The sequence below is a fragment of the Globicephala melas genome, chromosome 14 (assembly GCF_963455315.2).
Source record: "Globicephala melas chromosome 14, mGloMel1.2, whole genome shotgun sequence".
NCBI classification, from domain to species: Eukaryota; Metazoa; Chordata; class Mammalia; order Artiodactyla; family Delphinidae; genus Globicephala; species Globicephala melas.
The window spans coordinates 81,055,319-81,106,695 of record NC_083327.1 but is presented as its reverse complement, the minus strand read 5'-3'; the positions used below and the strand labels follow the sequence as shown (position 1 = coordinate 81,106,695).

The 51,377-nt window shown below is 47.6% G+C and overlaps 2 protein-coding genes across 2 annotated transcripts; one reads left to right on the top strand and one right to left on the bottom strand.

Annotated features, from left to right (window-relative positions):
* Positions 1 to 16,138: 16,138 nt before the first annotated feature.
* Positions 16,139 to 49,000, bottom strand: LOC115851268 (solute carrier family 22 member 1). The gene is made up of 11 exons (XM_030853003.2): positions 48,590 to 49,000; positions 43,667 to 43,770; positions 37,999 to 38,153; positions 35,490 to 35,658; positions 34,199 to 34,313; positions 33,855 to 33,961; positions 30,088 to 30,302; positions 26,642 to 26,750; positions 20,053 to 20,165; positions 18,769 to 18,868; positions 16,139 to 16,247 (listed from the first exon to the last, which is right to left on the bottom strand). The coding sequence occupies exons 1-11, from the start codon at positions 48,998 to 49,000 to the stop codon at positions 16,139 to 16,141; spliced, it is 1,707 nt and encodes a 568-aa protein (XP_030708863.1).
* On the top strand, positions 24,231 to 24,576 carry LOC115851270 (large ribosomal subunit protein eL42-like). The gene has a single exon (XM_030853007.2). The coding sequence runs from the start codon at positions 24,256 to 24,258 to the stop codon at positions 24,574 to 24,576; it is 321 nt and encodes a 106-aa protein (XP_030708867.1). The 5' UTR covers positions 24,231 to 24,255.
* Positions 49,001 to 51,377: the final 2,377 nt, after the last annotated feature.

Genomic DNA, 51,377 nt, shown 5'->3' with positions numbered 1-51,377 from the left:
TTCCATACACAATTGCTCATTGCAGTTTTTATCTATAATAGACAAAATATGCAAATGACCAAAATGCCCCTCATACCAAGGAATACTCCTCAACAAGAAAAGCAACAAAGCAACAGTGCACGGACAACTTGAATGGATATCAAGGGCATTATGCTGAGTGATAAAAGCCAATCTCAAAGCAAAACTATTGAGATGGAGAACAGATTAGTGGTTAATTACGGTAGTGGTTCCCTAAACCTACATGAGTGATAAAATGACATAGATCCATATTCACATACTGCATCAATGTCAGTTTCCTGGTTTTGATATTATACTTTAATTATGTAAGATGTAACCATTGGGGCAAATTAGGTGAAGGGGACCCAGGACCTCTCTGTACTATCTTTGCAACTTCCTGTAAATCTATAGTTATTTCAAAATAAAATTTTTGAAAATAAATGATTAAAAGTACAATATTTTTAAAAATTAAATCCTATGGGGACCCAGAAGAGGCCATTTCTCTATAGCAATGTTTCTTAACGTTAGTGATCAAAATGCCTTTGAAATACAAAGAAAACTACAGTTCCTCTGTCCAGAAAAATACATACCCCAAATCTGCATACACTTTCACAGGTTTTACCAATCCCTCACTCAGTTAAGAACTCTTACTGTAGACACAGGGTTCAGTCCATAAGCCAAATCCAGACCACTGCCTGTTTTTTAAATAAAGTTTTATTGGCACACAGCCACACCCATTCACTTCTATACCCTCTATGGCGGCTTTGCAGTGACAGCAGCAGAGTGAGTTGTTGCTACAAAGATTCTCTGACCCACAAACCTTAAAAGATTTACTATCTGGCCCTTTATGGAGAAAGTCTGCTGACCCCTAGGTAGAATTCCACCTCTTGTAAACTGAAAGAAACATTGAAATAAAAACATAATAAGAGCACAGAGAGGACAATACAATTAACGTTCTAAAATCCGCATTCCCTTTTCTGTGTGCCTGGAATGCAACAGCATGTTTTTGTAGGCAGGCAAACAGGCAAGAAGTCAGATGAAAAGTGGCAGTTTGGAAAGAAGAAGAGCTGACATTATGGCAGTGTGCTCGTGGACATGGCCCCCTGTGGATCCCTCCCTATGCCCTGAGGTGGGCTGGGCTGCAACCTCCAGGCTGGACCCAGCAGCCGCGGGGTGTGTTCTGGGGGTGGTGATCCCAAAAAGCCCCAACACCCTTGAGGAAAAGAAATGGGTTGGCTGTGTAAACTGGGAGAGGCAGCTTGTGAATGGAAGGGCAGGGGGCCACTCTATCTGTGTTGTAAGATGTGCTCAGCAGAATCCCCATTACCTAACATCCCAGTCATCAAACACTATTATTTTAATTTAACCTAAAACAAAAAGAACATATTTCTATTTCTTCAACGACAGATGAAGATCTTTTCTTTAAGTGTAGGCCTGCTGATAGGAGTTCTACGTGCTCTTTCTTGCATAAGCCTAATGCATTGTTTATGATTTGCAATTTGGGTCTCTTTAAACTAGAGCCAGAACTCAAAACACTTTGAAACAACCTGAATCCAAAATCCCAGATTCTTACTACACTTTTTCTAACATTTGACTTGCCCACATTTAGATGACATTTTTAGGCACTCATTTCACTGAATATCAAGAAGACATTTAATTTACTTTAATCAAATTATAATAAAAATGCATTTTCACCTTCCTATTTCATCAGGTTACATGATGTTATCAAATTAGGTAATTACAATACCAAGTTCAATGAGAAAAAACAGATTTAGGAACAAATCTAACTGATCCTTCATCAGCCTGTAACTCAACTAGGAGATGCAGCTGGGTGGGCACATTAGAATGTGGCCACCTAGCCGAGCTGAGGAGTCATCGGCTGGTTTTGCTACCCAACACAAGTCGGTGTGCCCAACGCACAGTGAGGCCAAACAAACTGGAACGTCAGAGTTTGGAGCAGAGAAAGGTTTTATTGCAGGGCCAAGTAAGGAGAATGGGTGGCCCATGCCCCCCAACCCCCCCACCCAGCTCCCTGAAGGATTTCAGCAAAGCATTTTTAAAGACAAGATTGTGTGTGGGGGCAGTGGCAGGTTTGGTGATCAGCTCTTGCACAGTTCTCTGACTGGTTGATGTTGAGGTAACAGGGCAGTGTCACAGGGGTTAGCATTGACAGTCCTTAGGCGCCAGTAGGTCTGGGGGCTACGTGATCATCAAGTAGTTAATTTCTTCCATTTGGTGGTGGTTTTTAGCATCTGAAAAACTCAGGAAATACGCATGAGATACTATTATCTGGGTACTTCAGAGAAGAGCTACAGCAGAGGATATGGGGGAGGGTGTCTGTCCCAGAAAGGCCCCACAGAGTCCTGCTCAGTTACAGTTGCACAGAGAGGTGGTGTGCCGGTCAGGGTTCCCCAGAGAAAACAGAACCAGTGGAAGATATACACATACACGAAAGGAAACTTTGGCTTACACGATGGTGGAGTTTGAGAAATCCCACGATCTACTGTCAGCAAGCCAGACACCCAGGAAAGCCAGTGGTGCCACTGAGTCCCAGTCTGAAGGCCTGAGAACCAGGGGAGCCGATGCTGTAACTCCCAGGCCCAGTGCAGAAGACAGATGTCCCAGCTCAACAGCAGGCAGGAAGGGCGGATGGCAGGCAGGGGACAACCCTCCCTTCCCCTGCTACTTTTTCTGCTCAGTCTCTCCATGGATTGGATGCTACCTACCCACGCTGGGGAGAGCCGTCCACTTTACTGAGTCCACCGCTTCCAACACTAATCTCATCTGGAAACACCCGCACAGACTCACCCAGGTATCATGTTTAATCTGGACACAAAATCATCACAGAGGGCTCATCCTGTAAACCGGTTTAGTAGAGGCTGGTTTCATGAGCTTCTCCTAAGCCCAATGCTGGGAGTTTAAACAAAACATAGAATCTTCTTTTCTTCTCTCACGCAAGACTCGACAAATAGGACAATGTGTATAAAACACTACCACCCGAACTGCACCCAAAGAATAAAACTCTCTTCCCTTTTCCCTTTCGGCCGCTTTTAGTACAAGATCCATGATTAACAAGGACTCTGAAGCCGTGAGCTGGACTGACCCCCATTAAGTTCTGGAATCAAAGGTGACTTGGCAAAGACTTCTTTTCCAAACGAGTCTGACTCTATGTTATGTCACCAGACAAATGGGTCTTGGGCTCAAGTTCACCTTCAGATGTCTTTGGCAACAATTTGTTTAAGGCGGGAAGATGTGGAGTGAGAGGTGTACACATCCATCGCTCTCCAGCTGCTGTAATTTTCAGGTTTGTGTGATATCAATGCGCCTTCGCGCTGTGTCTTCCCTGCCTGGAGTCCAGCACTTCTTGCACCAGGAGTGCTTTTCTCCAAGCATAAATCTCACAAACATACCACCTCTATCACGACTGGTCCTGGCAAAGTTGAGGCATCCACGTTCCGGGTGCCCTTGTCCCTGGGCCGCCGCTCTTCCCTCCCCACACCCACTCTTCCTGGCCAATCCAGGGCCCTTTGACACCAAGCAATCTCCCCTCTGGTGCCTCATCGAAAGAGAGGCACTCTGTGACCCAGAATCTTAGGGCTCTCCTGGGGAGCGACCCGTGGGAGCAGAGGGCATTAATCCTGGAAACCAGCCTGGCTGTGCTGTAGAAACTAGTGGTCTCCATCCCAGTGCCATTGGTCCTTCAATCACTTCAGTGCTCGTGTGCCCAGAAACTCCTAAAAAGCAATGACCCCGAACACCAGGTGCTGGCTGGGATTTCCAAGTCATTGGCCCCAGCCCAGAACTCCCTTCCCAGCTCCAGATGTCCTGAGGGTTCCTTGTAGCCAGCATTTCTTTTTGAGATTTTACTGCCAATGACAAAAATGTTTATCATCTTTAGATTTTGATAAGAAGAAGAATTCTGAAAAGGTCCATATTCATCTTTTGCTTGCACAATATATTGGCTTAGAAAATATGCATATTTTCTAAGCCAACTCTCATCCCCAGGAAAACTTGTGGAATGTTACAGGTATTTACCCCCAAACAGATGTTCAGTGATAATTTTCATGTCAGGCAGAGCTACAAGGGTCAGAAACCGTAGGAGGAGTGAGCCTACCCAGACGCTGAGCCCCGGAGGTCATAGCCCAGCAGGGGCCCAGTTCAAACACAACAAACAGGTACTGTAAGTAGGACCGTGCCTGGAATGTCCCTCATCACTAGAGGGCTAACCACGGACTACTAACCACAGTGCAGTCCGAGTGTGCAGGTCTTCTCTACTTGGGAGTTACGGGTTACTGAATAATAGCGCCAGCATGACGCCAGGCGTCGGGATGAGATGAACAAAATGGATGGGGGCTTTGACTTCATGGGCGATGGAGGAAGTGACCCGGTAATGACAGCACAGTGTGGAGAGTGTGCCTGGGGACAAACAGGAAGGAAATTCCTGCGCTCCCAAAGTCAGAGCTGGGCCTGCTTCCTGAATGGGGACAGGTCTCCCTGGGGAGCTGACACTTAGCTACAGTTCCAGGAATCTGCAGACAAAGGAGAAAGTGCGTTCCATGTGGAGATGGCAGCAGGTTTGGGGAAAATACCCTGGGTGGCTGAGGTTCAGTGTGTGCAGGAAGTGGACAGGCAGGCAGAGTGGCCAGGGGTGTTGACCTTGACCTTGTGGGCAGAGAGTCGGGCAGGGAGAGTTGGGCTGGGCAGCCGGAGGCATGTGGAGCCGCCAAGTGCTGGCCCGAGGAGGGGCTGAGAGAGGGAGGCCGATGAGAGAGAGATTTAGGGAGGAAAGCAAAAGGATGGCTATTAGATGTGGGGGCAGAGGCTAAAGAGGCATTTCAGAAGAGTCTAGCAGTGTGACTTATCCCGTAACAATCTAAGAAAACAGACACACTAGAAACTAACTGCACATGCTCGGCAGCCCGGGGACACTTCACAAAGGGGCAAATGTCCAGGAGCCGGTCTAGATGTCCTGAGACTGTCGGTAGCTTAGAGCACCACACAGTAATTTTTGTCCACAAAACAACCATAAATCGTAAAAACAGTTTCAAGTATTTTCAAGTACTCTTTCAGAAAGCAAGAAAAAACAGAAAACATTTTAGAAACGCTTCGATCCAAAAATGGTTCAAAGAGAAATAGCGTTAAGATTGAGAGTACGGGGCTTCCCTGGTGACGCAGTGGTTGGGAGTCTGCCTGCCGATGCAGGGGACACGGGTTCGTGCCCCGGTCCAGGAAGATCCCACATGCCGCGGAGTGGCTGGGCCCGTGAGCCATGGCCACTGAGCCTGCGCGTCTGGAGCCTGTGCTCCGCAACGGGAGAGGCCACAACAGTGAGAGGCCCGCGTACCGCAAAAACAAAAGAAAAAAAAAAAGATTGAGAGTAGGGATAATAATAAATTTTCTTCTTCATAATTTTGGCATTTCCTCGATTTTCTGTAATGCATGTGTTTTTTTAAAATATTTGTTAGGGACTTCCCTGGTGGCGCAGTGGTTAAGAATCCACCTGCCAATGCAGGGGACACAGGTTCAAGCCCTGCTCTGGGAAGATCCCACATGCCACGGAGCAACTAGGCCCATGTGCCACAACTACTGAGACTGTGCTCTAGAGCCCACAAGCCACAGCTACTGAGCCCACGAGCCACAACTACTGAAGCCTGTGCCCCTAGAGTCCGTGCTCTGCAACAAGAGAAGCCACCGCAATGAGAAGCCTGCACACCGCAACGAAGAGTAGCCCCCACTCGCCGCAACTAGAAAAAGCACACACGCAGCAACAAAGACCCAACACAGCCTAAATAAATAAATAAATAAAGTTTAAAAATATATATATTTCTTAGTCAGTATTTGCTGCCTACAAAAGTACATATGTGACAGATGGGTCACTGATAAAAGTTTCCTTCCCGAATCCATTCCTGGTCCAGCGCCCATCACACCAAAGGTAACAGCTGTTCCAGATTTTGTCTCTCTCATTTCCTTGCTTTTAATGTTTATCACACACACACATGCATACACACACACACACACACACACTCACGTATGTATGCATCCTGTTAGAAAACAAAATTCCCCTGAGTAAATCTTAAAGATCTAATTGGCTTTATTGAACAATTCATACATGAGCCTGTGTCCCATCCATCGTGTACAGGGGTGCTCCAAAGGGTGACAGAAAGGGAAACTTTCTAAAGGCAGGACAAGGAAGTCATAAACAGAAAATAGGATTATTTCAGATTAGGTCAACTTCCTTTGGTGAAAGAGGGGTCTTATTAGGTGGGCTACCTCACCTTCCTTTGGGGGATGGAGAGGGCCCATGTGACAGATTCCCTCACTGGTACTGACCAGAAAATCCCTGATTGACAGGTTAAGGCTGTATTTCTGGGGGAGTTTGAAGCTTCACTTAAGTTAGGTATTAAGCTCTGGTTTGGTGGCCTGACCTAGCGTCAGTGACTCCATTTTGGGTCTGTGGTCTTCTTTTATCAATCTCTACTTTATTTTTTTTAATATATTTTTTAACTGTATTGAAGCATAGTTGATTTCAATCTCTTTCTTTTCATCTCTGTTGTGTATTTCATTACTTTCTGCTTTTATCTTTATCTTCATTTTTCTTACTTTGGGTTTATTCTGTGGTACTTTTTCTAATTCCCTATTCTGAATAACCATTTAGACTCTGAGCCTCAGCCATCATGAATAACTAGGATATTGGCTGATTCTTGTCTGGGAGGCTGCTCCCACCTGGGAAGCGTTCGCCACATCCCCACATCCTGTGCCCCTGTCCCATGTTCCCTGGCTGGGACCCTCACACTCAGAACGTAACTGGGAGACAGTCCCAAAGCTCCATCCCCTCTCACAGGCTCTGTTAGGCCCCTTATCAACATGGGTTGGTACAAAATACACAAAAATATTTTCCCACAGCCGACAATGTGGGTTGCTTTTTTCTTTGAGCCGTGCTGAGTTGGGAGGCCAGGAAAACATCTGTTCCTGGGTCTTCAAAGGAGAGCAGCCACTGGTGCTTTCTGGGGACCCCTCCAAAGCCAAGCCCTGCTGTCTCTAATTTTCCTACGTGGGAATAGACTGCCCCGGGTGAGACACTGACGCATCATCATCTCAGCTCAAACACGTAATGGTTTTCTCTCTTCTAGGGCCAAGAGAACGCTATTCAATGTGAAGTGCAGCGGGGATAGTAATTAATTTAATGAGAGGACAAAGGGAAACTCTAAAAAAGAGATTCCCCCTCCCTCCTTTTAAATTTGGCTCCAGAGAACGTGGCCAAGTTCAACTAGTGAGTGATTCTTTCTAAAGCATCCCAGAGAAGGGGGGATTGGTCAAGTGTTCCTAAGGAAAGGAAGTCCCATTAAACCGATTAAACAGGGTTCTCCAACAGATCAAACTAGGTAAGTCATTGCGATGGGGTGAAGAGACAGTAGAAGATAAAGAGGGAAGACAGTGTCAGAGAGAAGTGAGGAAGGCCAGAGAGAGAGAGAGGCTTGACTTGTCTTTACTGCTGTTACTTTGTGTCTGCAACTGCAGTAAAGCTGAGGCAGTAGACAGGAGTGCTTAAGAGCTGGGATGGTGTAGCGATGAGAGCTTTCCATTTACTAGCTATGTGATGTACATTTAAAGACTTTTGCCGCATGTATCAAATTGTCCTTCAGAATGTGTTACGAGTTAATTCCACCAACACTACCCGGGAGAGTGTGCTTTTCCGTGTCCGCATCCCCACACACGGTTTCTCTCTCGCTCACTCACTCTTTCTCTCTCACCCCCCTCCACACACACACACACGCACACGCACCACTGACACACACAGTTTTGCCAAGTTGATCAGCAAAAGGTCACACCTCATGGCTGTTTACCCTGTGTTTCCTTGAGCAGTGAGGTTGAGCATGTTTTCATATTTCTTGGCAATTTTCTTTTTACTGTAACGTGACTATTTTTGTCCTTTGCCCATTTTCCCTTTGGGATCTTCCACTTTTCCTTATTAATAGGCAAGATCCTCTTATATATGAAGAATATTAACACTTTGATTGGCATGGAATCCTCAATTTTAGTTTCTTATTTGGGATTTTTCACATATAGAAATGTTTTTAGAATTTCAGTGGACAAATCTATGTGTGGTTTCCTTTATGGTTTCTTGATTGGTATTATATGTAGAAGGTCTTGCCTAAACCAAAATTATATAAATCTTGGCCTATATCATCTTCTAGTATTTTAAATGGTTTTATTTTCCACTTTTAGATAATTCAACCAGAATGTACTTGATGTAAATTGGAGGGCATTGTTGGAATTCCCCACCTTCTAGGGGTGTTCAGGATTGTCTCCATGCTTGTGGGGTAACTTTGGTGTGATTAGATTGGAAGGTCTTTTGTCTCGATCCAGTAATTCTGGATATCACCATATCTCTGCCATCTGGAAGGGGCTCCCTGCCCCACTTCCTCTTCCCACACTGCCAGCTTCACCCAGATTCCATTCCCCAGCAAAGCACTCCTCTGCTTTCTGTGGAACTCAGACGAAGCCCCAAGCTTAGGGGTAAAACAAAAGGAGACGTCATATCGAATATTCTGCATCTGCGTATCGCATCGAGGGTTTCTGCTTTCCTTGACTTTTTTTTTTTTAACATCTTTATTGGAGTATAATTGCTTTACAATGGTGTGTCAGTTTCTGCTTTATAACAAAGTGAATCAGTTATACATATATATATGTCCCCATTTCTCTTCCCTCTTGCGTATCCCTCCCTCCCAACCTCCCTATCCACAACCAGCCCCCCCACCCCACCCCCACCCCGCTCTAGGTGGTCACAAAGCACCGAGCTGATCTCCCTGTGCTATGCGGCTGCTTCCCACTAGCTACCTATTTTACGTTTGGTAGTGTGTATATGTCCATGCCACTCTCTCACTTCGTCCCAGCTTCCCCTTCCCCCTCCCCGTATCCTCAAGTCCATTCTCTAGTAGGTCTGCATCTTTACTCCTGTCTTGCCCCTAGGTTCTTCTGACCATTTTCTTTCTCTTTTTCTTTTTTTTTTTAGATTCCATATATATGTGTTAGCATGAGGTATTTGTTTTTCTCTTTCTGACTTACTTCACTCCATATGACAGTCGCTGGGTCCATCCACCTCACTACAAATAACTCAATTTTGTTTCTTTATATGGCTGAGTGATATTCCATTGTATATATGTGCCACATCTTCTTTATCCATTCATTTGTTGATGGACACTTAGGTTGTTTCCATCTCCGGGCTATTGTAAATAGTGCTGCAATGAGCATTTTAGTACATGACTCTTTCTGAATTATGGTTTTCTCAGGGTATATGCCCAGTAGTGGGATTGCTGGGTCATATGGTAGTTCTATTTGTAGTTTTTTAAGGAACCTCCATACTGTTCTCCATAGTGGCTGTATCCATTTACATTCCCACCAACAGTGCAAGAGGGTTCCCTTTTCTCCACACCCTCTCCAGCATTTATTGTTTGTAGATTTTTTGATGATGGCCATTCTGACTGGTGTGAGGTGATACCTCACTGTAGTTTTGACTTGCATTTCTCTAATGATTAGTGATGTTGAGCATTCTTTCATGTGTTTGTTGGCAGTCTGTATATCTTCTATGGAGAAATGTCTATTTAGGTCTTCTGCCCATTTTTGGATTGGGTTGTTTGTTTTTTGATATTGAGCTGCATGAGTTGCTTGCTCACCATTGCCACACTTCTCCTCGTTCTAGCAGAATTTCTCAAGCTCATCTCCTAATTCACTAATTTGGTTTTCTGTAGTATTCAGTGTGCTCTTTGTTACCTCTGTTGGTGTTCCAGATTTTTTCTTCTAAAAGTAATACAGTAAGTCACCTACATACAAACAAGTTGGGTTCCGAGAGCACGTTCGAAGTCCAATTTGTTCCTAAGTCCAACAAAGTTAGCCTAGGTACCCAACTAACACAATCGGCTACACAGTACTGTGCTGTAATGGGTATATAATACTTTTCACAAAAACATACATAAAAACAAACACAAAAAATAAAGAAAACATTTTTAATCTTACAGTACAGTACCTTGAAAGGTACAGTAGTACAGTACAACAGCGGGCATCCAGGGGCTGGCATCGAGTGAACAGCAAGAAGAGTTACTGAATGGAGGAGGGAAAGAAGGTGGGAGATGGTAGAGCTGAAGGATCGTCAGCAACAGGAGATGGAGGGCGAGCTGCAATGTCACGCTCGCCTGACTTTGATGGAACCGACGTTCACCTCTTTGAAAGTTCGCAACTTGAAGGTTCGTACGTAGAGGACTTACTGTATATCTATTAAAAATTTCTTTTCCCGGGCTTCCCTGGTGGCGCAGTTGTTGAGTCCACCTGCCGATGCAGGGGACACGGGTTCATGCCCCGGTCCGGGAAGATCCCACATGCCGCGGAGCGGCTGGGCCCGTGAGCCATGGCCGCTGAGCCTGCGCGTCCGGAGCCTGTGCTCCGCAACGGGAGAGGCCACAACAGTGAGAGGCCCGGGCACCGCAAAAAAAAAAAAATTTCTTTTCCCTCTTCATGACTCCATAATCTTCTAGAAACTGGGAGAGGACATGAATTAGGGATTTTCTTGAATTTTCTCCTTTTTGTGGGGGGAACTCTTTTAAAAGGAAACATTCGCTGATAGCTCACTTTTTGTGTTTGTCACTTTGGCTTGAACTCCTAAATCTTTCTAATATTTGGTTACGTTTTCTCTGCTGATTTCTTTTTTGAATATGAAATCTCCTTTTTTTTCCCCTAGAATTAATAACTAAGGTAGTTTCCTGGATTGTGTTTCTTGTTATTAAATGGAAATGTCACCACCACATTCACACAAGCAGAATGTGTGGGTCACTCTTCAAAGTTTGGGGGTACAGACAAGTGGATATTAGAACAGTTTTAATTCACTGCAAAATGGGTTTGCCCCCCATCTCCAGCCAGACTGCACTTTGATTCTCTGGCTCACAATGAGATGGAAATGTCCTGGCATCAAGAGTCTGATGTTGGGGCTTTCCCTGGTGGCACAGTGGTTAAGAATCTGCCTGCCAAAGCAGGGGACACGGGTTCGAACCCTGGTCTGGAAAGATCCCACATGTCACAGAGCAACCAAGCCCATGCACCACAACTACTGAGCCCCTGGGCCTAGAGCCCGTGCTCCGCAACAAGAGAAGCCGCCGCAATGAGAAGCCCGCGCCCCACAACAAAGAGCAGCCCCTGCTCGCCGCAACTGGAGAAAGCCTGTGCGCAGCAATGAAGACCCAACACCGCCAAAAATAAGTAAATAAATAAATTTATTTTTTTTAAAAGTCTGATGTTGGTTAAAGGGTTCCACCCACCCATTTTTTCTGATTAAGTGTGACACCTAAACAGTATCTCAATATTACTTGAGTTGCTTTCAGCCTTCTGCATGGGAATTGGAAAATTACAAGAGCAGATGGGAGGCCCTGCTCCCAAAATTACAGCAACAGTGGGAGCTGTTGTTCCCACTAGAAGCAGACAAATAAAATAGTGTGCCCGCTGCCTAGAGCTGAAACTTGGGAACTGGGGGGCCATCCCACTCCAGCAATTGAAAGTTAAGAAGGCAGAATTTGTAGCTTCATAAAGAAATTCACTCACAGCCTCCCAGAGTTTTAATGTCAACAAATCTTACTGGACAAGAACAGTAAACTAAGACACAATTCTCTGTCTAAATAGATTTAGGAAGGGGTGTTACAACCAGGGGGCAGAAAAGAACATCAAATAAAACGATTTACATGTATTTTTAATCCTTCCTCAGAAGAGAGAAGGGATATACACTTTTCAGGAACCAAGGTATAAATGTATACATATTCTCTATCTGAGAAAAGAGGAAAACATTTTTTACAGAATTACTTAAACTAAATTAGCTCGGGGGGTGGGGAGGTTACATTCAAGTCTTTCTGCATCCGGTTGTCCTGTGTGACTTCACTTCCTTTGAAAATTACTTAAATCATTTGTTTATTGGTTTAGTTTGTCTCCCCCAACTAGCACTTAAGTTCTATAAGAGCAAGAGATTTTGTTTCTTCTTCTCTAACTGGATTCCCAGTACCTAAACTGTCTGGCACATAATAGATGGTTTGTTAACGACTGCTAAGTGAATTAATGGTTGGATTGATGGATTGATGAATTGATGGAAGCAGTTAAGACACTTCTTGAGGCATAGCATGCCTTGATCTTGGCCTTTATTTATCCAAGACAAAATAAAAGTCTGGGGATATGGGTGAGAGAAGCCCATTTGTGCAGCCTGACAATAATGATTATCGGATAATGACCCAATTCCTAGGTAAGAGCATTTTTACCTAGGGTCATTAATTCATTCACTGTATTTCTTTGGTGTTGATTTTTTTTGTCTTTACCAAGTATGTCATTTTTCTTTAACTTACAATTAATTAGCATCTCTGCATCCTTCTGTGCAGTGGCTCTCACACATGCATTGCCAGAAACTATGCTACTTTGACTGAATTAACCAGGATTCCTGCACCAAATGTTAGAATTACCCAGCCTTTTCCCACAGATAGTGGTGGTCCAACATCGTACAACTGTCCTTTAGAGCAAAGCCAGCACAGAACAAGATTTCAAGGGCCACTTGTATGTCTTCCATGAGCCTTTGGGATGAGATGGAAATCCATCTTTCTTGTTAGAGGACAGCCTTTGGTTTAGGACCTGGAACTCCAGTGGTCAGATGCAGTGGGTTGTGTCTCCAGCTTTTAACAATCACAACCATGTCAGGAGCAGCTGGTCCACAGGGACCGTACTGGAAAAAGAAAAATCTTCAAGAGTCTCCCAATTTCAAATGACAGTGGGTCATCAGTTTTATTTCCCAAATCCCTGGACAATATTTTTCCATGCCCTTGAATTGGGTCATAGGTTTTTCTTTTTTTCTGTGTTTAATTTTTATTGGAGTAGAGTTGATTTACAATGTTGTATTAGTTTCAGGTGTACAGCAAAGTGAATCAGTTATACATGTACATATATCCACTCTTTTTTAGATTCTTTTCCCGTATAGGTCATTACAGAGTATTGAGTAGAGTTCCCTGTGCTCTACAGCAGGTCCTTATTAGTCATCTATTTTAGTCTTGGGTTTTTCACCTTATTCTGCCCCTCCCCTATTAGCCTTCTGGCTAATTGTTAGTGGATTATCATCAAGTGAGTCCCTCATATTTTCTGGAAAAAAGGAGAAGAATACATATTGTTTTAAGTGCACATGTCTGATTGTTCTCTTCCAATTCAATCATCAAGGCAACAGTTTGGACTTGCTCCTCCATGGGGTGCGACACAATCCCGTGAAGGTGGGCTTCACCAGGTCTCGCTGGGCCATGGCCCCTTCACTGTCTTCACCCTCCCTGATCATGTCCACAAGAGCAGGAGGAAGTGGGGAGAGCCCATGTCTGCAAAAATTTCAGAATTTTTCAGGGTGCTGGCCTGGGATTTATAGTGCCACTTGAAGGTTTGACTCTAATTACTATTAGAGTGTGATAGATAAGGTAGGAAGGAACAGTCTCGTAATTTCCATCTTTTCAGGATGAATTAAGAAATTGTATCACTTTGAAATATTATTATTTTTTTAATCTTTGAAGGTGATAATTCCATGACTGTTTCTGCCCAACACACAACTGGCTTGTTGGGCAGCCAGGCCCACATCAGCAGCTACCTGTTGGCATCGTGAGTCATGGTTGGGGCAATGCCCATGGACCTCTGTAGCCCCTCTCCATCTGCCAGCCCTCCATCCTGCTCGGGTCATCTTTTCCCATGTGGACCAAGCAAGTCTACATGCTCTATTCCTAACCTATCGTTCTCAACTTGGAATGAGTCCCTGAAAGACTTGACCTTGGTTTCCAGGTCAGTTTAATTCTGGATGGCCCACATATTTTAATTTAAAATGATAAAACCATAGATGTTATATATTTTTAGCATGTTTTCTTTCCTTCTACATCTGTTTCTGATTTATGATTGTTAACCTTGGCATTAATCTAACCGTGAGTAGCAAATTCATATTAGTTGTGTTGAACAATTAATACAATGCCTTATAAACTTTATTGGAAACTCATGTGTGCTTTTTCCTTGGCTCAATTCCTATTATTTGCTCCTTTTAAGTATTATCATGGATTGTGACTCTTTTTATAGTCTCAGCTTGTTCCAATAGACTCTAATTACTGTTTTCATGATGTTGAAATTGTCCCTGCTTGGCCATTACGAGCCCTCCATATGTAGGCATCTTTGTCTTTTTAGCGTGACCTTAGTCATCCCTGACAGTCTTTGCTCTTTGGCAAAAACGTTCCCCCCACTTTTGAATTTTGAATTTTTCTTGTCCCTATAGGCCTAGCCACAGCAACTCTTTCTGTTTGTTTGTTTTTTTCCGGTACTTTTTTTTTTTTTTTCGGTACGTGGGCCTCTCACTCACAGCAACTCCTTCTGGATCTTAATTTCTTTCAAGCAAGTGTGAACGGGAGACTAAAATATGGGCGCCTGGAGTGCATATGAGATGGTCCCACTGACTCTGTCAGCAGGCAGGGCAGAGGCAGCCTCAACCACGAGCAAAGTTACAAGTATTTCCAAGACACTTGGCCACAAGTTCAAATTTGGACTGAGACTAAGATTAGGCCACAAAAGCTGGCCGTACGCAGGTCAACGACCAAATGTTTAAAGGGTACTTCTTTTAATGAAGAGCTATTCTAGATTTTATTGCTAATATTAATGTCTGGGGTTACGATAGCAGAGCAGATTAAAAACCAAACATTCTTTGGACAGTTAGAGACGTATGGACCTTTGGACTGGACGGCAAACTGTAGAGGGTAGATTATGAGCGCCAGTGTTTGGAGTCAGAGAGGATGTCAGCACATGGAGAAGAAGTCAGAGAGCTGGAGGATGAAGGGCCTGAAATCTAGGCCTGGAAAGAGGAGGAACTTTTTTTTTTTTTTTTTTGGGCGGTACGCGGTCCTCTCACTGTTGTGGCCTCTCCCGTTGCGGAGCACAGGCTCCGGACGCGCAGGCCCAGCGGCCATGGCTCATGGGTCCAGCCGCTCCGCGGCACGTGGGATCCTCCCGGACTGGGGCACGTACGCGCGTCCCCTGCATCGGCAGGCGGACTCTCAACCACTGTGCCACCAGGGAAGCCCGACCACAGGTCTTTGATCATGCCACCAATTCACATTAGAATCTCTTTTCCCCCAATGTACTCCGAAGGGTGCCCAGTATGTTGCCTTTGTGGTTTGTCTCACGCTTAAAGAAATTTAAGTAAAGTTTTTGTGTACTCCAGGAATGCAATCACTTCTTGAACCAGATCTTGAACCAGTTACTACTAACTCACAGTAAACTGAACTCCTCTCTTTGCTATATTTACTGTGATATTCCATAGTTGGCATGAGTTCACCTTCTAGTATCTCCAACAAGAACTAAAAGCAAGAGTGAAATAGAATAAAGTATTCTTAGAATGTAAGTGGCAGAAACGTCTTCCCTAAAATAAAGCACACAGTACCTCTGGTCTCTGGATGAGGAGCATGTTTTATGCGTAAGCGGGACTCGGGGAGAGTTTGCTGGAGGAACCACCGTGTTTAAAAACCAAGTGCTGGGCTTCCCTGGTGGCGCAGTGGTTGAGAGTCCGCCTGCCGATGCAGGGGACACGGGTTCGTGCCCCAGTCCGGGAAGATCGCACATGCCGCGGAGTGGCTGGGCCCGTGGGCCATGGCCGCTGAGCCTGCGCGTCCGGAGCCTGTGCTCCGCAACGGGAGGGGCCACAACAGTAAGAGGCCCGCGTACCTCAAAAAAAAAAAAAAAGTGCCCTCCAAGAAATCTACATGTTGAAATACTTTTGCCAACACAGGCACCTACAAATACAAAGACATTTTCTTTCAGAGAGTGAATAAAACAATACTTATTCTAGGAAACCAGTTACGGAGGTCTCTTTTATAACAGTATTTAAATTCTATTGGACCTTCCAAATAATTTAGATAATTAAGTACCTGGTAACCACCAACAGCTTTCACTGGAAAGGATAAGTAGATAAAAGACAGCCAGGGCTTTGAGAGACTTAAAACAAAGAAAATAAAACAAAACAAAGCACAGTGTTCTTTAGAACTGATATTGACTTAGGGGCAGGCAAGTAGGAGGAAAAGCTTAGGGCTTCTGAGCAATTCTTCAGATGATAACTCTGTCCTCATCTCTGCCACCCGGTCCCCAGCGGAGCATCTCTCTCGGGTGCCTGCGAGTTGAATTCTGATGTTTGGACCTGAAGGTAAATCTTGTTTTCTTTGGGCTTTGCTTTCCTGTAGCAATCAAAAATTTAAAATCTAAGTTAAAACACATAATGGGGGACTTTCTTGGTAGCGCAGTGGTTAAGAACTCGCCTGCCAGTGCAGGGGACACGGGTTTGAGCCCTGGTCTGGGAAGATTCCACATGCCGCGGAGCAACAAAGCCCGTGCGCCGCAGCTACTGAGCCCACGTACCACAACTACTGAGCCCACGTGCCACAACTACTGAAGCCCATGCGCCTAGAGCCCGTGCTCCACAGCAAGAGAAGCCACCGCAATGAGAAGCCAACGCACCACAACGAAGAGTAGCCCCCGCTCACCGCAACTAGAGAAAGCCTGCGCCCAGCAACAAAGACCTAGTGCAGCCAAAAATAAATAAATTAATTAATTAATCAATCAAAATTAATTAATTCAATAAAATACATAATGGCTTGATTAAGAAACTGTTGCAAAGTTGTACCCAGGAATAAGTCTCAAAAGAAGAGGTGAGAAAAAGAACAGCAGGTGACAAAGAAGACAAGGGTCAGCAGAGACCACCAGTGACCTGTTCTGGTTCTCTGCCTGTTTTGCTATGGCCTGTGTGCTAAGAACAGTTTCTTACATTTTTAAATAGTTTTTGAAAATCAAAAATAAAATATTATTTCTTGACACTTGGAAATTAGATGAAATCTAAATTTCAACATCCATAGATAAAGTTGTGCTGGAACTCACAAACCCATTCGTTTGTGTCCTGTCTGTGGCTGCTTCCCTGCTGAAAGGGCAGAACTCAGCAACAGAGACAATGTCCCTGAAGCCAGAAATATTTACTCCCTGGCCCTTTAACAGGAAGAGTTTGCCAACCCTTCACACAGAGCACCTGTTGTGTTGCTGCCTCACTCCATCACCTGACAGTCAACATTCCATTTTGAAGCTGGGGACTTTGAGGGTATCTGTCATTATTGCTTTCATCTGTAGAATGGGTATGCTAATGACAGGAGCTGCCTTGCCATGTTTTGGGAGGATGGAGTGAGAAGGCACCTGAAACTCAGTGAAGCTGACGCACCATGAGCCCTCTGTTAGCTAGAGCTACCACTACTCCCATTCCCTGGCCTTGTTTCCTGGAAAGTAGGGAAGAAGGTGTCATTGAAATGATCTCTCCGGCAATAGACTGTGGCCACTATTTATGGAATTAGGATAGCGGAGAAAGCAGATAATGAAATAAGTGATGATTATACTTTGTGCAGGGCATTATCAAGAACACAGGGTGAACAGGGAGGTATTGGGCTCAGAGCAGAAGCCCCTGGCCTCACCTGGCAGGCCAGGAATGGCTATGAAGATGGAGTGAAGGGATAAACACAACATCTTAAAAGATGAGAAAGTGCCTATTAACAAATTATAATGAAACATTTTAAAATCAGAGAGTCAACCTTAGCTATATATGTCTACGACTTGGGACCAACAAGAAGCTTATTTCCAGCAATTACAAGATGTGTTTGCAGTTAAAATAGAGTGTCTGTCCCTTATCAGCACTGAGAAATGCAGATTTCCTCAAAGCGAGGAGCACAGAGGGCCTGAACAGGTATCGACTGTCATTAAAAGTTCAGGTTTCCGGGTTCCCTCATTCATTTACCAAGTCAGAAACCTAGAAGGCCCAGGAGTCTGCATTCTTCTGCATACTAAGTTTGAGAGTCACTGAGGAAATCACACCATATGCAAGAAGAATGGAGAGAATCTAAGATTTATTGAATACCTACTATGTGCCAGGCAATGGATTAGTCGCTATCACCTACTTTATCTCATTGAACTTTCACAGCAACCCTCTCAAGTATTATCATGGCTATTCTTCAGGTGAGGAAATGAAGGTTATAGGGTTCCATGACATTCCCAAAGTCACTTGGCCAAGTAGGCGACCACCCCTGGACTGAACCCAGGCCCTAATGAGTCCACGGAGTCTATTCTCTACTTCCCAGGGACACGTGCGTCCTTACTGTGGGATCCAGAGAACCGAGCCTGTAACGACCACATCATCAAATGCTTTGTCTTTCTTCCTTTCCTTTTTTTTTTTTTGTGGTACGCGGGCCTCTCATCGCTGTGGCCTCTCCCGTTGTGGAGCACAGGCTCCGGACGCGCAGGCTCAGCGGCCATGGCTCACGGGCCCAGCCGCTCCGCGGCATGTGGGATCTTCCCGGACCGGGGCACGAACCCGTGTCCCCTGCATCGGCAGGCAGACTCTCAACCACTGCACCACCAGGGAAGCCCCTTCCTTCCTTTTTTATGGCTTTAAGGGTAGGACCTGGGACTCCATTGAGCACTTGTCCCCATCATAGGAATGAAAGTTTTAAGTCATTCTTCTTTGTGAAGAAAGTCACTAAGGAATCTGAACCAACAATCGCTAAAAAGACAAAAGATTGATTTAAAAATAACTTCCAACTCAGAGCTGTTAACTCGGGGGGTGACCTAGGGACCTTGGTGCTCCATGTGCCCAGTATCACAGACAAATCATTCTATCTCACAGTTTAGACCAGATGACTGTCTGCCCCAGCGCCCAGAGCTCACCTCCGCAGGTTCTCCGCGTCCTTGATGGTCTCTGGCAAAGCGACCCCCTTGGTCTCCGGAAGAAGCAGCGTCATTCCCCCGGCAACTAGCCCCAAAGCCGCTTCAGATGAGACAAATTTCACATGGAGCCATTAGAGCATGGTCAATACCATTTACATACGATGACAGCTAACTAAAGAGATGCCTAGGTAACACGCGTGTGAGGGTCACTTTTAAAAAGTTGGGAACATCTAGAAAATTAAAGCAATAGAATAACTGGGGAAATGGCAGAGTAAGAAAAGGGCATATTGTCTTTGTTTTACTTCCACATAAGTATCTAGTTCCACAGTAACTGATGTTTAAGTATTAAGGGGATTTATTGATTCAGGTACTTCAAAAACAATGTGGGACTCAATTTTGACTAGTTACTATATATACAAAATACTACATTAATTTAACATAATACAATATAGTGTTTGTATATACTAACTATAATTTATATATTATCATTTATATTCAGTAACTATAATATATGTTATATACAATAATTTGTTGTCATATATAATAATATATAATTATATAATACTTTATAACATACATTATATATAAACTATAACATTATATTACAGTTACTATATATAAATATTATGTTACCATATATACATTTGATATGGAGCCTAGGTGATATGTATGTGGGCAGTGTGGGCCTCTCTTGTTACTCATCACTCCCCATCGCCCCTCGTGGGTTCGCCTGGGCCCAGGCCTGGAAACTCTCTACATGGGCAGCCGTTTTGCCCTCCACCGAGTGGTAGGTTTGGGAAGAGGTGGGAGAGTCCCCTCCTCCTTCTCTAACCCAATATAATCAGTAACAAAGCTGATACTAAACTTTGATTCCCATTTGTCCCCCTGTGTCTGCTGTCAATTGTTAAGATCTGGAAGCAGAACAGGGATGATAATCTAGCATCTTCAAACCTCTAGCAATTACATGTTAAATACACAAAAATTGGGAGTCAAATTCGTAAGAAACCAGGAGGCTATGTCAAATGTTCTCTCCGATTCTATTCCATAGAATGAATTATTGGACTCCAGAGCCGTAGGACATAAACCTCTGGCCCCCACCTTCTAGGAACAGCATCTTATCTTCCCTGTGAGGCAAGACAGAGTGATCCAGGAGCCAATGAAAGAGCAGGGGCCATCCTTCCCTTCTGTACACTCGCTGAGGGGTACCATTTGCTCATCAAATAGTTCTCGAGTATTCACACTGAGCTGGAAACAAGGAATGATAAATGTTCCACGAAGTCTTACCAAACAAAATGAGTGGTAAGCCTTGCCAAACCTCCATCAGCCTGAAGACCAGGAAGGGGGTGATGACCCCACCCAAGTCACACAGGGAGGAACACACCATCACTCCAAGGTTCCTGATAAAATACAGAGAACAAAAAAGATGACATCTCTGTGAATCAATTTTCCAAATGATAAACTTGTTTTAAAGCAAACACACCATTCCTGAACCTCCAGGGAGGGGAGAGGGGCTGGAGATGGAGTTAATCACTGATGATTTAATCAATCACACCTACATAATGTGCCGAGAGGGTGGCACACCCCAACTCCACAGGGATAGAAGCACCTGTGCTCAGGACCCTTCCAGACCTTGCCCTGTGTACCTTTTCATCTGGCTGTTTCTATCCTTTATAATAAACCAGTAAATGTAAGTGCTTCCCTGAGTTCTGTGAGCCATTACAGTAAGTTACTGAACTCAAGGAGGGGGTCACGGGAATCTGATTTATAGCCAGTGGTCAGAAGTGTAGGTGTACAATGCGGGGCTTGCAACTAGCATCTAAAGTAAGGGCAGTCATGTGGGACGAAGCCTTAACCTGTGAAGTCTGCACTAATTCCAGGTAGTTAATGTCAGAATTGGATTGTAAGAATTGTTTGGAGATTGGAGAATTGGTTGGTGTCATTAGAGTTCTTTCTTTCACATAGAGGGACAGGGAAGGATAAAGAGAGGATATTAAGAAATGGAGGATAAAGAAAGCCAGAGGGGAAATGTAAGGAAACTGTCTACTTGAAATGACCTCCCTCTTCATCCCTGACAATAGTCTTTGCTCTGAAGTCTACTCTGTCTTATAGGAATATAGCCACTCTGGCTTTCTTTTTATGAGTGTTCACATGGAATATCTTTTCCATACTTCTACTTTTAAACTATCTCTGCCCTTAAATTTAAAGTTAGTTTCTTGTAGACGGCATAGAGTTGGGTCTTTTTTTTGCCAACCTGATATCATTTTCCTTATTTCTGAAAGACTTTTACATTTCTTGTAGTACAGGTCTGCTTGCGACGAACTTGTTCAGCTTTTATATATCTGAAAAAGGTTTTATTTTCCATCCATTTTTTGAAAGTTTATTTTTTGATGAGTCAAGAATTCTAGGTTGACAGTTTTTCTTTCAGTACATCAAAGATGTTGTTCTACCACCTTCTTGTTTGCATTGTTTCCAATGAGAAATCTACTGGCCTTATTATCTTTGTTCCTTTTTCTGATGTCTTTTTTCTCTGACTGCTTTTTAAGGTTTCTGTGATGTGCCTTTCTTGATGTTGTGTGTGTGTGTTCTGGGTCAGTTTGTTCTGTTACACGGCATATGCCACTCCAAATTATAAATCCAAGCATTCTTTTATTTTCAGACATTTTCTTCAAGTTTTTTTTTTTCTTGACGTTCTTTTGTTTCATTATTTCAATTATCTTCTGGGGAACATATGTTTAAACGTGATCTCTAAGCCTTTTAAATTCTGTTTATTTCAATCTTACTTTGCAATTCTTAGGCCTGTCTTGCCTTTACTATATCAGTTCTCCTTTGTAATGCTTTCAAAGTAGTTTTCATTTGTCAAATATTTTAATCTTTCTTTTTGTTTTTTTTAGCCTGAGCTGACTTCATCTATTGTCTTATCACATAGTCTCCCAAGAACTTGCATCTCTGCTTTACACTCTTTTTTTTTTTTTTTTTTTTTTTTGCGGTACGCGGGCCTCTCACTGTTGCGGCCTCTCCCGTTGTGGAGCACAGGCTCCGGACGTGCCGGCTCAGCGGCCATGGCTCACGGGCTCAGCCGCTCCGCGGCATGTGGAATCTTCCTGGACCGGGGCACGAACCCGTGTCCCCTGCATCGGCAGGCGGACTCTCAACCACTGCGCCACCAGGGAAGCCCTACACTCTTATTTTATAGAGATGATTGATTCATTAATATTTTGCATTTAGCTGTAGTATATTTGGCCACACTTTTTATTTGCTTTCTGACAATATTTATCCCTGTGCATTTTCTTCATTTGCCATTTGCTTTTCCTCTTCCTTTCCCCCTTTCATCTCATGATATATTTGTATAGCTCCTGGGCAAGTTACTTTTTAAGTTATTCTTCTTCTTTTAGTACTATGATTTCTTTCTGTATCAGCTATTTTAGAAGGATTTGTGGGGAGGGGCACGTTCTAGGCTACTAGACGTTTTCTTTCTGACCAGGGTTGTCTGTGTTTAGATGCATTGGCCTCTCTTATCCCTAGTCTACAGGGGCTGACAGTACAGGACTTCTCACCCTGCAGGGTCTCTCTCTTCCACCCCACCTCACAGCACACTGCTCCCTCAAAGGTTCCTGAATGTTCTCCCACAGCCTTGCCCTCCCTGGCTCATCTCCAGCCACACAACACCCAGGGGAGGAAGCACACGCCCCCAGCCCTGCATCCTCCCTGTTATTGCAGCAAGGGCTTGTGGGTTAGACCCTTCAATGTACACTTCCTGCTTTGGAAAACCACTGGCCTTGTCTCAAATTTGCCGCCACAGGGAGCTTCCCTGGAGTCTTCCAGACCCTCTTAGACTCACTGCATTAGGCAGCCCTTCTTGTTCACTATTGTCTTTCAGGGTCATCCTAGTTTCAAAAATGGCATTTGCATTTTTTTTTCTTCTGTTTCTCATTCTTCTAATAGCATTAGTGTGATTTCCAAGAGGAGGAAAAAAAGACACCCTTATTTTTTTTTACAATTTTAAGAAAATAAGTCTTAAAAAGAGAGAAAAATTTGATAAGCACACAGACGCTAGACAAAGTGAAGAACTAGGCCCCTTCTTTAAAGTTCATACATCTGTGATACTTCATTCGTTCATTCTACAAGCACCAGGTGACTGGTTAGTATAGCTATAGAACAGTGTCAGGAGGTACAGAGAGGTATGACATGTAGTTCCTGCTTTCAAGGAGCTCATAATATAGTGATGAGGTAAAAGCAGGAGGATGATTTTCAACACAAGGCAGAGCAAACTGAAGCCAAAAGAACGTTCTTGACAATATATGTTGCAGACAGTTAGAAGGAGGACGCCGTTCAACTCTAAAACCTCCTATGAATAAGAAGCAGGGTCAAAATGGTTTAACTAGAAACTGTTTGCACTTGAAGTGTTTGTAAAGTAATAATCCCTTTTTTCCAATTTCAATTTGATTCAATTGATTGAAAATATTGAAACTTTCATGACTGCCTTACTTTTGTGTGTGGTGTGTGTGGATCAAGTTTAAGTTATTTCTGAACACCTGGCCTCCCTTCCTAATTACTGAGAATCCTCATCAGACTGACTCTCTGCACAAACAGTCAAGGGCTCCTTGAGGACATGTCACTTGGCCTTCTTCCACCCAGCGCCAGGCACTCAGTACCTTAGGCAGTTTACATTCTGAGTCAGTCCCCTGGGTCCAGTGGCCATGACAATGGAATTGTTTGGCCCGGCTATTTTAGACTCGGCTCAGAACTGCCAGATGTAGGTGTTTCTCCTTCATTTGTCTTCGTCTGTTTGTACTCATTCCAAGCAACCTTTTCCAGATGAGGATATGAGAGAGGGCCTTTTAACGAAGGGATGGGCAGGAGAGAGGAAAGAGTGAATCAGAGTCACCCTTGTGTCTTCTGGCATAGGGAGGGGTTCTGAGAGCTGTCCCGCTGTAAGAGGGGGATATGGGGAGCTGGAATATTTCTTAGGCTTCACTGGTCTGATGACATGGGGAGAAGAAACAATTTATACAGAGGAAAAACGAGTTTGAGGAAAAACGAGTTTAAGGAAATCTGCCAAATTCTAACAAAGATCAGAATTAAAGCTTTAAATAAAGTGGTTAATTACTTTTACAATAAAAATGCTCTTCATCTGGGGCTTCCCTGGTGGCGCAGTGGTTGAGAGTCCGCCTGCCATTGCAGGGGACACGGGTTCGTGCCCCGGTCCGGGAAGATCCCACATGCCGCGGAGCGGCTGGGCCCGTGAGCCATGGCCGCTGAGCCTGCGCGTCCGGAGCCTGTGCTCCGCAACGGGAGAGGCCACAGCAGTGAGAGGCCCGCGTACACCAAAAAAAAAAAAAAAAAAAATGCTCTTCATTTAAACGAAGTCTTCTAAGATACAGATGATAACAAGTCCATGCAAAGACGCTCAACATTATTAGTAATTAGGACAATGTAAATCAAACTCACAATAATAGCTCTTTCCGTGCCGATAGTGCCCTCGCAAACATGGTGGACGTTCCTAAAACCCGCCGGACTTTCTGTAAGAAGTGTGGCAAGCACCAACCCCACAAAGTGACACAGTACAAGAAGGGCAAGGATTCTCTCTGTGCCCAGGGAAAGCGGCGGTATGACCGGAAGCAGAGTGGCTATGGTGGGCCGACTAAGCCGATTTTCTGGAAAAAGGCTAAAACTACAAAGAACATTGTGCTGAGGCTTGAACGCGTTGAGCCGAACTGCAGATCTAAGAGGATGCTGGCTATTAAGAGATGCAGGCATTTTGAGCTGGGAGGAGATAAGAAGAGAAAGGGCCAAGTGATCCAGTTCTGAGCTTCATGTTTTGTTTTGTTATGAAGACAATAAAAATTTGAGATTGTTTACTTCGTTTAGTTTCAATTGTTTATTTATTTATTTATTTTGGAAGGGAAATAAACTAGTCCCATCAATAAAATTCTCCTTGGGGAAAAAAAAAAGTCACAGTAATACCACCATTTCCGAGAATTACTTATTTTTTCAAAAGCTGGCGACACCAAGGACTGATGAGGATGTAGAACGACCAGCTCTCTCACGTGCAGCTGGTGGAACAGAAAATGGTGCGGCCACTTTGAAAAACATTTGGACAGTTTCTCATGAATTTAAACTCACATCCACCACGTGACCCACAAAGCAACAATGACTGCAATTACCAAACACGAAACACACTCATACTATGTCTTAATATTGACATTCAGTCCAGGAATCCTCCACTGTAACCGCTCCTTTACTTTGCAGTGAAAATTGATTTGTATATTTTTTGCCTCTGAGTCCTTGTGGGATTTTTTTTTTTATTCAAACAGAAAGTCACAAAAATTATAATCACCCTCATCAGTTCACTCAGTCCCACGTAATTAATCACTCCTAAGTTTTTACCTAAGAGGAATGAAGACATATGTCCACTCAAAGACCTGCATGTGAATTCTTATGGGCAGGTGTATCGTAATTACCCCAATCTGGAAAGAGCCCAAACCTCCATGAGCTGGGAGATGGACAGACACATCCTGGCACATCTTCCACACACGGGACACTACTCAGCAATAAGAAGGAGCGAAGCACTGATACACGCCACAGCGTGGACGGGTCCCGTGATGCCAAGTGAAAGAAGCCAAACACAATAGGCTACACGCTATGTTATTTCATTTACGTAATATTCCAGAAAAGGCAAAACCACAGGGAGAGAAATCAGACCAGTGGTTGCCAGGTACTGGAGGTGGGAGGGGAGAAGATGGCCCACAAAGGGATATGAGGAAGCATTTGGAGGTGATGGAAATGTCTCTATATTACATCGACTGTGATGGTGGTGAAACGAGTATAATCAACACTAATCAAACTGTACCTTTTAGGGGGAATTTTGCTCTAAGAAAATTCTACTTCAACAAACCTGGCTTTAAGCAATGAGTCATCTAAGCCTGTTGCTATGTTTACAGAGTCATCATGGGAAAAGCATCAGCTTCAAGGTCAGAAAGAAGTGGGTTCTTGGTTGCCAAGAGGGTGAGGGGGTGGGGGAAGGATAGTCTGGGAGTTTGGGATTAGCAGATGCAAACTATTATATACAGAATGGATAAACAACAAGGTCCTACTGTAGAGCACAGGGAACTATATTCAATATCCTGTGATAAACCATAATGGGAAAGAATATGAAAAAGAATATATATACATATTATGCATAACTGAATCACTTTGTTGTACAGCAGAAATTAACACAACATTGTAAATCAACTATACTTCAATGAAAGAAAGAGAGAGAGAGAAAGGAAGGAAGAAAGGAGGGAAGGAAGGAAGGAAGGAAGGAAGGAAGGAAGGGGGAGGGAGAGAAAGAAAGAAAGAAAGTGGGTTCTTGTCTGGGCCCTGCCACTTTCTAGCTGTGTGACTCTTGGAAGGTCTCTTTCTCTTTGTAAACCTCAGTTTTCTCATATGTAAAATGGGGATCACAATGGTATTATAGGATGACCCGCAGCCCATGTCTGGCAATGCTCTGTCACTGTACAAATATGAACTGCTCTTAAGCAACTTATGTCCAGAGGTGTCCGTGGAGCTGCGGAAGTTTAGACAACTGGTCGGCGCTAAGGACAGGGCTGCACCTCAGCCTCCCACGCGCCGCGCAGGGCTCTCTCCTCTGTGCCAGGTGCCTTTCTCTTGCACTTGCCCTCCGTGCAGGGCACGATGCGACCCTTAGTCCACTGAACCTGTGCATTTCACCTTCTCTACCAGGTTAGGCGAGGCCCCGTCTTTGATGCCCAGCCCCCATCTCAGTATCAGACAATCCACCCTTGGGGCATCTTGGCGGATGGTACTCACCGAGCCTGGCTGGCCCACAGCTCTGCCAGCGGCCACCCAGCCCACACCACCGTGCACTCACCTGAGGAACGTAGGGTACAACTCAGCATTCACCAGGCACACCATCTGGAACGCGAGGGTGATTCCCATTCGGCCAACACAAGCTACCACGATATTCAACCAGTGCAGATCTGGAGAAGAAACACACAGAGGGCGTGGAGAGCAAGTGAGGACTGTGCCCGTGGAGTTGCCGGGAAAAGCCGTGATCGGAACCTTGGACTTCAGAGCTGGAAGGGCCGGAAAGATTGTCTTATCTGACCCCTCCATTGTGGATACGTAAACTGAGTCCTGAAAGGTTTCGGGACTTGATGATGACGCATGAGGGGAGGCCCCGCTGGGCAGAGGGACGAATGTGCTTTTCGAATCTCAGCTCGGCCTTCCGTCAGCGGTGGGACCTGGCAAATGCTTTACTTCTTCTTCTTTTTTTTTTTAATCAATTAATTTATTTATATTTTGGCTGTGTTGGGTAGTTGTAGCTGTGGCTCACGGGCTCTAGAGCGCAGGTTCAGCAGTTGTGGCTCACGGGCTTAGTTGCTCCGCGGCATGTGGGATCTTCCCGGACCAGGGATCGAACCCGTGTCCCCTGCATTGACAGGCGGATTCTTAACCACTGCACCACCAGGGAAGTCCACGATTTACTTCTTCGTGCTTCAGTCTTCTCAGTTGTGAAATGGGAATAATTTTACCCAGCTCATAGGTTGTTGTGAGATTTAGAGATAATACGTGTCAGATGTGCACCGTGACCACGCCATCAGTGTTGGCTTTTTAATTATCGTGGATACTGTGGTTGCTGGCATGGTGCCTGAAATATAATAGGTCCTCAACAGCATGGTTCTCTCGGGCAGAAGTCCTGGGGCTGGTAGACCAGATTTCTCATCCTCAGTCGAGTGTTCATTTCCCAACACATTTTTAACCCAAACACCTTTCAGAACAGTCTGAGAACATGAGGAAAGCGAACCCTCGTCTCCTCCCAGGAGACTGCTCTCGGTTCTTGATTAGCTGGAGGTACAGGAAGCCCTCTCCTTCCTGGGGCACCATCATCCACTTCACTTGGTTGGTAGGTGTTTACCCGAGCCCTAAACCACCAGTGGCTCCTGAGACAGGCCAGCTCACCAACAAAGCCTCTGGGGTCACAGACAGCGTGTCATCTTGGCCCTTGTCCCCACGAGCCGGCTACCCATGGAAGGTATGCTTCCTTCACTCCGCCAGCATGAGGCTCCCGGGAGAGCGGAGCCGGTGGCCCTAAGACCCAGACAGCCCAGGGCCATCATAGTCTCTCCAGGTCTCAGCTGCCCTCCGCCTGGTGGAGAACCCAAGTCAAGCCTTTAGTGAGGGACCACACCTCCCAGCTCCGAAAAGATAGAAGATAAAGGAATTCACTCAGATATCTAGAGGGGGGCCCTTGTCACAAATTCTGTGGCCTTTGATCGATTTGGCAAGATGCTCTACTGGACATGCACAGCATCCCTGCCCTCAGAGAACTGCCCTGCCTCTGTCAGGGCCCAGGCCGCCCTCCTCAGCAGCCAGAGGGCCCAGTTAGAGCCACAGTCCTGCCGCGTGGCCGCCCTGTGCAGAGCCAGGTGGTTTCCTTTCATGATCGGGATAAAATCCACGCTGGCATCTCCTGCTAGCCCCTGACCTCACTCTGGCTGTCCTCGCCCCCGCCTGCCCAGCCCCAGTCACAAGGGTCCCGCCGCTCCTCCTCCAGTGCCAGCTCTCCCCATCCACGGGGTCCTCGCTCTTGCTGCTCCCCTGCCTGCAAAGCTCCTTCCCCGGATGCTTACGTGGCTCGTCCCCACTTCATTCAGGTTTCCTAAGGCCACCTGTGACCACCAGACAAAGAATTATCGCCCTGTCCCTCTCCCTCCTTCTCTTTTTCATCTAGAACATAAGCTCCACAAAACAGAAACTTTCTCTGCTTTGCTCACATCTGAGATCCTAGGGCCGAGGTGCTGCTACATCGAGTGCATAGAAGTGACTGAAATATTTCCTTGCTGCGGGGGGGTGGGTGGCAGTGAAGGTTTATCATCTAATGTGATGGGGACTAAATGGGGGCAAGCGGAGAGGGCGGGCACTGGGAGGAGGGTCCTGCGGGGGGCGCAGGACAGAGGGGGTGATGCCTGAGTCACCTCTCAGCTTAGGAATCACCTAAGGTTTATCCCTGAGGTGATAAACAGTCTCGACCTCAGGCTCCCTCTCAGCACTCCATGCTGTGACTAAAAAATAAAAATAAAAAGCTGCCCATTCATTCCATTTTACCAGGATTCCAGAAAAAGGGAGATGGGGAGAGAATGGGTAAGATCGATTTCAGATGCACTCTGCCTCTTTTCCTGCCTTCTTTGTTCTCTCTCCACAAAAGGAGGGAGAAAAAAACTTGAGTTGCCTTTTCCCATCTCTTTAAATTTCCAGCCTGATCTATAGAACCTGGTTCTTGGGAATACAGATTTTACGGGACGTTTCCCGTAATATCCTATCCAAAAGCCTGCCCAAACGACTCAAACCAATGAGCTCAGAGCACAAGCAATAAAAACTGAGAAAATAGCAAATCTGCCTTCGTATTTTTTTAACATTTCCAAAAGTAACCGATGAGAAAGGCAATTTATGTACTTCAATTAAAACCACCCAAATGAATCTCCTTTGGCTTATCTTGGATTGCTAAGAATTATGGAGTAAAGCACACAGGCACCAAAATGGCTGGTGTTAGAAAGGCCAGCATACCAAGCATTGGTGAGGACGTGCAACCATGGGAATGCTCACGCATCGCGGTGGGAGCGTGAATTGGTCCAACCGCATGGAAAGCTGTCTGGCTATATCTGCTAAAACTAACATACATCCCCCTCGTAGCAAGGGAAATGACTGTCCACGAAAAGATGTGCCCGAATGTTCACTGCAGCCTTCATCCCAATAGGCAGACACTGGAGGCCACACAACTGTCAATCAACAGTGGCGTGGATATATAGTGGGGTATTCATACACTGGGATGCCTCACGATAAGGAAGAAGTTCAAACTTCACTCTCGTGACAACGTGGACGAACCTTGTGGACGTAAGGATGAGCAAATGAAGTGAGGCCACACAGAGCACGCGTGGTATGGTTCCGTTTGTATGAAGTTCAAGAACAGTCAACATTAATCTGCAGTGGCAGAGACCAGGGTAGTGGTGACCCACGCAGGGGTGGTGAATACTGACGGTCAAGGAGGGTGAGGAAACCTTCCGAGATGTTGGCAATGTTCTTTATCTTTTTGTAGGTCGTGGTGCCCAGACATACACTTATGTAAAAATTCACTGGCTTGAACACTTATAATGGGCTCATTGTACGTATGTTATACCTCAACGTAAATGTTTTAAAAAATGATTCTAGACTCGGGTAATGCCTTGTCTTTGTGTCTGTGCCAGAGGCTTATGAAAGAGTTAACACACCATTCCCACAATTCAATGACCCGGAAGATGATGAAAGTGGACCACTCACCGTGTGAGATAAAGATCATGAGGAAGCAGGCTGCCCCCACCACCAGATTGGACCCAGCCAGCGGGTAGAGGCAGCCGAAGCGCTCGATGGTGACGAGGATGATGAAGGCCGCCGGGAATTCGACCAGAGCAGAGTAGAAGAAATCCAGATAGAGGTTCCCGCCGGTGACGCCCATGTGCATGATGAGGCCCTGGTAGAGTACGGAGCTGGTGAGCCTGAGCAGGGAGGAGAGGCCGGGTCAAAGGCAAGCTCCTCGGAGGAGGGGAGATTTAGGATTCTGGCTGGGAGGATAAAGGACACCGCGAGCTGGGTGTAGAATGTTCTAGAGCGATATGAGAAGAGGGGGATCAAAATCAAGAAAGGGGCCCTTGAGGGGCCCTCGATGAGACCCTCCTTTCACAATTTATGGGAGGGTGTGACTTACAGGATAGGTTCCCGTTTTCGAGAAATGGCAAACAATGGTAGCTACTGTTTACCGCGCACCTGGGTGCTGGCCCTGCCCTGAGCACTGCATATGCCCTACCTCATCAGATGCTCCAATGGCCTCCAAGGGGACGGGCAGGAGAAGGCAGTGGTGAGTGAGCAGTTTCAGGAATCAGACTGCTGTATGAGCTGTGTGGTCTTAAGTAAGTTAACTAACCTCTCTGCGCCTCAATTCCTTCAGCTGTGAATTTGGGTTGTCTTGAGAATTCATTGAGGTAATGGACAAGACGTGCTCAGTATAGTTCCGGGCACAGAGTGGGCACTCAGTGAAGATGAGATTTTACTGCTGTCATTGTTGTCTCTCCAAGGGCAAGGACCCAGAACACACCAGGGTGGAGAAGTCGGCCAAGTCTTTCCAGCTCCACAGTGGTCCTCCCTCCACACATCACACCATCTTTAACAGGCACTATCCCCTTACTCTTTTTACCTCATTTCCCGCTGCACGACCCCTTCATCCATATTGGAGGAAAGAATAGCAGTGTCACAGAAAATGGCACACAGACCGATGGGGACCAGCACAGCCACTCCCACTCAGGGGGGAATTCAGAGAGTCCCATGTGTCACTTTTGGTCAAACTACATAATTTTGGAACGTTGAATGATTCTACCGGTACAGCTGTTCCTCACTATCCTTTGGGGATTGGTTCCAGGAGCCCCCGGGATACCAAGATCCAAGGATGCTTAAGACCCTTGTATAAATTGGCGTAGTATATGCATAGAACTTATGCACATCCTCCTGTATACTTGAAATCATCTCTAAATAACTTATTATACCTAATATAATGTAAATGCTATGTAAATAGTTGCTAGCATGCAGCAAATTCAAGTTTTGCTTTTGGGGACTCTCTGGAATTTTTTTCAGATATTTTTGATCTGCAGTTGGGTGAATGCCCAGAGGCAGAACCTGCAGATGTGGGGGGTCGACTGTATTCACACTGTGAGAAGAGATTTAGGTGGATAAGAAATTATTTTCTTATAGAAATGCCAATTGCCCATCAGCTCCAAAACTGAGATCACAGCATATGTTTCTCATTACTATACCCCCTGGTTTTATAAAGCTGCACCCAGAGAAGCATGGGATGCTTTTGTTTCTAGTCCTAAATTATTCCTGGTTGAACCAAAGGGTCAAGAATACAAGAGGACTTTCCTGGTGGTCCAGTGGTTAAGAATCCGGCTTCCAATGCAGAGGACGCAGGTTCGATCCCTGATCGGGGAACTGAGATCCCACCTGCTGCGGGGCAACTAAGCCCACGCGCCACAGCTACTGAGCCCACTTATCCTGCATGCTGTAACAAAGATCCTGTGTGCCACAACTAAGACCCGACGCAGCCAAATAAATAAATATTTTTTTAAATGTAAATTAAAAAAGAAAAAGAATACAAGAAGGAAGGCCCTGGCAGCAACTCAGTGAGTTAAGATGAGCCCGGTAGGGTCCTCCATGCTGGTTAGCTTAGCCGGTTAAATGGGAACGGTCACCTTTAACCCACAAAGAGACTGATTCAAGAGAAAGGAATGGAGAACCCTGAATTTTCTGTCCAAAAAGACCCCCCAAAACAAACAAAAAACTAGCAACAGTTAACAAATGTGCAGGGCTGCCGTCTCTTGGCAGGACCCGCGAATTGCATGCACACATTAAAACACACAGCAATTTGTAGTTGTCAGGCATAAGCCCTTTATACATATTATCTCATTAATTCTTCCAACAGGCCTGTGAGTAGGTCCTATCATTACATCCACTGGCTGATGAGGAAACTGAGTCACAGAGATCACGAAGCTGCCTGACAGTCACACAGCCAGGAAGTGATGGGCACCCCTCCCGAGATGCTGTGATGAATGGAGTGGATGGGGGGGCAGGGGGGAGGGGAGGGGACAGCAGGAGAAGGGGTCCAGGGGCCAGGGCGCGTGAGGCCTTGTAGGAAGGAATCTGGTTTTCTTCTCGGTGGACTAGGAAGCCGGTGAGGATGTGGACGAGGGGGTGACCCGGGCCGTGACCTTTGCCTGCTTTGTGAGCAGTTCCTGGGGGGACAGGAGTGGGGGCAGACCACCAGCGAGGAGGCTGCCCCAACAACACGGACGAGAGATCACGACACTCCCAGGGGGACCTGAGAGAGCAGGTGACGGGGAATGGCAGAGTCTCAGTATATTTGCAAGACAGAGCAGAATCTGCCCAAGGATTGCGTGGAGGAGCGTAAGACAGCAGAGGGGACAAAACCACCACCTTGACAGGAGTGCTTAGGGGATGGAAGTGGGCCGTGGAGTAACATAGGAGGGGAGCAAGCCCTCCTATCTGCAGCGTCCCGGGCCTCCACACCGAAGAGACATTGCTGAGTCGAATACTGAGCATCATGAGAAATGCACCAGGCACCCGGGGTGTTTGCAGAGGCCCATCACGTAGCGGGCACAGGACTCCTGGGCCTGCCCGGAGACACAGTGACCGGGGCTGCCGGGACAGGGTCAGGTTAACCTGGCATCTAAGGAAGCTGGGATGGACTCTGTGGAACAGTGGTCATTCATTCAACCTTCAGCAAGTAATTACTGAGGGTGCCAGGGGCTGCCCTCTTAGTTGGAACCCTGATTTCATGGAAGGGCACACAAGGGCAGGGCAGCAGAGCGACTCCAGTGGAAGGGAAGCCCAGGGTGCAGCTACTCAGCCCCGGCATTCGGGGAGTAACTGAACAACCTCCCTCGTGCTGAGGAGAAAGCCCTGATGTCGGGAGCTGACCCGGCGCCCCTTGAGGAAAGAGCGCGGAGACCCCGTCTCCAGGTAGCTACCTGGGAGGTGGATGCAGCCCTGGGGGTGTGCCGGGGGTACATGGGTGAATCTGGATGTGAGTTTCCTAATCGGGGGGTGAAAAAAAGCACTGATACTCTCATCGGGGTCTATAAAGGTCTTAGATGCGAGGAAGGGCTCTTCCTCCGTGAAAGCACCAAGAGCCACTGACATCTCATCCACCTTCTGACGCTATGTCAAGACTCGGCTACTCCCCAAAGACGAGACGTGTGGGATTTGAGGCAACCTTGAGAACCCTCCGTCCAGCTTACTGTTGACCTCTCCTATGTAAGAATTTCTTCTTACTAAAATGAGGCCCTTCCTCTACTATGCAATCCTCAAGGAAGAAATCAGGTGTCTTTTTAAGGGCTCTCTGACCACTAGAAACATCTGGAAATTCCTTTTCATGCTTCTCTTTTTCCACCTGAGTTGTTCCACTGTCTTTAACTTGTACCCGGGTATGCAGGTAAGCCCACCAGTTCCATCTGGGGACAGGCGTCGGAAAGGGCCCTTACCACAGGTACATCAGGATGAAGGTGTGCTTCCTCAGGTGCGGCGTGCGGAACAGGTCTACAAACGAGGGGCTCAGCTTTTCAGTGACATCCTCTTTGAGAGACAGCATCTAGGAAGGAGTCAGGGCGTCAGCTGCACCCAAGCTGCCGTGAGCAGGAAACGCCATCAGGGTCCCCTTTCCCGGCCCCCGCTCCAAGGTCGGTCCTCGCATGGCTGCCCGCCACACCCATCACCCCAAATGTCACCAGTGCCCTCTTGCCTCCCAAGGCAGCCCCACAGGCATGCTCTAAGTGATAAATGCAACCCAAAGTTCAGTGACGGGAGAAACCCGCTGCTGGGCTGTCACCTTGAGGTTGGCAGGGGGCAATTTCCCATTCTTCTGGGCTATGTGGTCCATTATCTTTACTGCTTGAGTGTTTCTCTTTTGTGATAACAGCCATCGGGGAGACTCGGGCACAAACCTGTGGACACACATCATCACTACGTCTCATTTTCCGCGGAGCTCATCTGATGTTAAGCCCCGATCAGGGGCTCACGATGGGACTGTGATTCCTCAAGCGTCTGGTGGACGAGCATCTGGGGCCACTGTGTGCTGGCCCAGAGCCCACACAGGAGCTCTGTGAGTCACTCGTGGTCTTAGTGCCACCTGCTAGGATTGACGGACCAGAAGAGAACCATCGCTTCCTATGTAGCCTTCATCCGGTGGGGCGGGGGTCCCATTCTCTCCTGGAAGCCAGCAGCCCTTCTCCCCACCCCAGGAAATCTCTCACACATAACACATGCTCCACATGCCCCACCCCTTGCGATACAGTCGCTGCCTCCTCGTAAGACAGGGGCTGTGGAACATGTCTCAAAATATTTCCAAAACAAAATAAACTATAGTCACTTTTTTTTTAGCATCAAGTACACCATGGTGTTTATTTTAAATGGGACAGGGATGTTATAAAGTCAAAGACTGGGAATCTCTGGTCATCTGAAAACACACAGGTATAGTCTCACCCAGCCCGGCCATCGGGACTCAGCCAGGGGGTCCCGTCACTGGAGGGCCCCTTGTTTCACACTGACAAGGAGGGAGCAGGCTCTTCCCGGACGGGAGTGTGCTTAGAGCCGCAGGTTTGAGAAACTGGGTGGACTCGATGCCTCCCACGGATAAGATCTGCCCTCAGCAAAACGGTGACGAAAGCTGCATGGACGCGATCGTTCTCTCCACAAACCTCTCTGCTACCACGCCCCCCCCCACCGACCCCCACTTCCCTCCCCCACAATAAAAACTCAGCTGTCTAGTTGCCCCTCCCTTCACCCTGCCAAGGGCTGACAGCTAATAAGATTAACAGCTCACTTGAACGGGTTTTGTTCCTAACGGTTTAATGTGCACACTCCCCAAAGATCCTTTCATCCCTTCATTCACTCGACAGACAGCAGATGCCTCCTTTGTGACTCGGCGCCCTTCTGTCTGACTCGTAGCATCCCAGCCTCTATCTTGGGGACGCGAGTTGAAAGAAGCTCTATTTGAGGGCAGCGCCCCCGGGGGAATGTGACAGAGCTCCCCAAACGGCACAGATGGCTGTAAGCCCCAGGCCTGCGGGTAGGGCCGCCCTGGCCGCCGGGAAGACGGGGTCCCCGCGAGGACACAGTACCAGTAGCACAGCGGGAGGAGGAAGGTGGGCAGAGACACGGCCAGCTGCAGCCAGCGCCAGTGAGGGACCGCGTAGGCCAGCCCGGAGAGCAGCACGAGCCCCACCGTGAACGCCACCTGGTAGAGGATCGCCACCGTTCTTCTGTAGCCCAAGCCCACGAATTCTGTGACTGAAACAGGAGAAGCGTCACTGGTGAGCTCCACCGAGGAGAGAAGCCAGGGCGGCGCGCCCCCGCCTCCTCCGTGCGCCTCCGGGGCTCCTTCCCCAAACGCCCTTCCGTCTCCTCCCCACGAGGCCCAGTCCTTTAGTCCCGGCTCTCCTGCAGCCGCCCCTTTTGGAAACCCCCCATCTGCCGTCTGGAGTTCTCCTTTTCACGCGGCAGGATTCAGTCTGCCGGGCTCTCTTCCCCGGAGCCTTCCTCCCATCGGCTCCAGGCCGAGCTGGACTATTTTCCACGACCCCCGGGAGCGCTCGTCAATTTCACGACGGTCTTTGCGTGCCCGCCAGGGACCTGGGCGTGTTGTGGGTGTTTGGATGTATCGTGAGCTCAGTCGGCAGAGTCCTGCCCTCCTAAGCCCGCATTCTCGTGAGAGATGGTGGACGACACACACAAGAGAGAAGTCACAGCCGGTCATAACGCGCTGCGCGCTGTGCGGAGAGAGAAGGTAGATGGCCCGAGGGGATTCAGGAGGGTCCAGGGTGGAGGGGGTGCAGATTTTCAGAGAGCAGTGGGGTGGAGCTCGTGCATGACATTTGAGCCAAGACCTGCAAGAGTTGAGGGAGTTTAGCCAAACACAGAAGGGCGAAGCGAGTTCCAGGCAGAGGAAACAGCAGCGCGGTGGCCCTGTGGACGAGGACCCCGTCAGTGGGGCAATGCGCCCTCCTGGGGGGCCTCACAGGCTTGCCCAGAACATTGGCTTCCACTGCGGGAAACGCAGAGCCGCCGCGGCACAGGGGTGACGCGATCCCACGTCTATTAAAGACTCGCTGTGCTGCTGCCTGTAGGTGCCACAGGGAGACCACCGTGGAGGTGAGGTGACGCTGGTGTCTGGGAGCCGTGCAGACAGCGGAGGAGTGAGATGATGGGGTTCCGGAGGGATTTTGAAAGTAAAGGGGACAGCAGGGCTGGGGAGGGGGCATAGGTGGGACAGACTGGGGGATGGGGGAGCACAGTCTCCTGGGTCCTGCCACGTTGAGGGGTCGGGGAGCAGAAGAGGAGTCAATACAGGGGACTGCGCAGGAGCAGCGTGCACAGGACCAGGGGATGTGTGGCCCACAGCAAGCAGGGACAGCCGCGGGAAGAACGAGGCCAGGGGTAGCTCTCGCTCCACCGCGGGTAAATGGGGTTCCCAGTGGGTCTCCCTTTCTCTCTAGCCTTTGAGCTCCTTGAGGGAGGACGGGGGCCTTATCCCTCTTGGCACCCCATCTCGCCCCCTGCCTGCCAAGTGGCAGCAGGTGCGCGTGCTGCAGGGAGGAGTCCCTCTAGGCTACACCTGGGGCACCTCGTCTACCTCACAGCCTTGTCATTCCCATGCGGAGGAGCCTGAGGCACGGAGAGGTTATGGAACTTGTCTGTAAGCCCACACAGCCGGTCCGTGTTGGGTGTAGCTTTGACCTCAAAATTAATCCTCTTCACCACGGGCCAAGTAGTGCACGTTCAGCATACAGGTGGCCGGGCTCTCACTAAATATGTGAACTCACTACACTTAGCCGGCGTGTTCATGGTTTCTCAAGGGAGGAATATGATTTTTCTTGGCTCTAGTGAACTGTTTCTCAGGATGCCAAGCCATAGGACTTCGTCTTCAGAGACGGCACGACATGGCAGAAATGTGGGTTATCCTCACTGCTGTCTGACGTGCCCAAAACCGGCTGAGGGAAGCACAGATGGTTCTTATACTACCTTCTTCTAAGGAAGTATTTTTCATTTTCTATTCTTACCCTTCAGAGAAAATTCGGAAAAAAAAATAGTATATAGAATTACATTGCTTTGCACTTCATTTTTTAAAATCATTATGTTTATCTCTTCTTTTATTTCCTCTATGTCTTCTCTCCTAACTGTTCAGTGTCCTTCAAACCAGTTGAGTTTGTTGTATTTACTTTGAAAGATGCTGGTTCTTTCCTATTTAAAATGTTAAAATACTCTCCCACCTGTCTCCCCTTCCTGCACACCCCCATCGTTGTAACCACATCACATGTGATCTTCTTTTCCCAAATGGATTAGTTGATAGGAAACACTGATTTATTAAAGTGGTTATATAAGTGTCTCTCAAACAGAAAGAAAGAGAGCGAGCAAGAGAGAGAGAGAAGGAGGCCATCCTGACAGCATGCCCAGCCCTAGTCACGCAGACAACGAATACAGCTGGAATGACCACCCTTTCTCTAGACCCTGCAAACATCCTCTTCCCCAAAAAAACCCACCTCCACATTCGGCTTCATCCCATTCTACCCCACCACCTGACTTCCGTGGCTCCTTAAAGTGTGTGGAAACCTCAGGCCAGCAGGTGCTTACTCAAGGTGTAACCAGCCGTCCAGCTGCCCTTGCTGACCAGCCCCTGCCCCAGGCGGAAGAGCAGCAGGGACGTGTAGTCTGGAGCAACGGCCGTCAGGACGCCCAAGATGGCGCTGATGAGGGTGGTGGCCAAGAGGCATACTTTACGGCCAAACCTTCAGAGGCAAAGAGACAGCGAGGTGAGGTGAGTATTGAGTGTTCACAGGGACAGCAAGTGTCTCTCGTGGGAGACAAGACAGTTTTTCTGAGGGACCATGCAGTCCGTTGATCACTGCCCCTCCTCAAAGCCTGACCTTGTCCATCCTCAGTGAACAGCGACCAGCGGCTCTTGCGGGGTTCATTAAGCCACACTGAAGAGGAATCCTGAGCGCTCTCAGCAGCATGGCATCGCAGCCAAGGATGAGTGGCCTCCCTCACTGACTCTCCTGCTTCTCAGACTCATCTCCTCTCGTTACCTTTGTATTTAACAGACTGTATTGTTATTAACAGGGTGCACCAGAAGCCAGGCTTTTCCCCCACATAGTTAGTCTTATCGATGGTCATACTAGTTTTTCTGGGAAAACCTTCAGTTCTAATAGTATAAATATTTTTTAATAAACTTATTTATTTTATTTTATTTATTTTTGTCTGCGTTGGGTCTTTGTTCCTGCGTGTGGGCTTTCTCTAGGTGCTGTGAGCGAGGGCTACTCTTTGTTGCAGTGTGTGGGCCTCACATTGCAGTGGCTTCTCTTGTTGTGGAGCACGGGCTCTAGAGCGCAGGCTCAGTAGTTGTGGCGCACAGGCTTAGTTGCTCCGCGGCATGTGGGATCTTCCCAGACCAGGGCTCAAACCCATGTCCCCTGTATTGGCAGGTGGATTCTTAATCACTGCACCACCAGGAAAGCCCCTAATAGGATAACTATTGAAAAGCGTTTTTCCCTTCCTTTTTCATGAATAAAATGGGCAAATTATTTGCTAAAACTTCATCCCATAATTGTGCTTTATTGATTCGATCTTTTAAATCTTATCCCACATTCTCTGGCAGTAAGGCAAGGAAGGAAGGGACCAACCTCTTATGTGGTTACATTGAACTTGCCCACACCCAGGATCTCTCCCCACCAGGCCCAGCAAGCCCTCTGCCTTTCCCTGTCATCCTCCTTCCTGGCTTCCAGCATGTCTACTTCATTTATCTACTCCATGTCTTCTTGCCTCAAACTTCTATATAGAGACACTTCTTGTCTGAAGCCCACATCTTCTTACCCAAGAATGTTCAGACATAATAGTACCAGCATCCGTTTTCTCCGGTGTCTCCTCCCAAAGGCAGCCTCACCCACTGCACTTGGGTCCAGCCCTTGACTGAGCCCCTTTGGTTCCTTGCTCTCTCCATGATATTGTTCTCATCTTCCTGGACCCTTCACCTCTCCACTTCCACATTTCCTTCACAGCCATCTTGTTTTAAAGAGTCATCTATGCAATGATCTAAAACCTATGGGATGCAGCAAAAACAGTTTTAAGAGGGAAGTTTATAGTGATACAAGCCTACCTCAGGAAACAAGAAAAATCTCAAATAAACAACCTAACCTTACACCTAAAGGAACTAGAAAAAGAAGAACAGATAAAACCCAAGTTAGTAGAAGGAAAGAAATTATAAAGATCAGAGCAGAAATAAGTGTAATAGAGACTAAGAAAACAATAGAAAAAGTCAATGAAACTAAGAGCAGGTTCTTTGAAAAGATAAACAAAATTGATAAATCTTTAGCCAGACTCATCAAGAAAAAGAGACAGAGGGCTCAAATTAATAAAATCAGAAATGAAAAAGAAGTTACAACTGACACCACAGAAATACAAAGGATCATAAGAGATTACTATGAATCATTATACACCAAAAAAATGAACAACCTGGAAGAAATGGATAAACTTCTAGAAATATACAATCTCTCAAGGCTGAATCAGGAAGAAATAGAAAATATGAACAGACCAATTACCCGTAATGAAATGGACTCAGTAATTTTTAAAAAAATTTCCCAACAAACAAAAACCCAGGACCAGACAGCTTCACAGGTGAATTCTACCAAACGTTTAAAGAAGAGTTAACACCTATCCTGTTCAAACTATTCCAGAAAATTGAAGAGAAAGGAATGCTTCCAAGCTCATTCTAAGAGGCCAGCATCATCCTGATACTGAAATCAGTCAAAGACACCACAAAAAGAGAAAATGACAGGCCGATACCACTGATGAACATAGATGCAAAAGTTTTCAAAAAAATATTAGTAAACCAAATACAACAATACATTAAAAAAAATCATACACCATGATCAAGCAGGATTTATCTCAAGGATACAAGGATGGTTCTATATCTGCAAATCAATCAATGTGATACACCACGTTAACAAATTGAAGAATAAAAACCATACGATCATCTCAATAGTTACAGAAAAGGCTTTTGACAAAATTCAACCTCCATTTATAATGGAGAACTCTCCAGAAAGTAAGCATAGAGGGAACATACCTCAACATAATAAAGGCCATATATGACAAACACACAGCCAACATCATACTCAGTGGTGAAAAGCTGAAAGAAATTCCTCTAAGATCAGGAACAAGACAAGGATATCTACTCTCACCATTTTTACTCAACATGATATTGGAAGTCCTAGCCACAGCAATCAGACAAAAAAAGAAAGAAAGAAAAGAGAAAGAAAGAAAGAAAGAAAGAAAGAAAGAAAGAAAGAAAGAAAGAAAGAAAGAAAGAAAGAAAGAAAGAAAGAAAGAAAGAAAGAAAAGAAAGAAGAAAGGAATCCAACAGAAGAAGTAAAACAGTCACTGCAGAAGACATACTATATGTAGAAAATACTAAAGATGCCACCAAAAAAACTATTAGAACTAATCAATGAATTCAGCAGTTACAGGCTACAAAATTAATTTACAGAAATCTGTTGCATTTTTATACAGTAATGACAAACTATCAGAAAGAGAAATTAAGGAAACAATCCCATTTACAATTGCATCAAAAATAAAATAAAATACCTAGGAATAAATCTAACCAAGGAAGTAAAAGATGTGTACTCAGAAAACTATAAGACATTGATGAAAACATTGAAGACAATACAAAAAAATGGAAAGATATACTATGCTCATGGATTGGAAGAATTAATATTGTTAAAATGACTATACTTCATTCAAGGCAATCTACAGATTCAATACAATGTATTGAATTCAATACAATACAATACCATAGAATACCAATGACATTTTTCATGTAAGTAGAACAAATAATTCTAAAATTTGTATGGAAACACAAAAGACTCCAAATAGCCAAAACCATCTTGAGAAAGAAGAACAAAGCTGGAGGTATCAGGCTCCCTGATTTCAAAATATACTACAAAGCCACTGTAATCAAAACACTATGGTACTGGCACAAAAACAGGCACATAGATCAGTGGAACAGAATAGAGAGCCCAGAAAAAAGCCCACACTTATATGTCAATTAATCTATGAAAAAGGGGACAAGAATATACAATAAGAAAAAGACAGCCTCCTCAATAACTGATGGTGGGAAAACTGGAGAGCTACATGCAAAAGAATCAAACTAGACTACTTTCTCACACTATATACAAAAATAAACTCAAAATGAATTAATGACTTAAATGTAAGACCTGAAACTACAAAACTCCTGGAAGCAAACATAGGCAGTAGGCTCTTTGACATCAGTCTTAGCAATATTTTTTGGATATGTCTCCTCAGGCAAGGAAAACAAAAGCAAAAACAAACAAATGGTACTCCATCAAACTAAAAAGCTTTTGCACAGCAAAAGAAACTATCAACAAAATGAAAAGGCTGTCTACAGAATGGAAGAAGATATTTGCAAACAATATATCTGATAAGTGGTTAATATCCAAAATATATAAAGAGCTCATACAACTCAATATCAAAAAAACAAACAACCAGATTTTAAAATGGTCAGAGGATCTGAATAGACATTGTTCCAATGAAGACATACAGATGGCCAACAAACACATGAAGAGATGCTCAACATCACTAATCATCAGGGAAATGCAAATCAAAACTACAAGATATCACCTCACACCTATCAGAATGGCTATTATCAAAAAGACAATAAATAACAAGTGTTGACAAGGATGTGGAGAAAAGGGAACCTTAGTACACTGTTGGTGGGAATGTACATTGATGCAGCCACTATGGAAAACAGTGTGGAGTTTCTTCCAAAAATTTAAAATGGAACTACCATACAATCCAACAGTTCCACATCTGGGTATTTTTCCAAAGAAAATAAAAACACTAATTCAAAAAGATATCTGCACCTCTATGTTTATGGCAGCATTATTTACAATAGCCAATATATGGAAGCAACCTAAATGTCCATCAATGGATGAATGAATAAAGATTTGGTGTGTGTGTGTGTGTGTATGTATATACATATATATATATATATATAAAATAATGCAATATTACTCAACCATAGAAAAGAATAAATTTGTGACAACATAGATGGACGTAGAGGGTATTATGTTAAGTGAAAGTAGTCAGACAGAGAAAGACATATACCATGTGATCTCACCCATATGTGGAATTTAAGAAACAAAACAAATATATATTTTTTAAACTCATACATGAAAATTATCTACTCCTGAAAATAAATAAATAAATGCTAAAAATATTCTAATCTATTGTGACTGAAAAATTCACTCCAACTTCTTCCCACATGTAAAGATGAAATTAAGGAAACACGGGGTGCTTTAAGGAAATACGGGGTGGGGGGGTGTGTGGGGAAGAGTCGTCCACACACAAAAATCCACTCTCTCATCTCTCACTTACCTTCAACCTTCCACTGACACTGCCATTGCCCACCAACTCCTACATGTGGCTCTTCTCTCCATATGCCCTCTCCTCGCTTATCTCAGACATGGTTTATAGCTTTAAATACCAATTGCCGGTGACAAATCCCAAGTATTTAACTCTAGCCCAAACCTCATAATCCAGCTGCCTACTTGGCAGCTCTTCTCTGTCTCACAGGCTACCCTGAACACATCTCCAATCTTACCACTTCCAAGACAGAGCTCTTTTTTTTTTTTTTTTTTTTTTTTTTGCGGTACGCGGGCCTCTCACTGTCGCGGCCTCTCCCGTTGCGGAGCACAGGCTCCGGACGCGCAGGCTCAGCGGCCATGGCTCACGGGCCCAGCCGCTCCGCGGCATGTGGGATCTTCCCAGACCGGGGCACGAACCCGTGTCCCCTGCATCGGCAGGCGGACTCTCAACCACTGCGCCACCAGGGAAGCCCCAAGACAGAACTCTTGCTTGCTCCCACCCGCTTCACCCCAAAAAGCAGCAACCGAGGCTGTCCCTAACCTGTTCTGTCCCATCTCAAAAAATGGCCCTGCCCGCCTCCACCCATCTGCTAGAAGCATAAACAGTGGCTTTGTCCCCCTTCCTCTCAGCCCCACACCCCAGCTATACACACTCTGCGTGCAGTTTCAACCTCTGAAACCCATCCTAAATCCCCACCTGCCTCCGTCCTGCTGCCCCACAAAGTCCAAAGCACTCGCTGTCATGTCTTGTCTCCCTCAACTTCTGCAAAGATTCCCACTGGCCACGTTATCCCGCCATTGGCCCCTAAAGTCCATTCTCTCCATGGTGTTGGTGCTGTTTAGTCGGATCGGCCTTTACGTACCTGTCTGCAATGTAGCCGGCGCCCAGAGAGCCCAGGAAGAAGCCCACATTCACACAGGACTGAAAGAGGTCCACCTTCCAAGAGTCATCGCACACCAGGTTAAACTGCGGGTCACACCGCGGTCGGAGGGGCCGAAAACACAAGACCGTTTGTGAGTCAAACTACACCTTCCATCCTCCCTCCGGACAATGTAAACGTACAACACAAAATGTGGGATCCCCCAGGTGCTTCACACCTTTTTCTCTTTACCACATTTTCATAAGACAAATTCAAGGTTTCTGGTGAATCTCAGTCAATGTCATTATATGCCTAATATATTTATCGTGGCTTTACCCTCAATATACACTAAAGAGGCTGTTGTCAAGTGCCGCTGACAGCTATCAAAAGACAGCATGGCCAAAAGGGAAGGTTTCTAAAGGAAATACAGCAAAGTAATTATCCAAAGACATAAATGTGGTAAAATAAATGTTTTCCAGAGTTGGTCAAGGCCCTTAATTAAGTACATATTAATTATATGTTTAATTATGTAAATTCTACCCATAATTATGTAAATTGGTCATGACTGATGGAGCTGTGAGTGTCAACACGAGAATCGCTGAGCAAAGACACACAGGCCCGGCGGCGGGAGCTTCTAGGGAGCAGCCTGTGTGCTGCACAGTGTGCAGGGAGTGGGGTGAGGGGGACCCAGGGGTGGCAGGAGACTCAGAGGCAGGGATTGAGGGGGAAAGACCTAGGCAGAGGCAGGAGCGGGTTCCCTGGGGAAGGACACTGGTGTGTGCGGGGTTCCCTCCATGCCTGGCACACGCGTGGTGATGCCCACACGCCTGGGCAAGCTGGGAGGCCCGAATGCGGGAGCATCACCGCTTAGAGCTCAGCGGTGCAGAAAGCAGGACGGCGCCCCAGGGACGCGAGAGGGGCTGCGGGGTAGCAGCCGGGGCCCTCGCCTCCCCATTCCTGGCACAGCACCAGCTGGGTGGTGTCCAGGGACACTTTGGAGTCCTGGTTCCGCCCCACCAGGCGACACTGTGGGGTGTGATGCAGGGAGATCACTTAGCAACTTTGGGCCTTAGTCTCCCAGTTTCCCAGTCTGATAGGTGTGTGGTGCCCGTCCTGTCGCCGTCACAGAGCTAGTGCAGGCACTGCAGGGACAGATCATGTGCACATGGTTTGGTAGATAGTAAACCATTTAACTTTCTCAGTGGAGGCTTTGTACCCACCACCTTTAAAGATCTGAAGTCGCCTACACGAGCCATGCCCTTTTCCGGGTCCCGGGGCTCCGTCATGAGCACTGTTAAAAAAACACAGGTAAAACTCCTTGCTACCACTGGACTTTCAGAAACTAATACTGAGCTCGCGCTACCATCGGTCTCATGCCCAGAGCCCGCTGTCTGCTCGCAAGAGTAGCTCAGATCTGAGAGACAGGATGAGATACCAGTAGCTCCCGTTCTCTGCCGGTCCAGGTGTTTATTCCCTTTAAAATTCAGCTGAAAACGCCCTCGCCAGGAAGCTCCTCCTGCAGATCTTTGGCTTTCCTGCCACCTGGTCCCTGTCAGCAGAATGCGGGGGAGGCCACTCCTGGGTGTTATCTAGCTGTCCCAGGCCTGCACCTGCAGCTGCCTCTTTGCAGCCTCCGCCCACTCCGCCCAAGACGACTTTCGGTGCATTCTAGATTTCACCAAAGCCGCAGGCCACCGGTTTTTTTGCCCTGGGTTTGTTCTACTCTTTGCAGTCAGCATCTTTGTAAGATGTCCCTGCCACCCCTCCTGAAATGCCCTGGGTACCATCCTTCCCCGGGGGCGTGCAGAAGCCAGAGTGTTCACGGAGCTCAAGGAAGGGGCACCCGGCCTTCCCTGCTAACCCCGCCTTCCCTGAGGACTCTGCCCCCAGCTGCGCTGAGGGTCTCGGTCTGGAGGCATCTGCAAGGCTCGTGAGCCTGCCTGGCCCTGTGCTCCCAAACCCTGCCACTGCCCCCAGACACTTCTGTGCCACCAGGAAGACAAGCCTGGCCCCTGGGGAAAGCCTGGGGCTGCACAGGGGGAGTACAGGATGGGGTGTTCTAGGCCGGGTCACTGTCCCTGCTGGAATTTCACTGGGACCAGGAAGTGTGGTGGGAATACAACCTATAGAGCAGCATGGTATCCACCAAGCTCGCCCGAGCACAGAATCGCCCAGCGTCCTCGTTAGAATACAGGTTCCCGTGGACTCTGTCTCAGCAGATATGGGTCAGAATCCAGGTGATCCCTGGGATCAGGCAAGGTTGGAAACAGCACATTCCTGCCCCAGATGGACCCTGACCTCCGTCCCCAGGACGAGGGGGGTAGCGGAGCCGGGTATTCAAACAGGTCGCCTCATCGTCCTCCCTTAAGCCGGTTCCAATGTCCAAGGCAAGGCCAAGTTAAAGATTATTTCTGCAGAAATGAACAACAAAGGTGAATTCTCTCCAAATTAAGCTTCAGCTTTGGATGAGAAGGGGGGCAAAAGGGGTTTTGAGGCAGTGGGAAGGGAGAGTTAGAGGGAAGCCCACTCCTTCCAGGAGAAATTGTGCTCCCGCTGCTGACCTCAAGGCCCGCGCTCTCATGGCCTTTCATCGCCTCCAGCCGGGTCCCACCGGCCCTCACACTCCGCAGGTCCCCAGATGAGCTCTACCCTACAGCCCCTCAGCTCGCCCTCCCAGGCCTCCCCAACGCTGGATCGTAGGGCAACTGGAAGCCCACGGTTGGCCAATCGTTTCTGTGTCCCCTCCTCTCCAAGTCCACGGCCCCGCTCAGGCCACCACCTGGCCAGGCTCCCACACCTGCACAGACTGCCGCTGCCCTGTGTTCTAGCCTCAGTTTTCAGGAGCTCGGTTCCCCTTCCTTCCCAGCCAGAGCCCTCTGGCAAATTGGCCCCCAGCCCCTGCCGGGCCTGTGTCTCTTAAATCGGTTCTTCTTTTCATTCCTGTGACAACCATGTTGGTTGACAGTCCCGCCGGGACTCATGTCTCAGCCTCCTCAGGCTCTCCCCGCCTGACGAAGCCCCCAGCCCCACACCCACCAGCGCCTGGACCATCCCCAAGGTCCAGCGAGGACAGTCTTTGTCCTCTGCCTGACCGGCGAGCTCCCTTGTTTGGCACAAAGGCAGGGTGGCCAGATTTAGAGGAAAAAAAAAAAAAACATGGTGCCCTGTTGAATTGGAATTTCAGATGAACAACTCTTGTTTTAGTATAAGGATGCCCCCTGCAGTATTTGCATTCTCAGCCTCGGTTGTGTTCCCAGGTATTGCACAACAATTGTAGCAAATGTTGTACAATACCTGGGACTTAATTATCCTGAAAAAGTGTTCGCTGTTGACCTGAAATTCAAATTTAACGGGCGTCCTGTATTTCATCTGGTGACCTGCGTAAGGACTCAGTGCTCTGGCCTGAAGGTGAGCTGGTACCACCATTCTCCCCTGGGACTCCTCTACTGGACCCTGGATTCCAATCAATTTAACAGCTCATTGCTGTCCGAATGTAGCACCGGCTCCCTCTCCCCTGAGCTTTGGCTCACGCTTCCCCGCCCACTCTGTTCCCCCTCCTTGCTGCTCAAAATACCACCCGAGGCTCCATTCAAATGCTACCTCCTAAGGACCTACTGTCTAGCACAGGGAACTATACTCAATATTTTGTAATAACCTTAAAGGAAAAAGAATCTGAAAAAAAATAGATATGTAGGTATGTATACCTGAATCACTTTGCTGTACACCTGAAACTAACACAACATTGTACATTAACTATACTTCAATTTTTTAAAAAATGCCACCTCCTCCTGGAAGACCCCCATGATCAGCTCAGTAGCTAAGATCCCCATCCTTAGAGCCCACTGGCCCCTCCGCATCTCCCACACATGGTCTGGGATGCCGGTCTTATTCTCACCACTGCCATCTGTCCCTCACTCCCTGGAGACTGCAAATTCCTTAAACCTCATAGGTTTCTTCTCTGTCTCCCTCCTGGCATCACACCCAGTGCCCGAACAGAGGAAAAGCTCGGAATACGTTTACTGAATGAACAGATGGAGGACTGAGTGGATGAATTCTTGCATCTGACCCTTTCCAAGCAGAGTATACTGCAGACACAGAGAACAATACTTCCCCGTCCTGGTCTGTTTCTAGATTCCCAGTACCCACGCTTGTCACGGTACAACGCTTCCCAAAGGGTCTGTGAAGGAAAAAAAGCCTGGTGCCTTTTTACTAAAATATTCACAAAGAAAACGCTCAGATAACTCATTAAACTGTGCAGGCAAAGCCTTTGCCGCCATCTCCCTCCCCCGTGGGCCGTCCGTGGGACACCCAGCGTAGCTCGGCTTGTCTGGTCAACACCTTCATGCTGACCCCTGTGAGGGCAGGGCATTGTCATCGCTGGTTTACTGATGAGGAAACTAAGGCTCAGAGAGGTTGAGTAACCTACTCAGTTTCGCTCAGCCAATCCGGGGCAAGGCTGGGATTCTGTCTGACTGCAGGGCAGCTTCCACCCAGCTAGGAGGCCAGTGTCTAGCTGTCACGTGTCCATGGCTCTTGAATGCAGCGGGGCGGGGGGGGGGGCGCTTCACAATTCTAATAGTGGGGAAGCTAGACCCCAGGTGAATTCCGCAGGCCTGCCGAGGAGCCAGCGGGGCAGAGAGAAGAGGAGCCCCGGTCTCCCCAGAGACCCGCGCTCAAACAACCCAGCTCGGCCCGGCTCTCGATGGTCTCTCCTCAGTTTCTTCCTTTAACACCCAGAGTCTGTGCAGGATTAAACAAGGGAAGAATCCCGAGTGCCCAGTCTGGAGCCTGCTGATGCTACAGTTCAGGGAACACAGCCCCGCTCCCTCTTTCCTGCCGTGAAGCTGAACCTTGTAGTCTTCGTCATCTATTTCCTCCCTGGCCCTGAAACCCACAGGCTCGGCCCAGCGCAGGGCCTGCGCGTACCTCGGTCACGATGGAGGAGCCGGGCGTGTCGTACACCCAGCCGTGCCGACAGGGGCCCAGAGGCAGGAGGCTGCTGTTGGCGGCCAGGCCGGCCAGCGGGTCCACGCAGCCGAGGGCGCTCTGGTTCCAGTCCACCTCATAGCGGCGGCACTGGTGGGGGAAGGCCTGGCCCTCGGGCCCGGGGCCCGGCACCGTGTAGTTGAGCTCCTCGGCCAGGCTCCAGCCGCATCGACGGCTCAGCTCGGGCACCCCGGGGCTCCGGCAGCGGTGGTCCGGGGTGAAGGCCAGGAAGACGATGCCCACGTAGATGGGGGCGAAGGCGGCAGAGAGCAGGCATAGCGTCAGAAAGGCTTGCTTCTGGAACCAGCCAAACTCCCCGACCTGCTCCAGAGCGTCGTCCACGGTGAGCATGGCTGAAGCACCACCCTCATAGCTCTGACCAGACCTCTTCGGCCGCAGGGCCCAGGGTCAGGGTCTCATGTGGGTTTCTGTGCAGTGGGCTGGTCTGAAATCAACTTGCTGTCTAAGCGTAACAGCCCTGGAGGCCAACCAACTGGAAATAATCTTTCACCCTGCGGTACAGGTTTCAGGCAAGGGCAGGAGGATGACGGGCCAAATTGTTTGCTGGGCCAGGGAGTCCCCTGGGCTGAGGGCCTAATTCTGTCGAGTTGGAGTTCACAGAGCAAGAGCAGTGAGCAAGGGCGCCGCGAGCCTCCCCGCACTCTCTTCCAAAGGGATTACCTACTTTAAAACTCTTTATCACCGAGATAAACCAAAGACAGCAGCTGGCCACCGGGCACAGCTACAGGACCTACTACTTGTGATTGGCATCTGATGCAGGGTGGAGTGAGGGTCTGGCTGGGGTGATGGGAGAGCCAAGCCCTCCAGACAGACTCGTCTCCCTACCTCCTTGTCCCAGCGTAGGACGACCGTGTTCTCTGGGACCCACGTGGGACTTCACCCAGCTTCACTGCGTCCCCAGGCAGGCTCCCGGCTGCTGGACTCCACCCTGAATCCCCAGGAAAGAGGGTCAACGGGGCCGTCTGGGCACAGACCTCCATGGCCCCGGCCAGAGGTGCTGATAGAAGACCTCAAAGAGCCCCAGGCAGAAAACACCTCCCCCTCCCCCCAGCTCAGCCCGGACCTTCAGGCCAGGTCCCTCCCTGTGCACACAGGAGGGACAGATAACAGATGCAGGGGCTGCCCGTGCACCGTCTCGTTCCTGGGACTCCCGCCTCTTCACTCCGTGGACAATGGGAGCTGGTCACCAGCTGGCCTGGTAATACAGCCTGCCTCAGGGAGCTGCAGCTCTGCAAACCACCCCCTCACCTGGACTGAGCGCTCACTGCTGGGGAGGGAAGGAAGAGTGCTGGGGGCAAACCTCCCCAAGGCAGGGCCTCGGCACGCCCAGGCCAGGTGCTGAGTTAGATAATAGAAACTATATCTTGGTCTCCCCCCACCCGCCCTGTTCCTGGCACGGGGCCCCTGAAACCCTTGACATTTCCTAGCCATAGGAGTGTCTTCCGCTCAGCGAGGTGGCCCCAGGTGTGCTCCTGGATGGCTCCTGGCCACAGGAAAGACCAAGCCGTGGTTAGAGACTTGGAACTTCCAGCCCTGCCCCCATTCTCTTGAGCGGGGAGAAGGGCTGAAACTGGGGTTTGTGCTGACGACATGAGAAGTGTCCATTAGAATCTCAGTAACCAGGGTTCGGAGCGAACACACCCACACACCCCAGCCCCACGGGGACAGCAACTCCTGCACTGGGAGCCTCCCCGACCTCTCCTGTGTATCTCCTCTTGCAGCTGTCCTCCGATCCTTCACCACATCCTCTAATAAACTGGTGACCAAATCCATGTTTCCCTGTCTTCTCTGAGCCGCTCTAGCAAATCACTTGAATCCAAAGGGGGAAGAGGTCATGGGACCCTGATTTACGGCTAAGTCGGACAGACGTGTGGGTAACCTGGGCACCTAACAGTGATTGGCATCTGAGGTGCAGGGGCAGTGTCATGGGTCCGAGCCCTTAACCTGCAGGGTTTGACGCTCTCTCCAGGTAGATGGCGTCAGAATTGGGCTACACTGTGGGACACTCAGCTGGTATTGCAGAGAAGTGCTTGGCGTGGGGCAAACACCCCACATTTGGTGACCAAAAGTGAAGTGTCCTGTGTGAGGAGTGAAGGGGACTCCCTGGAGAAGGGAGAGCTGGGTTCTCCCTGCACTGGAGGAAGTGACTGGGTTTTTCTAACACAGCCAGCCCCAAATGCACGGGCTCCCCTGACACGAGTCCTTGGCTTGGGAAGCAGCCAGGGTGCGATCCTGCCCCCAACACAACCTGGGGAGGAAGCAGGACCCTCCCTGCCCCCGCCTCCCTGGCCAGGCCGACACCACTGCCCACTTTTCTCCGGGGAGAGAGCGCCCTCCGGCTCTCCGTGGCCTGGGAGCTCTGTTTTCCTCTTGGACCGGAGAACAGGGAGGCCCTCCCCTTGCCCTGCATCACTCCCTCCCCCGGTCTCCCAGCCCCTGGTCCAGGCTCACATCGGGGTGGCCGGGTCCTCCTGGGCTCAGATCGCAGAGGGCAGAAGCGACAAGGCCCGTGGGTAAGTGCCAGCTGGGAAAGGCCGGCGCCGCCGTCCTCACTGGCCCCTCGGGTGACGGCCAGGCTCCTCGCTGATCTTGATATTTACGTGATCTTGCGAGAACCCTCGAGTTACCCACGTGTTAGAGACAAGAAACCAAGGCCGCAGAGGTCAGTCCCTTGTCCACTGTCACGCTGCTGGCTCGAAAGCCCCAG

Excerpts from the sequence above, each read along its gene's own strand:
- LOC115851270 (XM_030853007.2), top strand. The coding sequence starts at position 24,256 with ATGGTGGACGTTCCTAAAACCCGCCGGACTTTCTGTAAGAAGTGTGGC.
- LOC115851268 (XM_030853003.2), bottom strand. The coding sequence starts at position 49,000 with ATGCTCACCGTGGACGACGCTCTGGAGCAGGTCGGGGAGTTTGGCTGG. Across the intron at positions 33,962-34,198 it reads TGCCCCCTGCCAACCTCAAG|ATGCTGTCTCTCAAAGAGGA; the intron begins GTGACAGCCCAG and ends ACTCCTTCCTAG. Across the intron at positions 26,751-30,087 it reads CATGATCTTTATCTCACACG|ATCTGCACTGGTTGAATATC; the intron begins GTGAGTGGTCCA and ends TTTCTTCTCCAG.